Below are 72,089 nucleotides of genomic sequence, written 5' to 3'. Positions count from 1 at the left end.
ACTTCTTTAGTTAAGTTAATTCCTAGGTATTTTATTTTTTGTGGGGCTATTACAAATGGAGTTGCTTTCCTAATTTCAGCCACACTTTTCTCATTGTTGGCATAGAGAAAAGCCATTGATTTTTGGGGGTTAATTTTATAACCTGCTACTTTGCCAAAGTTTTGAATCAGCTTGAGTAATTTGGGAGTGGAGTCTATGGGATTCTTTAAATACAAGATCATGTCATCTGCAAAGAGGGAGAGTTTTATTTCTTCTTTCCCTATTTGGATCCCCTTTATGACTGCATCTTGTCTTATTGCTGTAGCTAATCATTCTAATACTAGATTGAAGAGAAGTGGAGAGGGTGGGCATCCTTGTCTTGTTCCTGAGTTAAGAGGAAATGGCTTTAGTTTTTCACCATTGAGTATAATGCTGGCTGTAGGTTTGTCATATACAGCCTTTATTGTATTGAGGAATGTTCCATGGATTCCTAATTTTTCCAAAACCTTTATCATAAAGGGGTGTTGGATCTTGTCGAATGCTTTTTCTGCATCTATTGAGATAACCATGTGGTTCTTATTCTTGCTCCTGTTGATGTGATGAATAATATTAATTGATTTGCGTATATTGAACCAGCTTTGCATCCCTGAAATGAATCCTGTTTGATCGTGGTGTATGATTTTTTGGATGAATTGTTGAAGTCGGTTGGCCAAAATTTTGTTGAGAAGTTTTGCATCAATGTTCATCAAAGAAATGGGTCTATAGTTCTCTTTCTTTGATGAGTCCCTGCCTGGTTTTGGGATGAGGGTTATGCTGGCTTCATAGAATGTGTTCGGTAGTGAGCTTTCTCTTTCAATTTCATTGAAGAGTTGGAGGAGAATTGGTGTGAGCTCTGCTTTGAAGGCCTTGTAAAATCCGCTGTGAAACCATCTGGTCCTGGACTTTTCTTAGCTGGGAGGTCTCTTATTGCTGTTTCTATTTCAATGCTTGATATGGGCCTGTTAAGATAGTTTGCCTCATCTTGGTTTAGTTTTGGCATGTCAATATTTGCTAGGAAAATGTCCATTTCTGTCAAGTTCTCAAACTTATTAGCATAAAGTTTTGAGAAGTATTCCCTTATAATGTTCTGAATCTTGCTTGTTTCCGTGGTGATGTTTCCATTCTCATCTCCGAGTTTATTAATTTGGGTGTGTTCTCTTCTTTTTCTGATAAGATTTGCTAAGGGTCTGTCAATTTTGTTAAGTTTTTCGAAGAACCAACTCTTTGTTTTGTTGATTCTTTCTATAGTTTTTTTGGATTCTAATTCATTTAATTCTGATTTAATTTTGATTATTTCTTTCAGTCTACTGGATTGGGGTTTATCTTGCTGCTCTTTTTCAAGGAGGTTTAGATGTGTCATTAAATTGCTAGTTTCAGATTTCTCCAATTTGTTGATGTAGGAGCTCAGAGCTATAAACTTGCCTCTGAGTACTGCCTTTGCTGTGTCCCAGAGGAGCTGGTAATTTGTGTGTTCATTTTTGTTGAATAGCATGAACATTTGAATTTCCTTTCTAATCTCTTCCATGACCCACTCATGATTCAGCAGTGTGTTGTTCAGCCTCCATGTGATACTGGACTTTCTTTGGTGGCTTTTGGTGTTGAGTTCTAATTTTATTCCCTTGTGGTCTGAGAGAATGCAAGGTATAACTTCAATGTTTCTGAATTTAGACAAGTTTGCTTTGTGGCCTAAAATGTGGTCTATTTTAGAAAACGTTCCATGTGCTGCTGAGAAAAACGTGTATTCTGATGCTGCTGGGTGAAATGTTCGGTAGATGTCTGTTAAGTCTAGTTGATCTATGCAGCTGTTTAGATCTGCGGTTTCTCTGTTGAGTTTTTGCCGAGTTGATCTATCTAGTGGGGAGAGTGGTGTGTTAAAATCCCCAACAATTAATGTCTTTGGATCTATATGGGATTTGAGGGAAAGTAGTGTTTCTTTGATAAATTTGGGTGCTCCATTGTTTGGCGAATAGATATTTAGAATTGTAATATCCTCCTGAAGGAGAGATCCTTTAATTAGTATGTAGCGACCTTCTTTATCTCTTTTCACAAATTTTAATTTGAAGTCTATTTTATCTGATATTAGGATTGCAACTCCCGCCTGTTTATGCGGTCCGTTTGCTTGGTAGATTTTGTTCCAGCCTTTAACATTGAAAATGTGTTTGTTTTTACGGGCAAGATGTGACTCCTGCAGGCAGCAGATAGAAGGGTCTTGTTTTTTAATCCAACTAGACAGTCTATGTCGCTTAATTGGAGAGTTCAGTCCGTTAACATTAAGAGATAGGACTGAGAGGTATTTGGGAGTTCCTGCCATGTTATCTACCTTCTTGGGGGCTGCGAAAACTGGGTTCTTCCTATGGTTCTTGGATTCTCAGTTAGGGTGCAGTTTCTTGGCCTTTATTGCGGTCTTGTTGGTTTTCTATGTGTAGGACATCTTTAAGAATCTTTTGTAGGGCTGGTTTGGTGGAGATGTATTGTTTCAATTTTTCTTTGCTATGGAAGGTTTTTATTTGGCCTTCAGTTATGAAGGAGAGTTTAGCTGGGTACAGTATTCTTGGTTGATAGTTGTTTGTTTTTAGGGCATGGCATACATCATTCCAGGCTCTTCTTGCTTTGATTGTCTCTGCTGAGAAATCTGAGGTGATTCTAATTGGTTTCCCTTTATAAGTGATTACCCTTTTCTCTCTGACAGCTTTAAGGATCTTTTCCTTGTTCTGAGTTGATCCTGTGTGGATTATAATGTGACGGTGGGATGTCCTATTCTGGTCTGGTCTATTTGGGGTTCTAAAGGCTTCTTGTATCTGGACAGGCCTATCTTTTTGCATGTTTGGGAAGTCCTCTGCTAGGATCCTGTTAAACAGATTTCCTAGACCATTAACTTCTGTTTCTAGGTGCTCCTCTACACCCATTATCCTTAGATTAGGCCTTCTGATGGTGTCTTCCAGGTGTTGGATAGATCTATCATATTTCTTGGACTTGTCTTGGATGGTTGTATGTTCTTTCTCTATAATATCTAGGCTGTCTTCAATCCCTGAGATTCGATCTTCTGCATGGTCTAACCTGCTGTCAAGACTCTCTACTTTGTTTTTTATCTCTTTTCCTTCTAGTTGGTCAGCTTTGATGGCTTCAAGTTCTTTGTTGAAGCTCTGTTTTAGGTCTTGTATGAATTTCTTTACTTCCTTAATTTGGTGTTCAGTGTTTGTCCTCAAATCACTTAGTTGATTGGTTATGGTTTCTTTGGGCTCCCATTCCTTCTGTTGGGTTCCATTCAGCATTCCCTTTGTGGTTTCCCTGACTTCCTTCAGCTCTTTGTTAATGGATTCCATGAATGCCTTTAGTGATCTTTGTGTGTTCTCTACCTGGTCTCTCAATTCCTGTATTACTCTTTGATTAGCTTCCTCCCGTTCGTGGGATTCCTGCAGATCTCTTTGAGTGTTCTCAGCCTGCTCACGCCATTCCTCTCTTTCTCTTTGAGTATTCTCAAGTTGTTCACGCAAATCCTGTATCAGTTTTTGAGTAGCTTCCTCACGCTTATGATATTCCTGTATAAAGTTCTGGGATGCCTCCTCTCTCTCCCTATCACGCTCATACAGAGTCCTTTTTACGTTGTCAAACTTTTCATTTATCATGTTTGCCAGCAGTGTTTGTAGAGCTGTTTGGGAACTCTCCTCTGGATTATTCATTATCTGTTCTAACCCCTGATTATCAGGATTGGGAATTGAGATACCCGAATTTGCCATTTTTCTTGTGTTTTTCCGGCTTACTCTGCCCATTTGAGATGAAGATAGCACCAGTTTTGTGCTAGAACACTATCTTAAGGCAACCATCAACCAAAGTTTGCATTTGTACAGTCAATAGTCTACAGATACAATCTAGTTCAACAGATACATCTATTCGACATCAAACAACTATATGTTAAAGGACTTCGAACCGCAGAGAAGAATTTGGAAAACCAGAAATTATTAGGGTTAGGGAGAGATGTGGGTAAAAAATAGGAATAGATTGGTGTGGGGAGGCACAGGGAGAGTTAACTATGTCCTAATCACAATGCAGGAAATAGGTTGGGTAGGATGTAAGTAGAGAGAGACAGAAAAAGAAGAAAGGGAAAGGGTAATGAAAAGAGACCAGAAAATAAAATAGAAACGTAAAAATTAATGTTATTTTAGAGATTAAAAGACCATCTATTTATAGAGGAATATGAATATGTTGAGAGAAAGGGAGGGACATAGAGGAGATGAGAAAAACTTTAAAAAAATGCTTAAAATATTATATAGGTATAAAGAGGTAGTACTGCTATTAATGAATTTAAGTCTCAGAGGTTTTGAATTGAGTAATAAGTTTGTGGATTAAGTGTGTACACAATGGGGGATAGGGTCTACTGGTTAACTACGGGTTTATCTGAGGATGTGCAGGACAAGAGTTAAGTCACATAAAGATGAACAAAGAGGAAAAGATGGAAAGGATAGGAAAGTGAGAAGAAAAGATCAGAAGTTCAGTAGAGCTAGAAAAAAAATACAAAATATAATTAAGAATGAAAGAAAAAGAGAAAGAAGACAAGAAAAGAAAAGAAAACACACATTCACGTATTCCTAAAATAAAAATTATAAGAGGAGAAAAAAAAAAAAGTTAATGGAAAACAATTATTTTTTCAGAAGAGGCAAAAATTAAAGATTAATAAAAGTTTTAGAAAAGCAAAAAAAATTTTATATATATATAAGGTAACAAAAAATGAAAAAAAACAAAACAAGAAAAAGAAAAAAAAGAAAAGAAGAAGAAGAAAAAAAAAAGTTCTTTGATTTTTTTTTTTTTTTGGGAGGGGTGGGAAGAGTCCTGTATCTCCCTTTTGTCTGTAATCAGAGTCTGGTTGGAGTCTCTGGTCAGCTTGAGGTCCTGTGGCTTGATTGGTTTCTTAAGTCAGTTTGTTGGAACAGGCAGAAAAATGCTCTGCTTTACCCAAGATTTTGAGATCCCCCTCCCAGGTTAGTTTACTGGGAGGGTGATCTGCTTTGAGAATCACAAAAGAGGGGGATGCAGTGATGAGGCTAGGTTCTGGGTAGAGTTGAGGCCTTTCAACAAACAGTAGCTTTTCCCTGGGGCTATTTTGTGAAAAAAAACTCACAGCACCCAGCCTGGAGCCATGCTCAGGGTTTCTGTTTTTCAATTGATTGTGGTGGCTGCTAGAGGGCGGGGCAGGCTCTGGCTCTGGTTACCCGGTGAGGAGAGCCACTCCAATGGCTGGTGCCTGAGCTGGGTGACTTTTCCCTGGATGGAACTGAGTCTGTGAGGTCACTTCGCCGTTAAGTTCTTGTGACCTGCTAAATGACTCGTTTTATTCCAAGGCCTGAGCTGGAGCTAGCCGCTCCTCCGAGCTTTGTCGGTATCCAAGATGGAGATCACCCGTGCTGGGGGGGGAGGGGTGGCCTTCCCTCCTCTGCTCTCAGAGAAGGAGTGAGGAAGTGGGGCTTCTACTCACGCGGAGTCTTGGATCCCGGGTCGTCTCTGGTCTGCAAACTGCAGGATGAAGTTGTCCGCTCCTTGTCGGTTCTTGCTGGTGTTGAGTAGAATCCGCTCGTCCGCTGCGTCTGGCTCCTTCGTCCCGGACTGCGTCTCCGGTATGCCTCCGCGGCGGTGGTCGCCGCTGCGACCCTGCCGCCGCAGCGGCAGCTGCTCAGATGTGTCTGCTTGGCTTCCCCTCTCTTGACTAACTCTCTGTCCTGTGATGGCACACTTGGTGTGATTCTCTGGCTTGGGACTGTTCACTGGAACTCTGAAACTGTTTTCTATGCAAGAGCTTGTTCAGATTCCAGCTTCTCCTCCGCCATCTTCCCGGAACCCCTAATGATCATAGTTTGAAGCCATCCTGGGCAGGAAAGTCCAAGAGCCTCTTATCTCCAAACAACTAAAAGAAAATCAGAATTGGAACTGTGCTCAAAAGAGTAGAGTGGTAGCTTAGGGAGAAAAAGCTCAGGGACATCACTCAGGCTCTTAGTTCAAGAACTACAATCTACCCTAAAAAGTCTATTTAATTTACCCCTGTGTAAATAGAGTATTTCCATCACCCAAATTCACATCCATTTTCATTTGCAAGGTAACACTGTTATGTATGGAGTACCACATACATTATCACTTAAGTAGAAAGCATTGCAACATGGGTTCATTCTATCTCTTTCATGGATTTTAGTCCACCCAAATACTCAAATTTTACAATTATTCCATTAAAGTCATAGCTTTTTTCTTTAATACCCATAATATTAGAGCTTGAATTGTGTCTCATAAATGGGTGTTCTTACCACTTTGTCATGCCACAGTCCTAAATGATCCTGATTAATTTTCAGATAGAATCTGGCTTCCTACTTGTGTACAGATCTTTCTACACAGTCTGGACTTTAACCACTATCCTCACAACAGTACACTCTCATATAGTCAGGATTTTCATAAGCTTATCATAGCTGATTTTTAAAAAAATCTTTGCATTTCCTGCAGGTTCTTAAGTACTGAATTAATTTTTTTTTTTTTGTGGGGGGTTGTTTTCTTTCATTTGAATGTATGCGTTGAGTTTTTCTTCACTTTTCCTTTTGTTTCTTTCACGCAAGTTCTTACCTAAAGTGCTGAGAAACCAATACTTCTTTCGCAAGATAGTGAAGGTGAACATTACTTAGTCCAAAGCAATTTCAGTAATATTTAAACACCTTCATATTTATTAATGTATACAAATGCTAAGTTGCTGAGAAAAGTATTTTTATTTTCACAGTTGTCTTTGGGATACACAGACAGATAATGAATTATATGAAGATAATAAAACTACAGATGCTTGCCTGGAGGAGAAAAACCTATCATTAATTGTTTGACAGTGGCTTCCCTTCTCATGAAAGAAATATGTTGCTTTATGCAGGATTTCACAAAATCAAATTGCTAGGAAGAACCTAAGCAATCATCTAACACTACCGAGTTGAAGGAGATGATTTGACCTCCTGAATAATTTACTTTTGGATCAAATAAAAGCAGGCTTCCAAAAAGAGAGTACACTTTAGAAAAACGTAACGAGTTGTATGTAAACTGGTGCTTAGTTGGTTTGTTAATTTGTGAACTAATACAGAGAAATAAAGTACAGCAAGGTTAAAAATTAAAGAACTCTGCATTGAAATACATATTTGTGTGTATGTGTGTGAGTATGTGCATGTGCCTGTACACACATGTTCATGTTCTCATGCATGCATTCATCATTCTTGTGGCTTGATAGTGCCTGGGCACTATGCCTAAGCTTCTGTGCCCCAGGATATTGCTCTACCACTTGAGCCATTGCTTCACTTCTGGTTTTTTGGAGATAATCGCATGTATTTTCATGATGGGACTGGCTTTGAACAGTGGTCTTCAGATCTCAGTCTCTCAAGTAGCTAGCTAAGCTGATTCAGCCTCTAAGTAGCTAGTTAAAATTCTGCCTGTCCACTAGGCTTCACTGCTCTTTTATTCTTTTCTTGAGGTAATCACAAGCCTAAGTCATGTATATGTCTAATTGCTTTAAAAATATTGTTACTGCTTGGCATCAGAGGTTCCCATCTGTACTCTTAACTATTGAGGAGGCTTGAGAACAGAACCCAGGACAAATTTTAGTGGACTTCCTTCTCAATCTATAGCTGGGTTCATTGTATCATTTCCACCATCCTGCACTATCCTAGAGACTCAGATGGGAAGGACTGCAGGATCCAGGCCAGCCAAGGTAGGAAACTAGACAAGTTGGTGTGCAACGCCGATGCCATTGATGATATGAAGGCACAAAGGACAGATCAGGTTCATGTTCTTGTGGAAAGGGAACCACTATCTTAATATTAATCACTGATATTATGCCATCCTAGCAAGAACAATATCCCAAGTGGAAATCCCCACAATTTACTACAACCAAAATAAGTATATACATTTTCATCCAAAAACATAGTACAATCTGTTGTTTGCTCTAATATCATCTTTATCTCATTATCATATAATGTGACAGAATAGATTCTTCATTAAACTTATTATATATTTAAAAGACCTAGAATATTCTTTTTCTCTTATTAAGTTCAAACGAATGTCAAATTGCCTCATTTCGTACATATTTGACTACCACTGAAAATTAATCTAATGTTTATTATAGTAATATATTCTGATTTATTACTTTACTTTGTAACAGTTTTTAAACTTTTTTCTTCTCTGCTGAAATTTAAGTATTTAAATATTATCACCAACGTATATTCCTTGAGTACTTGGGGCAGTTTCCTTCAAAGTTTTTAACCAATATCTTCGAAGAATTTTAATAGGTATATTATTTGGTTTATTTTTAATTTCTATTTAATTTTATTGTAAAGGTGATGTATACAGGGGTTACAGTGACTTAAGTAAGGTTATGAGTACATTTCTTATGGAAAGAACATTGTTATCCCCTCATCGATTTTTTTGTATACTCAACTTCTGATGCTGTTGCTATTGCTGTTGCTATTGATCAATGTGTACTTTTGCTTTCTTTGTTCATGCGTTTTTATTATAAAATTTATATACAGAGGGTTTACAGTTACTTAAGTCAACTAAATGTACAGTTCATTTTATTTTCTAAATTTCAAATTTTGAACTTAATTACTTATTTTCTTTTGTTTCATTAATGTAATTTTTCAGAGTTGTAGGATTAGTTGATTTAATTTTGCATGATTTTTACACATGTAAATTATTCAGACACATATATTTTGCTTTAAAAATATTTAACATGTGAATATTTAAAATTATTTTCTTAATTTTTATATGGCCAGTGAATTTAAATAAATTTATTTTATTATAGTTCTAAAAATATTTTTCCAGGTAACAAATACTTACTGTATTTTCAAAAAGCACATACTTTATTAAGAAAGGCTTCATTACCTGGTCACTTTTTTGTAAATATTTGAATTTGAATTAAAAATGTTTAAGATAGGCATGGTGACTTGTGGCTTCCATTTTCTAGCTCTGGTAGGAACTGCAAATAGGGTTTGTAATTCGGGAAAGCCTGAGAAACTATGAGACCTTATTATAAAAATATCCAGAGTGAAATGATTAGAGATATAGCCATTCATAGCGGGATATAGAGTGCATGGATATCATATTTTAAATCTTGAGTTAAAACAACAGTAACATCAATGTTTTGTCAAAATAAAAGCATATATGTTTCACAATGTTTATTATTTAAAACTTGTTTGCGAAGATTCTCATGTCTTCTATTTCTTAATTTTCAATTTACTTAATCCATAAGAATCCAAGTATATTGTGATTATTTTATTTCTACTACTTTTTTTTTTTTTTGTCGGTCGTGGGGCTTGAACTCTGGGCCTGGGCCCTCTCCCTCAGCTCTTTAGCTCAAGGCGAGTGCTCTACCACTTGAGCTACAGCGCCACTTACGGTTTTCTGGTGGTTTATTGGAGATAAGAGTCTCATGGTCTTTCCTGCCTGGGCTGGCTTTGAACCGCGGTCCTCAGATCTCAGCCTCCTGAGTAGCTAGGATTACAGGCGTGAGCCACCAGCGCCCAGCTATTTCTACTACTTTTAAATATTATGAGCAATGTTTTGATTTCATATATTAACCTACTTTTACTATTTGTAAAAATTTTCTCTGTTTAATATGAAAATATCAATATTCCAAATAAATGGATGTGGTGTTTATGTGTGTGTGTGTTTATGTGGTTTCTATGTGTGTGTGCTTTCTGTGTACTTTGTAATGCTTGGGAGATCACACCATTGTTTCACATATGCCAGGCCAGGTTTTACCACTGAACCATATATTCTAGTTAGAATGCAAATAGTTTTTTTAATTATGACTTTTAAATTTTCTTTGCTAGTATGTTTTTTCAAAGTAATATATAATGAAATGTGTACCATATTCTATCCACGATAGCAATTTTTATTGTTATTTTAGTGTTACTTAGAATATTTCCACTGCCTTTCCACTTACAAACTCTTGTGTTCGTTATTGATAAAGGTTTTGCTTTGCTTATTTTGTCTCTTCATTGAATTTGCCTCCAGAGCTTACCTATTCTTTCTCTTATTTATTAGGAAATTAATTATCATATTCCTATTGCAATATCTTTACATTGTAAGAGGTATATACAATGCTTTATTTTCTATTTTATTTTTTCCCACTCTCTCTGACTCTCAGTACACACTATTTTGTGTATTAAAAGAAAACTTGATTCAGGACACATCGATTATTTTCCTCCTTCTTTTCTCTGAAGTCTTTCTGTTTTTTGAAACACAATACCAATGACATACAGCTCCTATGTGGTCCATCATCCTATTCCCTCTCACTCTCCTCTGTAGTACATCTCAAGTCGTTATCATTCAGATTTATTAGGCTATAGTATTATCTAAATCTTAACTCATTCCTAAATTAGTTTTAGTTGCTTCTAGCATTCCATAAAGACATTTTTCTATATATAATATCTGGGGTCTTGTGTTTTCACACGATGAAAAATATGAGTGACTATCAAACATGTAGATATCTCTACAGAATATTGGTCCACTTGCTCAATAAACTCCTATATAAATTCAAGGAATGTAGGTCAGTTAGAACAATCTTGAAAAATGGTGTAGCTTGAGCCCTCATATTAGATTTGAATTTTATTACCATGTTTAGTAGTGAAGAAAACATATCTCTACTATAAGAATAGACACATATGTCCAAGGTTTCTTTGATTTGTTGTGTTTCTGGGTCTCTATTAAGAAAATGTTGGCCTGTGCCAACAAGACCTAGGGCTTCTCCTGCTCGATCCTGTAATGTTTTCAGAGTGTCCGCTTTGACTCTGAGGCCTTTGATCCATTTGGAGTTGATTCTGGTGCAGGGTGATATATAAGGGTCTAGCTTTATTTTTCTCCAAGTAGTTAACCAATTTAGTAAGCACCATTTACTGAAGAGGCTGTTTTTCTTCCATTCTTTTTTTAGCTCCACTATCAAAGATTAGATGGCTATAGGTCTGTAGGTTCATTTCTGGATTTTCATTTCTATTCCATTGGTCCTGAGGTCAGTACTTGTGCCAGTACAAAGCTGTTTTGATTACTATGTCTTTATAGTGGAGTTTGAAATTTGGTATTGATATTCCTCCAGCAGTGTTCTTTCCTGTTGAGGATCATTTTTGCTATTCAGGGTCTTTTATTGTTCCATATGAATTTTTGCATTGCCTCTTCTATTTCCTTGTAGAATGAGGATAGAATTTTGATAGGTATTGCATTGAATTTGTAGATAGCCTTGGGAAGTATTGCCATTTTCCCGATGTTGATCTTTCTAATCCAGAAACGTGGGAGTTTTTTCCCCTTTCTAAGTTCTGTTTGGATTTTCTTTTTCAAATTTTTTAAGTTTTCATCATAGAGGTCCAGAGCTTCTGCATGGCAAAGGACATAACTAGCACGATCAATAGAAAGCCCACGGATTGGGAGAAGGTCTTCACTAGCCATACAACGGACAAGGGTCACATATCTAAAATATACCTGGAATTCAAAAAAATTAAATCCCCCAACAACAAATCTTCAAAGAAACAACTCCCCAATAAATAAGTGGGCTAAAGTTTTAAAGAAAAACTTCTCTGAGGAGGAAAGCAGGATGGCCATTAGTCACATGAAGAAATGCTCAACCTCCCTACCCATAAAAGAAATGCAAATCAAAACAACATTGAGATATCACCTCACTCCAGTTAGAATAGCTAAAATCAAGAACTATAATGACAACAGATGCTGGATGGGATGTGGATAGAAGGGAACCTTATTGCATTGTTGGTGGGTGTGTGAACTTGTTCAACCATTTTGGAAAGCAGTATGGAGGTTCCTCAAAAGACTCCTCATAGAGCTCCCCTATGACCCAGCAATCCCACTTTTGGGCATTTACCCAAATGCTCACAAACAAGACCACACTAAAGCTACCGGCATGACTATGTTTATTACAGCATTATTTACTATAGCTAAGATATGGAACCAACCCTCAGTAGATGAATGGATCAAGAAAATGTGGTATACATACACAATGGAATTCTATGCCTCCCTCAGAAAGAATGGCATTGCCCCATTTGTTCGGAAATGGAAAGACTTGGAAAAAATTATATTAAGTGAAATAAGCGAGGCCCAAAGAAACATAGGTCTCATGGTTTCCCTTATTTGCAATATCTAGTATATGTCTGAGTCAAGCAGAAAAGGTCAGATAAGGTGATGTTAGGGAAATGAACCCTAAGATATGTATTCAAATGTTTTTTTTTCTTTAATTCGATTGTTTCTAACAGATTTATAAGATTATTTCTTTGTTGCCTTCCATGTCCCTCCCCCACAGTATAACCTCTGCTTTCACTGTATTTGCGGTTGGTATAATTTGTGCCTGGGAAGGGGAAAAACAAATCATTTAAATAGGGATACAGGTGGACCCATTGCAACAATGAGAAGTATAAGTTGTCATGTCGACAAAGAACTTTATAATTTGGTTCTTGGGTGGGAGGATTCAGTGAGATGGGGGGAGGATGGGAAAGGTTGTGAAGGGGAAACAAAGGAGCAGGCTACAGTGCCTGATTAGAAATGTACTCAATCTTGCCCATGTAATTGTAACCCCTCTGTGCATTATTTTCACAATAAAAAAAGAAAAAAAAGAAAAAAAGAAGAGACACATAGAAGAATGTAACAGATTTATCAAAAATAAATTCTTAGTTTTATGGTCAATACATTTTGACAAGGATGCCATGACTTTATCAAATAAAAATATAATCTTAAATGGGTATATTGGCACTATTGCCTCCCTAGATTTAAAGAATGATCTTAGACTACTACCTCTAGCCTTATACAAAAATTTAAAGTAAAAAATAATTATCAAACTAAATGTGAGGTGTAAAAATCTATAAAACATAAATGTAAACATTCATGATATTGGATCAGTAAAGGTTTCTAAAAGATTGACATTAAAAGTATTAGTTGCTAAAGAAAAGCAAGAATAAACTGATTAATATCAACTGATTACTGTTCTTAATTCTAAGAAAAGAGTAAAAACATATCCAACAGATAGAGGACACATATTTGTTAATGCTACAATATTAATGCTATAATGATACTGAATCTTACGTACATTTATAACTTCTAACTCCATATAAAATTTTTCCCAAACATGATATTTTTTAAAGAACATATGTAAATTAATAGTCAATAAGAGGGGCATATGAATTAAGCTCCTCTGTATGATCTAAGAAAAAATATAAAAAACTCACTGGTATGACCATCATATAAAAAGATGACACAAAATATAGTAATGCATTTGTGGAGAAATATATACTCTCCACATAGCAGAATGATTTATAAAACTGCAATCATTTTAGCAAGCAAATTTTGAAGTATTCAAAAGGTCAAAGAGAATTGTATGATCCAGCGATCACACTTCTATGTATGTATTAAAGAGAAGAAAAAAAAAAACTTGGACAGAGAATGTAGTTAATTGACAGTGCACTTGAATAGTATGTGTGACACCCTGGAAATAATGCCTCAAAACAAATTTTGAAAAGACACATTATAGAGGATGTATGCTGAACAAATTCCTGTAACTGAATTTTGTATCTATTTTAATGTCTGTTCTAAAGTTTACAGCATTTCTATTTGAAGAAATGCAAGTTTGTGAAAATTAGGCTTGGAAAACCTGTGATTGTACAATTCACTTCCAAAGCACTAAAATGTATACAATAAAAGGAGATAATATATTGCATGTGAAATACATGACAGCCAAAAAAAATTATTAAAAATACTTCACACAAATTTCAGAATATATGAAAAGATATCTTCGGTGTTGGCTAAAAAATCTTTGTATAAACTACGGCTGTTAAAACAAAGATGTGATTTCTCTTTATTTTGAGTTTTTTTGATCTGTTGATTTGATTTTATGCAGATATAACTCAATCAAAAAGTTTATGTGATAAATGGAATATCTAGAAATTATGCATCACTTATGAGTTATTGATAACTATTTCTGGAAGAAACTTTTGGCAAATGATAGAAGACCCAAATCTATTAATCTGCATTTTATGAAAGCCATATGTTACTTCCTCAATCCAATTGCTTTTCTCTACTTTGCTAGGAAGAAAATGTATTCTCACGTTAAGAGCCAATAGCAGTGAAAAGAAACAAAATACACAATCATCTTGATTTATTTGTGAAAGTATCAAATGAAATAAAACAATTCTACTTAATCGACTCCAAATTTGGTATCTATGAAGATGTTCCTGAATGCCAACATCCATTGATTGGACTAATTTTCTTTATTGTTGTGAAATTACAAAAGAATTGATACCATTAAGAAAATGATCCATTCCTATGGAAATCAGTTAATAATGTTTATCACTTATAATTTAATACCAAGCAAGAGTAATTTTATATAATCATTACAAATATCATTTTATTGCAATCTAAAATAGAATAAAAGACATGTCCCAATATATTATTATTATTCTTAATTTCTAATCATTACCTAAATATCTTAAACAATCTATATAGTCATGTCTTTAACGTAGACGCAAATATTCTATACTTTGTTTTTTTTGGGGGGCGGGGGAGGGGCGGTTCCAGTAGTGAGGCCTGAACTCTGGGCCTGGGCACTGTCCCTCAGCTCTTCATCTCAAGACTAGTACTCTACCACTTGAGCCACAGAGCCACTTCTGGCTTTTTTCTTTTTCTTATATGGTGCTGAGGAATCAAGTCCAGGGTCTCATGCATGCAAGGCAAGCGCTCTACCACTGAACCACTTTCTCAGCCCCAAATATTCTATAATTTTTACTTATCATTTTCCACGGACATATATTCATGTTTCTTAGAAATGTTCACAGCAGTTAAAAGATGCTTTTGTGAAATTAATGTGCTATATTTTGTTGTTGTTTTTGTTGTTGTTGTTTGCAAGGCCTCGGCATTTTCCCTAAGCCTTTTTGTGGTCACAGCCAGCAGTCTCCAACTTGAGGCACATAGCTAATTCCTGTTTTTAGTGGTTAATTGGAGAAAGAGTCTAACAAGTACTTTTCTGTCTGGGCTAGTTTCGAACACAATTCTAAGATATCATTATGACAATGATCTCTAAAAATGCATGGAGTTTTTTTTTTTTTGATTGGAGTTATTTTTTTTTAATTGGCAGAGTACCGTACAGAGGAGTTACAATTACATGGGTAATATAACAAGTACTGTTTTTATCAAGCATTGTTACCTCCTGTTTATTTCCCTTTCCCATCCTTTCTCATACTCCTCCTACCTCCCCCCACCCAATCCTCACCCCCACCAAAGTTGTAAAATTCATTTTTCGACAAACTACTTGGACATCTCATTGTTGCAATGGGTCCACCTGTATACCTATTTAAAGGATTTGTTTTTGCCCTTTCCCTCCAAAATTTTACCAACATCAAATACAGTGAAATCAGGGGGTATACCATGGGGGAGGGACATTCAAAGCGACAAAAAATCATTTTATAAATATGTTAGAAACAATCACAAGAAAGAAAAAAAACATTTGAAGTCAAATCTTATCTCTTATAACCTACCAGTTTTAAAACCTGCCAGTTTTAAGAGATAAGAGGAGAGGTAAAAGTTCTCTTAGATACCAATCCATCTTCAAAATATTTGGTTCCAAGCACTCCATCTAAAGCATATTCAACAACTAGTAAAACTTCTGTTGGCTGTAACTTCCTCCATGTGCGCATGTATACATGGGCATAAGTATGTGTGCATTAGTGTGTATAGTAACATATATGTGTACATATATAAGGGCATATACACGTATAGGCATATATAAATAAATATACATTTATAAATATATGTGCACACACATATATATACATAGATATGTATATGTATATTTATGCATATCAGGTGTTCTGTGATTTAACCTATAGTTCCCAGCACATTGTCTTTCTCACAAAGTGTACATGATAAACTGCTCTGAGTATCTGTGGTATATGATGTGTATCACTTTGTAGTCACTTCCCCCATTACCTTGTATCTCCTCCCTGTGAACAACTTCAGTCTATTTTCCATATGATAGCTTTGTTTTCATTACATGTAGTTACTTACTGATAATAAAATAAAAAGGTTGTAAAAGAAAAAGAACTTTTAGGTCACAGGTTAAAAGTATTATATTCATCCCAATGATTCCTATGAGATAAAATTTATAATAGTAGTAAAAGTGAAAAGGAATCTTAGATCTGTTTTGCCATTTAGAATGACAGAGAATAATATCACGTCACTGTTATAACTCTTAAAGAATGCAAGGGTAACTGACGGTCGTTATAATGTTCCCATAAAATCAGTGGTACCTGAAGGATAATAGTAAACTAGCAGAAATTCTAAGTAGCAGACATGGAACATGAAAGAGAAAAAGAGGAAATGAAAGAGAGTGAAAGAGAGAGAAATATCATAATACTGAAAGTGCATAACAGAGAAACAAGAGCTATATGAGAATATTCATACTGCCGTCTTTAGATTCTACATGTACGTTTGAATGTATTTGATGTATGATAACCCATCAACATAAAATATAAAGTAATTTTGATAAAAAATAAAGACTCAGAAGAAGTTATAAATGCTAAAACAATCTTCACAGAAGGAAAATCTCAGAGATATTTCATGACTTTGAAAAGGATAAAGTAGCTTCGGTTATTAAAAATTTAGAAATATGACAATTCACAAAAATATAAAAAGATATTCATATATTTCATTATATAACCCAAAGTAGAAAGCAAATGTTGTTTAGATGCTTTTTAAAACACAGTCTCTCAGGTGCTGGGAAGGTGGCGTAGTGGGATAGTGCTTGCCTTGCATGCATGAGGTCCTGGGTTTGATTCCTCAGCACCACATAAGCAGAAAAAGATATAAATGGTTCTATGCCTCAAGTGGTAGCACTAACCTTGAGCTGAAGAGCTGCGGTACAGACCCAGATCCAGAGTTCAAGCCCCACAACCTACAAAAACCAAAACAAAAAAGAAAACAAAACCCAATCTCTCACTTTTGTGGCCTCAACTATGTAATACTGCGGGTTCAGCCTAGGGCTAAGATTTTAGGTGTGGACATTTATCAACACTCCTGATTCAGACTCTACTTGATAAAAGTAACTAGTAGATGTCAGGGACAAGCAGAAAAGGTCAAAAGCTATGTACAATGACCAAATAAGATGATGTTAAGTGAAATGAGCTCCAAGATAGGGACACAAGGGATTTTTTTCTTTCTTGCTATGTTTTCTAATGTACTTATAATGTACCATGCGATTTTTTTTGTTTCTTTGTATGTTCCTTCCCCAAGGAATAACTCCGGTTTTCACTGTATTTGATGTTGATGCTCTGCATCTTGTATATACATTTATCTAATTTAGGGAGGAAAAGGGACAAAACAAAATACTTAAATATGAATACAGGTTGACCCATTGTAACAATGAGATGTACAGACAGTATTGTAAAAAACGAACTTTGCAATTTAGGCAGGGGTGGGGGATGGGGATTATGGAGTGTATTTGTGGAGGTGGGAAGGAAGGGATCTTAGGGAAAAACAAAGGAGGCGGTAGCAATGCTTGATAAGAAATGTACGTATTACCTTATTCATGTAACTATAACCCCTCTATACAGTATTTTTACAATAAAAAACGTATTAAAAATTATACTAAATGAAGTAAGCCAAGCCCAAAGAAACATAGTTCCCATGGTATCCCTTATTTGCAATAACTAATATATGTCTGGGATAAGCAGAAAAGATCAAAAGCTATGTGCATATGACTAGATAAAATTATGTTAAGGTAAATGAACCCCAAGATAGGGACATAAGTGTTTTTTTCTTTCTTGCTGTTGTTTCTAATGTATTTATAATGTACAATGTGATTTTTTCTTTTTTATATGATCCACCCTCATAGTATAACCCTTGTTTTTACTGTATTCGATGTTGGTGCTCCTGCATCTTGTATATAAACTTCGCTAATTTGGGGAGGGAAAGGGAAAAACAAAATGCTTAAATAGAGATGTAGGTTGACCCATTGTAACAATGAGATGTATGAACTTCACAATTTAGCAGGGGAGAGAGGAGTGAGGGGTTAGGAGTTGGGATGTGTACTTGTGGAGGTGTGAGTGAAGGAACGGTGGGGGAAAAACAAAGGAGAAAACAATGCTTGATAGGAAATGCACTCATTATCTCACTCATGTAACTGTAACCCCTCTGTACAATATTTTTACAATAAAAAACGTGTAAAAATGTTACAAGATAATATTGTTAACAAAGAAATTAATGCAGAACAGTGACATGAAGATATAATGAATAAGAGTGTGTGTGTGTGTGTGTGTGTGTGTGTGTGTGTGTGTTTGTGTGTGTTTCTCCTTGTTGACATGGTCAGAATTTGAACTCAGGTCTTCAAAGTCTTGCTAGGCCATTCTTCTTTAGATTGGTGAGTTATTATATAAGCTACATCTCCATTCCTAACTCTTTGCTAATTCATTATCATTTTTGAAAAATAATCTCATGAATTTTTTTTTTGTCCTGATTGGCTTTCAATTGTTATCCCCATATCTCAGCCTCCTGTGTAGATATCTCGAGTATAGAGGATTACAGGTGTGATCAACCACCACAAGGCTTTTAGAATAATCTTAAAAGTAGGAGAAAGTTTACTTCACGGGGACCTGTTTTTACATCTCCTAATTTTAAAACATTTTGGAATGATTATATTTGAGTTTATTCTTTTTTGGCTTCTTAAAAGACAGTAAGTGATGGTAATTAAAAGTTTCTAGTACTTTTTTGTTTTGGGGTCAGTCGTGGGACTTGAACTCTGGGATTGGGCTCTGTTGCTGCGCTTTTCAGCTCAAGGCAAACACTCTACCCCTTGAGCCACAGCGCCACTTCTGGTTTTCTAGTGGTTTATTGGAAATAAGAGTCTCATGGACTTTCCTTCCTGGGCTGGCTTTAAGCCACGGTCCTCACATCTCAGCCTCTTGATTAGCTAGCATTACAGGCATGAGCCACCAGCGCTCAGATAGCTTTACTACTTTTTACAAAGGACACTGGAACTGTGGGACAGAAGAAATTTGGCTCTCTATGGATCTCAATTTATAAGCTCAGCTCTGTGCATGATAACCCAATGTCACCAACACAGTTTGTGTTGAAGACAAAATGTGACAGAAAACAATTACATGGGCAATTGTTGCTATGCTATTGTGTCTTGGACAATATGAATATTGAATTGAAAGTGTAAGAGAATGGAGAGATTTTTACCTACTTTTTTGTATTGCTAAAAGACTTTGGAAACTGATTCATTTCCCACCTCACTGTTGGTCATTGAGCCAGGACCTTAGTGCCTTTAATTACAATTTTTCCCAACACTAAGATGGTAATAACATTAACATTAGAGCTAATGTTTTCTTAACAGTTAAGAGACATAACACTTGTGAAATACTTAACATAAACTTCTATGAATTAGCTTTGAGTTTAGCCAGCAGTTTTTTAAATACTAAACAGAATGTGATATGTATTACAGAAACAATTACATGTAGTGAGAAACCAGAAATAATCTTATCTATTGGTTATGCTCTGTTTCCAAGGAAGCTAAGTGGATAACATCTCATGCTGTAAGTCAAAATGTTTATCTTATGTCTTGATAGTGCAAAAATATCAGGGAAATTATAATGAAGGAATGTTGTAGACTGAGGTGAAGTCCATATGAAAATGTGCAAAACTGATCAAATGTAAAAGTAAATGAGCAGCATATTGTGTTTTATATCATTTAAGTTACATTGAAAAGATAGGTAAAACCTAGAGGAATAAATTCTCTTTTTGAAATCTTATCATAGGTTCTTAGAAGGACGAACTCTTTCCTCATTCTTGTAGAAGCATCATCAGATGAGAGGAACTTTATTTTTTTGTTTGCTTCCTTCCATTTATTCTTCAGTTTGAAATGTGAACTACATGAGACTGAAAGAAACCAAGGGAAATTAGACTCACAGGCTTTGGAAAGAGCAATCAACATAAACTACATAAAATACATATAGCTTTGTAAAAGGTCTAACTAAATTGAGTTATAGAATCTCATGCATAAACAGAAAATGATTTAAGCAATATCATGTTATTGACAATTGAAAAATGTTAGGAGTTGCTTTATTTTTTCCTTTCTATTACATTGAATTAAGTATTGATTTTGTATAGAATGATTAAAGGTGAGATTAACAAGAAATGATTAAAAATGGACAAATTTTCTGAATAGACATATTTTCCAAAAAGCGCTGAAAATCGCCAGTGGGATTACTAAGTTTTGTTGTACCACTTCTATGCTGGCTTAATTCTTTGTGAACAGAAGTCATTAGAGAAATGCAATCAAAATTACTATGATACTACTTCATAACTATTATAACTCTTATCAAAAAAATCAAAGGAAACACTTGTGGTGGTAAAGGCTTTTAACTCCAAACACTTAGGAGGTTGGAGTAAGTGCATTTGCGTCTAAGGCCAGTCTGGGGTACTGCACATAGTAAAAACCTGCCATTAAAAAAAAACTTAAAAGGCTATAACTTTGGTTAGAGTGTGGAGAAAAGGAAATTTTCTACACTCTTCGTCAAAATACAGGTTAGTATTCTCGCTTTAGAAAGTAGTATGCAGTTTTGTAAAGAAATGCAAAGATGAAATCTCATCTGACCCACCAATCATATGATTATTTCTCTCTGGGTAACACGTAAATAAATCTGTAGTACATTCTTATTCATATTGTTCACAACAACAGCCAAGATAAAAATAGAAATTAAGTGTTCAACTACAGACTAATAATGCAACTGTGGTGCATGCACATATATAGTTTTCAGTTTCATCCTTAAAATAGTAAGAGATTTCTCTCATTAACCACAACTTACAATGACCTGAAAGATGTATTCTAAATGACGAAAAAGGTTATTTTCTGATCTTTGTAAAACCACACAAACACAAACTCTCTCACACACACACCAACCTCAAACATTAAGAGAGAAATTTATTAAAAAATTAAAGCAAAGTGGAATTGCTGGGACATTCAGGTCACAATGTAGAAGGTTGTAGATATACAGGATGACCAAGTATGGAGTAGTAATGTACAACTTAAGTATACAGGGAAGAACACTGGCCTTACATAGGAATGAAGCGAAGTAAGTACGAGTTCTTCTTAGTAGGGGTTGCTCTTTTAGTTGTTCTTATTTCAGTAATGGATGAGATGAAAGTAATTCTTTTAAAAACCTGCCTGTTTGCAGAAATAATAAGAAACAATATAGCAATAATGTTGTATGCTCAACATAGAACGAAATGTCAAATTAAAATACATGAGATTATCCTTGAAATAAACTAGTTATTACAAATAAGGGAAACTATAGGATCTATGTTTAAGTCTGGCAAACTTCACTTAATATGATTTTTTCCAAAATCTTCCATTTCCTTACAAATGAGGTGATATCATTATTTCTGATGGGAGCATTGTATTCCATGTGTGTGTGTGTGTGTGTGTGTGTGTGTGTGTGTGTGTGTGTGTGTGTGTGTGTGTGAGTGAGTGTCTGTGTCACATTTTCGCGATCCATTCATCTACTGAGGGGCATCTGGATTGATTCCTTATCTTAGCTATGGTAAATATTACTGTGATAAACATCATTGTGCTGGTACCTTTAGTGTGGCCATGTTTGTGATTATTTGGGTAAATGATCAGAAGTGGGATATCTGGATAATAGGGGACCATTATTGTCTACAGTGAAGATAATTTTAGTAGATGAGCAGAATAGCTCAATAGCTATGTACATAAGATCATATGAGGTAATTCCAAGAGAAATGTACTCCAAGGCATGTTCTTTATTGTTGCTGATCCTAATGTACTATGTGATTTCTTTTTATCATTTTCTTTTCTCCAACTATGGTTATCCCCTGTAGTCACTGTATTTGATTTTGATACCCTGAGTATTGTAAATATGTTGATCTGAACTAGGGAAGGTAAAGGGAAAAACAAAATGGTGAGACAACGGACAAAGGGAGAATCTATGCAAAAGTGATACATAGTCAGAATAATTACAGATTTCTTAGCTGATATGGTCAAAAGGAGAGCCCTGGGATGATAAATGGCAAACATTAAAGGTAAACAAATACCAAGCGTAAATAGGGTCCCAAGCCAAACACTCCTTTACATTTAAAGGATATATAAAAATATTTTTGACAAAGAGAACTTGGAACAATGAATCTCCAACATGAAAGTAGAATATTGAACAGGAACTGAGGGAAGAGAATCAGAATATGTCTACAGTGTAGAATACTGGATGTGTGTTGCAGATACAAAATCATCTTCTATAGGTTCATTTAGTGAAACTTGTCATCCTCTATTGAAAGCAAAATTTCCATATACAGATTTCCAGTTACTTTGCTTACCTATCACTTCTGATCACAAATCTTCTTATGAAATTTTATAGTATCTTTGAAAAAATAAAATGATTTGCATATACTTATCATCTTAAGGAAATACAGTCTGTTTTTACATCTTTCATTCTGTGACAAACCCTTATGTTTTTTTTCCCGGATTGCTGAAAAATGTATTCTTGGAAATAGGATATTGACAGTAAATCTGAGTGTAATTTTCATTTTTTAGCTTTCAAATATAATATAAACTTTGTTTTGACTAATCATTTTCTAATTCATGAACACTAATATTTTGGTGCCTTTAAGACTTATTTTGGTATTGTAGTTGTTGTGTCTAATTGACTGAACCATTAGAGTATTCATGTATAAACCTGAGCATTGAACTTTTTAATTTTTATATCTAAAAGAGTCTCAAAGGGTTTACTTTAAAGAAATAATGGAGGGGGCTTGTCTCCATGTTCAAAACTTTAAATGTATTTCTATAAAAGTACTGGAAATACATCATGTTCACTGGAGCAATATAAAAGGTGAGAACAAACAGAAAAAAAAGAAAAAAGAAAAAAATCAACACTAAAAGGTGAGAACATATTTCTGAAGAGAAAAGATTTATTGATTAAATAACAGAAAAGAGTAAAATAGTCAGTTTCCTTGCTTGAGACTGCATACATTTCACATGAATGTAGGTAAAGATGAGACTCAGACATAAATTCATATTTATTTTACTGAGATTCAAAAAATAATATAAGCAATATAGGTATTTTAAAGAACTGGTCATTCAAAGACCTGGATTCCTAATGGATGAAGAATGGAATTGAAAATAGCAGACGAAAACAAATCAACATTCAGTTATTATGATATTATAATACTATTATGAAAGAAATGAAAATTTGCCTGCTGAAGGAGAAAGTTTAGCCTGTAATTTCAATGTAAGGCATCATTTGTAATGAGTCTAATTTCTTTTCCTAGAAGATATCCAAGAGTACTATACTCATCGTCTGAAGAATAAAGAAGTAATCATTTTTATTAGCTTTGCTTAATATTAATGCATTTATAGCAAATAGGTTACAATGTCTGCTCCCTTTCATTCGATGTAATAACTTCCAATTCATATTATTACTGTCTCTTCATACAAGGCTGAAATCACTATTTCAAAGTAACACAAACAGAAAAAAAGAAAATAACCTGGTACAACCATTGCATACCCAAAATTAGGTGAAAAACTCCACAATAAAAAATGAACATGAGGAAGTGGAAAAATAATGGCAGAGAAACAATAGAAAATTACCCTAGCTCTATCTAATGAAACAGAGATTTAGAGTCCTAGCAGGTACTCCACTTCTAGAAGGTCAAAGCAAGTCAGCTATAATTATATATAGATCCACAATACATAAAAAGATTTTATATTATCATCACAAAAAAACACAAATCTATGAAAAGTTACCTAGTTAGTCAGGTGACTGCTGTGACTGTGGTGGGGGAACATGTTCAAAAGCAGAGCTGCAGGTGGAAATAAAAGGGCCACATGAGAAAAAAATCAGGGACAGAGACAGCCACATCCAAACACAGACACACTTCACCTTACCACTGGACAACTCAAACTGTCATTGGAACCACAAGTATTAACATGACAACATCTCACCACAACTGATCTCTCCTCCTACACTTAATGGGTTAGACAAAAACCTAATTCCAGAAAATCATAAGAGAAGTCTATACCAACACTTGGCAAATCAACCAAGAACATAGAGAGTCAAATATTAAGATCATAGATGCTCTAAATGAAAGCCAAGACATCCTTCAAATGTACAGAACCAATCAGAAAAATACAAAAAAAAAGTGATGTCAAGGTAGTGTAATTCACACAGTAAATAAGCAGGCATTACAACAGGCAATCAAGGACATAGAAGGTAGTTTTCAAAATACATTACAAATAGTGCTGAAAAATGTGATTACCAAAAAGATACAAAACCTCTACAAGGAAATTTGTGAACAAGATGAGACCAACCAAATATTAGCAAAATAATTCAGGGAGACTACAAAGAGAAAGATAAGTAAATTCTGAGAAGGCAAGGGAGTCCTAGGAAAAAATAGATGTCTAGTTAAAACTTATGAGAGAAGACACAGTTAAAAGACCAACTCCCAACCCCCCTATTCAAAGAAAAGATGTAAAGAAAGTCCACACAAGCACAAAAACAAAACCTTAATAAAGATAAAAGCCTTATAAAGTGACCGTTTTGAAGACAGATAAATAAAAAAACTATGAAGAATCTCTCCACAGAGAATAGATTACATAGAAGATAATCTCAAGCATCAAAGACTGAATAGGTCTAATAGGAAAGAAGAGATAATCATTTAGAACCAATCAAAGAAATAAGAAACGATCTTGCAGGAACTTCAAGATTCAGTTAGAAGATAAAACATGGGGGAGATAGGTATCAAGGAGAAGAGCAGGAAACAAAATGGATAGGAAACATATTACAGAATTCTAGCAGAGGATACCCTAAACAGGCTGAAGTAGAATTACTAACATAAGATAAAATAGAATTCAAATTAAAATTAGTTAGAAGAGACATTACATTCTGATAATGGCAGCTCTACATTAGTAGGATATGTAGAGTCTAAATATCAAAACCCGGAATCCTGGAGCATACCACTTCATCAACCAAATATTACTTAACCTAAAAACACATCTCAACAAATCATTGTCATCCAAGGAAAAACTCAACCAAGAAACTGCAGACCTAAATAACTACATTGACCACCTAGTCCTAACAGACATGTATAGAATATACATTCAGCGTCAGAATATACGTTCTTCACAGCAGCTCATGGAAAATTTTCCAAAATAGAACATATCCTATGTCACACGGATATTCTGTCCAAAGAAAAATTAATTGAATTCCCATATCTTGTCAGATCATAAGAGAACAAACTTAGAATTAAATGGCTAAAGCAAATAAAAAATTGTCAAACCCATGAAGACTGAACAACATGTTGCTGAATGAACAATTGGACACTGAAGGTATTAGAAAAGAAATCTGAGGGGCTGAGAAGGTGGCTCAGTGGTAGAGCGCTTGCCTTGCATGCATGAGGCCCTAAGTTTGATTCCTCAGCACCACATAAGCACAAAGAAAAAAAGCCGGGAGTGGCACTGTGGCTCAAGTGGTAGAGTGCTAGCCTTGAGCTGAAGAGCTGAGGGACAGCACCGAGGCTCAGAGTTCAGGCCCCACAACCGGACCCCCCCCCCCAAAAAAAAAAGAAATCTGAAAGTTTCTGGAATTTAACAAAAATGAACACACAAATTACCAGCTCCTCTGGTATTTGCAGTATTTCAAGGAAAATACATAGCTCTGAGGATCTCCATCAAGCAACTGGGGAAATCTCAATTGAATATTTTAATTATGCACCTCAAGCTCCTTGAAAACAGGAACAAACCCAGACACAAAGCAGTACACAGAAACAAATAAAAAAATCAGAAATAACTAAATAAAGACAAAATAAAACATGGAAAGAATCAAAAAATCAGGGTTGGTTTTTTAAATAAATTAACAGACTTGAGAGACCCTTACCAAATCTGACTAAGAAGAGAACTTACATAGGTATATAGATAAAAAGCCAGCAGATTGTTAGATCTTTACTTTCTCTACAACACACAATGGCCTCATATCTCAAATATATTTAGAGCCCCAAAAGTTAACCCCCCAAAAAAAACAAATTCTCAAAGAACCAACAACCCTCTTAATAAGTGGGCTAAAGATTTAAAGAGAGACTTCTCTGAAGAAGAAATATGCATGGCCAATAGACACATGAAGAAATATGCAACATCTAGTCATAAAAGAAATGCAAATCAAAGCAACATTGAGAATTCACTTCACCCCAGTTAGAATGACCATTATGAAGAAAACTAATAATAACATACTGGGCTTGTGGGGATGTGACCAAAAAGGAACATTATTACACTACTGGTGGAAATGTAAATTTGTTCAAATATTCTGTAAAGAAATATAGAGGTTCCTCAATAGAGCTCCCCATGACCCAGCAATGATGGATCAAGAAAATGTCGTATATATTCACAACAAAACACTATTCATCAGAATGAATGACATTGCCCCATTTGTAAGGAAATGGAACTACTTGGAAAACATAATAAGTCAAACAAGCCAGACTCAAAGAATCATAGGCTACAGGTTTTCACTCATTTGGAAAAACTAGAATATGTCTAGGCTATTTACAACAGCTCAATAGCAATATGAATATCACCATATAAAATGATGCTTATCGAAAGGAGCTCCAAAAAATGGATAAAAGATGATTGTATAGTGAACTCTTTTTACTTATTTCTATTTAGTTTTCACCTTTTGGTTTACTCTCTGTAGTAACTGTTTTTGTTTTCTCAACACTTTGTCTTATACATGTTAATCTGATTTGGGGAAGGGAAGGGAAATCACAGAAATGGTGGGACAAAGATCAACCAAAGCACCAGTGATATACAGTAGAACTATGTTAGAAATGAACTTCACTACTTTGGGGGAGGGGGATGTCAGGGTTGGAGGAAGCAGGAAAAACTGAGGGAGGGATAGCACTATTAAAAATATACTTATTACTTATGTAAATGTAACCCATCTCTCTATATATCACCTTCATAATATAAAATCCCACCAAAAACAATAAGAGAACTCACCCAAAGAGAGAAAATTAGAGGTAAAAATAAGACAACACAACAGATATAAGCAAAATTGAGAATGTTATAAGAGAGTACTTTGAAAACCTTATGCCAATCACCTGGAGAATCCTGGAGAAATTGATGCTTTCCTATACACAATCTGAACCAAGTAGTTACACCTAAGAAGTAATGAAAATGAAATGCAATAAACCACTATCCATTCCAGAAAAATCTAGGACTGAATTAATTTACCATGAAATTAAGGCCTGAAAAGAACTTACAATACTCAGACCTATCTCTTCAATGGAATAGAACGGAAAATGGAATTATCAAACACATTCTTTGAAGCTAGAATTAGACTCTTCCCCAAATCACATAGGGACTCACCAAAGAAAGAGAACTATTAACCCAACTCTTTGGTAAGCATTGATGCAGACCTTTTTAATAAAATTCTCACCAAACAATTTCAGCAATTAACAAAAAAAATCATATGGTACGATCAAATAGGATTCATCCTAGGATAAAATTGGATTCAATATTCTTGTCAATAAACATAATACAAACCATCAGCAGAAGCAAGGACAAGAAATACATAATCGTCTATATGGATGTAGAAATAGCTTTTAAGAACCTCCAATAGCCCTTTATGATTAAAAGGTCTGAGAAACTAGGAATATATGGAACATTCCTCAGTATGTATGTGACAGAGATAATTAGCATTTACCAAATGGTGGAAGCATGAAGACATTAAAATCAGGAATGAGACAAGGATGTCCACTCTCTCTACTACTCTTTAAAATGGTTGTGGACTTTCTAGCAAGAACAATAGGCAAGAGAAAAACGTAAAGGAGATCCAAATAGGGGAAGTAAAACTATCCCTTTTCTCATATGTAATGATCCTGTATTTAAAGGACCCTATAGCTTCCTCCCTCAAGTTAGTAAAGGTGATGCTAACTTTCAGTAATGCAGCAGGGTATAAAAACCACAAGAATCAGTATTATTTCTGTGTTACCAACAATGGGAAGATTCAGGCTGAAATCCAAAAAACAACCTCATATGTATTAGTCTCAAAATAAAATCAAATCTAAACAAAACAACAACAATAACAACAAAACAAGGAATTAATTAATTTACCTAAAAATGTGAAGGGCCTCTACTGTGAAAACTTTAAAAATATAAAAAGGGAAATTGAAGGAGATTCAAGGAAATGGAAAGTCTTTCAATGCTCCAGGTTGGAAGAGTTAACATGGAGAAAAATGCAATATTGTCCCCAAATAATTGCCAATGCAACACACATGAAAATCCCAACAATATACTTCAATGCAGTAGAGAAAGTAACCAAAATTTAATATGGAATTACAAAATTACACATAAAACAGAAGGCTTACAAATAAACTCATGGGCCTATAGTCATCATACACACACACACACACACACACACACACACACACACACACACACACACTGGAATTCCATTCCCCCATGAGAAAGGATGACTTTTCACCAGTATTAAGGAAACTGAAAGGCTTGAAAAAATTATACTAAAAGAAAAGAGAAAGGAATGCAGGCTCAGAACAATATAGGTTTCATGGATTCATTCATTTATGATAGCTAGAAGGTGCCCACAATTCTACAAGTAAACAAGACAGATTCTACCTCATCCCAGTTAGAATGGCCATTATCAAGAAAACAAACAATAGCAAATGCTGGCATGGATGTAGCCAATTGGGAACTCTATTACACTGTTGGTGGAAATTAAACTTGTTCAACCACTCTAGAATGCAGTACGGAATTTCCCGAAAAGACTAAATGTAGATCTCCCTTAAGATCCAGTAATTCCCTCAATGGCAGTAATCCAAAAAATAACAACAAGCTCGCATGAAAGCTACCAGCATACCCATGTTCAGGGCCCAGGCCCAGAGTTCAAGGACTGGCAAAAAAGTTACTACTAATGGTATTTGTTTCCTCAAATATGAATCTTTTGACAAAAGATACCAAATCATTTTATTTTCAGTATCTAGGTTAGGACTTAAAGGTAGTGGGTGATAAAATGGCTTATTTGTTGAATGTTAGGATAAAATGTAGGCAGTCCAAGAAAGGGGGGATTTTTGTAGTTGTGGTCGAGTGGCTTGAAATCTGGGCTTGGGCGCTGTCCCTCAGCTATTCAACTCAAGTTGAGTGCTCTACCTCTCGAGCAACAGTGCCACTTCTGGTTTTCTGGTGGTTAAATGAGATAAGAGTCTCAGGGATGTTCCTGCCCAGGCTGGCTTTGAACCACCATCCTCAGATCTCAGCTTCCTCAGCAACTAGGATTACAGCTGTGAACCACTGGCACCAGACTAAAAATGGGAGATTTTTAGAAAAGAAAATCCACCTCTTCATCTGTGTCTAAATCTCAGATATCCCTATTACAACACTTTCAACTCAATTCATCAGACTTTTGTAAATTTCTTCTTTTCCTTCATGTGGGAATACTGCAGTCAATATCAACTCAGCTGTGGGACTGGATCAATTGAATGGTAATTGCTAGCACCTAAATCAAGAACTGTTACATCAAAACAAACGAATCCCACAGTTGGAATAATTGTTTTCCCTTTTTCTTACAAATTTGTGCTTGATTAATTCATATTGTGATATTGGAACTCCTAACAGAGTGGTGACATTTTCTTTCTCTTCAACCATCTCCCACATGTGGTCAAATATTTAAGAATTCAAAGATTTCCATTGATAATTGATTAAGATGACCTCTAAGAAAATATGCATTTCTGGAATTTGGTCTTCTGTCTTGTTTTTGTTTTTTAAATTTTTATTTTTTATTGTGAAAATACTGTACAGAGGAGTTACAATTACATGGGAAAGATAAAGAGTATATTTCTTATCAAGCATTGTAGCCTCCTCCTTTGTTTCCCCTTCCAATCCCTTCCCAGGCTCACCCCACCCCCCCCAATACCCCCCCCAAAGTTGTAAAGTTCATTTTTGACATGACAATTTGTACATCTCATTGTTGCAACAGATCCACCTGTATCCTTATTGAAACGACTTGTTTTTCCCCTTCCCCTCCACAAATTATACCGACATCCAATACAGTGAAAGCAGGGGTTATACTGTGGGGGAGAGACATACAAAGCAACAAAGAAATAATCTTATAAATGTGTTAGAGCCAAATGCATGACAGAAAAAAACATTTGAATACATATCTTAGGGTTCATTTTCCTAACATAATCTTATCTGACCTTTTCTGCTTGACTCAGACATATACTAGATATTGCAAATAAGGGAAACCATGGGACCTATGTTTCTTTGGGCTTGGCTTAATTCCCTTAATATAATTTTTTCCAAGCCTTTCCATTTCCTAACAAATGCGGCAATGTCATTCTTTCTGATAGAGGCACAGAATTACATTGTGTATATATACCACATTTTCTTGATCCATTCATCTACTGAGGGGTATCTGGGTTGGTTCCAGATCTTAGCTATGGTGAATAATGCTGCAATAAACATAGTTGTGCTGGTAGCTTTAGTGTGGTCTTGTTTGTAAACATTTGGGTAAATGCCTCAAAGTGGGATTAATGGGCCATAGGGGAGCTCTATGTGGAGTCTTTTGAGGAACCTCCAGACTACTTTTCAAAGTGGTTGAACAAGTTTACACTCCCACCCACAATGAAGTAATGTTCCCTTCTGTACACATCCCCTGCAGGATCTGTTGTTATTAGAATTCTTGATTTTTGCCATTCTAACTGGGGTGAGGTGGTATCTTAATGTTGTTTTGATTTGCATTTCTTTTAGGGCTAGGGAGGCTGAGCATTTCTTCGTGTGTCTATTTGCCATCCTTCTTTCTTCTTCAGAGAAGTTTCTCTTTAAGTCTTTAGCCCACTTATTTATTGGGCAGTTGTTTCTTTGAAGACTTGTTGTTTGGGGAATTAATATTTTTAGTTCCAAGTATATTTTAGATATGAGACCTTTGTCCGTTGTATGGCTGGTGAAGATCTTCTCCCAATTCGTGGGCTTTCTATTGAACTTGCTAGCTATGTCCTTTGCCATGCAGAATCTCAGCAACTTCATGTAATCCCATTTGTCCAAATTTTTTTTGATTTGTTGTGTTTCCGGGCCTCTATTAAGAAAATTTCGGCCTGTGCCTAGGAGACCTAGGGTTTCTCCTATTCCATCCTGTAATGTTTTCAGAATGTCTTCTTTGACTCTGAGGTCTTTGATCCACTTGGAGTTGATTTCTGTCTTGTTTTTACATGCATACACTTTCTATGATTTATTTGTTCTACAAGGAATTCTACTTTCCAATCTTTGTGTGACCAATTTTAGTTCTCTCTGATCAGTCTTTCTGACTCTCTGGAGTCTCATTTCAGTCGGCCTCATCAAAAATACGTTAGTTATCAGCTAAATGGCTCTCACCTTCTGTTTTTTGCCTGCCTTCATGTAGGCTGTTATAGCAGCCCTCACTGGCTGTGCTAACTGGAGGTTTTTTTGTTTGGTTGATTTGTATGTGTGTGTGTGTGTGTGTGTGTGTGTGTGTGTGTGTTGTTTTAAAGGTCTAGGATTACTATTCAACGTAGTAGCTTCTCTGGGCCCCAGTCATCCCTTGGCCTACAGTCAACTGGTTTTTCTCCTAAAGATACAAATATCAGCTAACTAAATTCCTATTTTAATTCTCTCAAAATGAAGCAATCTGGTATCCTTGCAAAGATATCAATAATCTTCTGTAATAATCCACTTACAGAAATGGTCTATCAGATGGTTTTTCAAGGCTTACTGTAAAAAAATGTTCATTTCCAAGTCACTACCATAAAGCAGATCACATCCCTGAGAGCAGACTTTTGGAAGGAAGTTTGCCCTTCCTTCTTTCTCTTATGATAGATCAAACCATAATATTCTGCAGTTGTGGCCAGCCTGGAGCACATTTTCACAAGCATATTCTGTAGTGTAAAAGAGGACCAACTATCAAAACAAAGGTGAAAATACTTGTCTACTTCAGACTGATTTATCTTGCTTATATTTGTTGTTATTCTCATTACTTCAAACACATGGATAAATTATATTGGAATTAGACAAGTGGCAAAGTATTAATGGAATAAATATACAGTTTACTTTCATATATCCAATATAATACATTTAACCCATTATGGAAAATTAAATACAATTATAGAAACAATGTCAGGAATATAAAATAAGCCTCAATACATATCATCTGGCACTCATACACCATCATCTACTCATAAATTCAGTCTGTCTATAAACATTTATTTTGTACAAAATAATAAAAATTTATTTAATGAATATGACTTTTAAGTATCATCTGAAATATTCCTCATGTATATAATTATATTTATTTATATAGATACCATCTAGACAGGAATTTAATATGTATGTCAAAATAAAATTTCCACAATTTAAGCTAGTTGAGAGGAGTCATACCCTCTTGTATTGTGTGGTGTGAAATTTTCCACAATGCTGAACCCTTCTACCTAATACCAAGAGTTATTATGTGCAATAAATTATTATGAGAAATAATTTATTATTTGATGTTAAATGAGTGCTAGGTGTAGAATACACTTTGAATTATTACATTAATTCACAGAAATGAAACAATAATGATATATTATTTGTTTAAATTCTAAAGCTTCTCAAATTTACAATTCATGAAATATATTATTAAAGTTAGTTTCACATTATTCTTTTGTTAAAATTTTATATTAAACATTCAATATTAAGAAATCAGTAGTAAGTAAATTACTATTAATATGATATACTATTAAACTGTGATTTGAATTATAGTTCTAACTAATTGTGATGTAAACAACATTTAATAGAATTATGGGTAATATTTTTTAAACTTACCAGTTTGTTATTTGTTTCCTAATTGCGTCATTTGTTATTCTTGGTCCAAGTCATCTCTTCACCTTGCTTAGTATTCTATTTTCTCTATGGGTTTGCTGATTTTGCATTCTGTTTTCCTTTTTAGTGACTGACATGAGGCTGAAAATCTGTATGCTAGTTTATTACTTGCTATGTTAATATAAAATTACTGCTCTCCAAACTGTTCTACTCTACTCTACTACATACAGTATTTCCCCTCTCCCATCTCGTGTTGCTGCTTTCATATATTTTATTTTATTTATATTTATATTTATATTTTATTGTCAAGGTAATGTACAGTGGGGCTTTAGCTATATAAGTAAGTTAATGAACTCATTTCTTTTCAAACTTGTTATCCCTTCTCCAATTTTTCTCCCTCTTCACTCCCAACACCCCCAAGATTATTTCTAACATATTGTCTTGTGAATACCACTGTTGCATAGGTTCCCCCTCTGTCCTTTGTCTCACCATTTTGTTTTTTCCCTTACCATTCCATAGTTCATATCAACATATTTACAATACCCAGGGTATCAAAATCAAAATACAGTGACTACAGGGGATAATGCTTAGGTGGGAAAACACAAAGGATATAAAGAAATCACCTATGCTTTCACTATATTTGATGTCAGTATAACATGTGGAGGAGACGGGGACAAACAAGTCGTTTAAGGATTCATGTGGACCTGTTACAACAATGAGAAGTACAAAATGTCATGTCAAAACCAGCTTTACAATGTCGGTGGGGGGGGGAGGGGAGGTATGATTAGGTGGGGGGGGAGGGGGGAGGCTGGGAAGGGAGGTGAAGGGTAAACAAAGGAGGAGGCTGCAATGCTTGGTAAGAAATGTATGCATTATCCTGCCCATGTAATTGTAACCCCTCTGTACAGTATGTTCTCAAATAAAATAAAATAAAATTTAAAAAAAAAAAAGAAAAAAAAAAAGAAATCACCTAGAACATTAAGAACACCAACAAAGAACATGTCTTGTAGTTCATTTCACATGGAATCACCTTATATGCTGATATGTACTTAGCTATTGAGCTATTCTGCTCATCTACAAAGATTATACTTGATGTACACAATAATGCTCCCCTATTACCCAGTAATCCCACTTCTGGGCATTTAACTAGGTGACCCAAAACAAGGCCACACTAAAGCTACCAGAACAATTATGTTTATCACAGTAGTATTTACCAGAGATAAGATAAGGAATCAACCCAGATGGCCCTCAGTAGATGAATGGACCAAGAAAATGGGACACACACACAGATACACACACATGGAATACTATGTTTACATTAGAAAGAAAGATATCACTTCATTTGTAAGGAAATGGAAGATCTTGGAAAAAATCATATTAAGTGAAGTAAGCCAGATTTAAAGAAACATAGGTCCCATGATTTCCTTTATTTGTAATAATTAGTTTACATCAAGGATAATCTCATGCATTTTAATTTGACATTTTGTTCTATGTTGAGCATGCAACATTATTGCTATATTGTTTGTTATAATTTCTGCAAACAAGCAGGTATTTAAAGAATTACATTCATCCAAACCATTACTGAAGGAAAAACAACTAATAAAGCAATCCCTACTAGGAAGAACAACTCCTACTTACTTAGTTTCATTCCTATGTAAAGCCAGTGTTGTCCCCTGTATCCTCATACGGTACATCACAACTCTATACCTGGTCATCCTGTATATCTACTATCTTCTACATTGTGACCTAAATGCCCAGCAATTCCACTTTGCTTTACTTTTTAAAAAGATTTCTCTCTTAATATTTGAGGTTTTTAAGAGAGAGAGAGAGAGAGAGAGAGAGAGAGAGAGAGAGAGAGAGAGAGAGTGTTAACAAAGAGCAGAGGATAACATTATTCTTCAGTTAGAATACATCTTTCAGGTTATTGTAAGTTGTGGCTAATGCGAGAAGTCTTTTGCTGTTTTAAGGATGAAACAGAAAAACATGATTGTGCATGTACCACAGTTGCTTTATTAGTGTATAGTTGAACACTGAACTTCAATTTATATCTTGGCTGTTGTGAATAATGTGAATGACAATGAACTACAGAATATTTACGAGTCACCCAGAGAGAAATAATCACATGATTGGTGGATCAGATGATATTTCAACTTTGCATTTATTTGTCTTTTTTTTCTTTTTCTTTCTTTCTTTTTTTTTTTGTCAGTCGTGGAGCTTAAACTCTGGGACTGGGCGATGTCCCTCAGTTTTTCAGCTCAAGGCTAGTGCTCTACCACTTGAGCCACAGCATCACTTCTGGTTTTCTGAGTGTTTATTGGAGGTAAGATTTTCACAGACTTTCCTGCCGGGGCTGGCTTTGAACCACAATCATCAGATCACAGCCTCTTTGGAAAACTGCATACTATTTTCTACTAACCTCTATTTTGACCAAGAGTGTAGAAAATTTCCTTTTCTTCACACTCTCATCAACATTCTTAGCTTTTGTTCAAAAGGTAATAAAGGGCAGATTTTTACTCTCTGCAGTACCCCCCAGTGTTGCTTTAGACTTAAATCCAACCTCCTAAACGCTCGGAATTACAAGTCTTTACCACCACACCTGGTTCCTTTGATTTTTTTTCGATGAGTTATAATAGTTATGAAGTAGTAGCATAGTAATTTTTTAATTTTAATTTTTTATTGTGAAAGTACTGTACAGAGGGGTTGCAATTATATGGGCAAGATAATGAGTACATTTATTTTCAAGCATTGTACCCTCCTCTTTTGTTTCCCCTTTCCATCCCATTACATCCTCCCCCTCACCCCCCACCCAATCCTCCACATACACACCCACCAAAGTTGTAAAGTTCTTTTTCGACATAACGACTTGTACTTCTCATTGTGGCTTTGGATCCACCTGTATCCCTATTTAAACGACTTGTTTTTCCCCTTCCCCTCCACAAATTATACTGACATCAAATACAGTGAAAGCAGGGGTTATACTGTGGAAGAGGAGCATACAAAGCAACAAAGAAATAATCTTATAAATGTGTTAGAAACAATATCATGAAAGAAAAAAAAAACAGTTGAATACATATCTTAGGGTTCATTTCCCTAACATCACCTTATCTGACCTTTTCTGCTTGACTCAGACATATACTAGATATTGCAAATAAAGGAAACCAAGGGACCTATATTTCTTTGTGCCTGTCTTGCTTCACTAAATATAATTTTTTCCAAGCCTTTCCATTTCCTAACAAATGGAACAATGTCATTCTTTCTGATGGAGGCATAGAATTACATTGTGTATATATACCACATTTTCTTGATCCATTCATCTACGGAGGGGAATCTGGATTGGTTCCCTATCTTATCTATAGTAAATAATGCTGCAATAAACATAGTTGTGCTGGTAGCTTTAGTGTGGTCTTGTTTGTAAACATTTGGGTAAATGCCTCAAAGTGGGATTAATGGGCCATAGGGGAGCTCTATGTGGAGTCTTTTGAGGAACCTCCAGACTACTTTTCAAAGTGGTTGAACAAGTTTACATTTCCACCCAAAATGAAGTAAGTTCCCTTCTGTCCACATCCCCTCCAGCATCTGTTGTTAATAGAGTTCTTTATTTTAGCCATTCTAACTGGTGTGAGGTGTTATATCAATGTTGTTTTGATTTGCATTTCTTTTATGGCTAGGGAGGTTGAGCATTTCTTCATGTGTCTATTTGCCATTCTTCTTTCCTCTTCAGAGAACTTTCTATTTAAATATTTATCCCACTTATATATCGGGCAATTGTTTCTTTGAGGATTTGTTGTTGGAGGATTTAATTTTTTTAATTCCAAGTATATTTTAGATATGAGACCCTTGTCTGTTGTATTGCTAGTGAAGATCCTCTCCTAATTCGTGGGCTTTCTATTGATCTTGCTAGCTATGTCATTTGCCATGCAGAAACTCTCCAAATTCATGCAATCCCATTTGTCCAACCTTTATTTGATTTGTTGTGTTTCTGTGTCTCTATTAAAAGAAAATTTCGGCCTGCGTCAAGGAGACCTACAGTTTCTCCTATTCCATCCTTTAAAGTTTTCAGAGTGTCGTCTTTGACTCTGAGGTCTTTGATCCATTTGGAGTTGATTCTGGTGTTGGGTGATGTATAAGGACCTTGGTTTAGTTTTCTCCAAATTGTTAACCAATTTTGCCAGCACCATTTACTGAAGAGGTTGTCTTTCTTCCATTCTATTTTTTTAGCTCCCTTATCAAAAATTAGATGGCTATAGGTCTGTAGGTTCATTTCTGGGTTTTGAATTCTATTCCATTGGTCCTGAAGTCTGTTCTTGTGCCAGTACCAAGCTGTTTTGATTACTATGCCTTTATAATAGAGTTTGAAATTTGTTATTGATATTCCTCCAGCAGTGTTCTCTCTTGAGGATCATTTTTGCTATTTTTGGTCTTTTATTGTTCCATATGAATTTTTGGATTGCCTCTTCTATTTCCTTGAGGAATGAGTTTTGAATTTTGATGGGTATCGCATCGAATTTGTAGGTAGCCTTGGAAAGTATTGCCATTTTCACGATGCCGATCTTTCCAGTCCAGGAGCATGGGAGTTTTTGCCACTTTTTAAGTTCTGTTTTGATATCCTTTTTCAAGTTTTTAAAGTTTTCATCATAGAGGTCCTTCACTTCTTTGCTTAAGTTAATTCCTATGTATTTTATGTTTTGTTCGGCTATTACGAATGGAGTTGCTTTCCTATATTCAGCCACACTTTCCTCATTTTTGGCATTCAGAAAAGCCATTGATTTTTTTTTTCTTTTCACTAATGATTTTATTTTATTTTATTTTATTTTAAATTTAATTTAATTTTATTTGTGAACATACTGTACAGAGGAATTACAGTTACATGGGCAGGATAATGCGTACATTTCTTGCCAAGCATTGCAGCCTCCTCCTTTGTTTACCCTTCACATCCCTTCCCAGCCTCCCCCCTCCCCCCCTAATCCCAATCCTTCTCCTTCCCGCCCTACCCCCCCCCTTCCCCCCCTGCACTAACGTTGTAAAGCTTGTTTTGGACATGACAACTTGTACTTCTCATTGTTGCAACAGGTCCACCTGTATCCTTAAACAACTGGTTTTTCCCCATCTCCTCCACAAGTTATACTGACATCAAATATAGTGAAAGCAGGGGTTATACTGTGGGGGAGGCACATACAAAGCAACAAAGAGATAATCTTATAAATGTGTTAGAAACACATGCATGAAAGAAAAAAACATTAAAATACACATCTAAGGGTTCATTTTCCTGACATCACATTATCTGACCTTTTCCACTTGACTCATACATATACTAGATATTACAAATAAGGGAAACCATGGGACCTATGTTTCTTTGGGCCTGGCTTACTTCACTTAATAAACTTTTTTCCAAGTTTTTCCATTTCCTAACAAATGGGGCAATGTCATTCTTTCTGATGGAGGCATAGAATTCCATTGTGTATATATACCACATTTTCTTGATCCATTGATCTACTGAGGGGCATCTGGGTTGGTTCCATATCTTAGCTATGGTAAATAATGCTGCAATAAACATAGTTGTGCTGGTAGCTTTAGTGTGGTCTTGTTTGTAAACATTAGGGTAAATGCCCAAAAGTGGGATTGCTGGGTAATAGGGGAGCTCTATGTGAAGTCTTTTGAGGAACCTCCATACTGCTTTCCAAAGTCGTTGAACAAGTTTACATTCCCAATAACAATGAAGTAAGGTTCCTTTCTGTCCACATCCCCTCCAGCATCTGTTGTTGTTAGCGTTCTTGATTTTTGCCGTTCTAACTGGAGTGAGGTGATATCTCAATGTTGTTTTGATATGCATTTCTTTTATGGCTAGGGATGTTGAACATTTCTTCATGTGTCTATTGGCCATCCTTCTTTCTTCTTCAGAGAGGTTTCTCTTTAAGTCTTTTGCCCACTTATTTATTGGGCAGTTGTTTCTTTGAGGATTTGTTGTTGGGGAGTTTAATTTTTTGAGTTCCAAGTATATTTTAGATATGAGACCCTTGTCCGTTGTATGGCTAGTAAAGATCTTCTCCCAGTCCGTGGGCTTTCTATTGATCTTGCTAGGTATGTCATTTGCCCTGCAGAAGCTCTGCAACTTTATGCAATTCCATTTGTCCAACCTTTCTTTGATTTGTTGTGTTTCCGGGTCTCTATTCAGAAAATTTCAGCCTGAGCCAAGGAGACCTAGGGTTTCTCCTATTCCATCCTGTAATGTTTTCAGAGTATCTGCTTTGAGTTCAAGGTCTTTGATCCATTTGGAGTTGATTCTTGTGCAGGGTGATATATAAGGATCTAGTTTAAGTTTTCTACATGTAGTTAACCAATTTTGCCAGCACCATTTACTGAAGAGGTTGTCTTTCTTCCATTCTATTGTTTTAGCTCTCTTATCGAAGATTATATGGCTATAGGTCTGTAGGTTCATTTCTGGGTTTTCAATTCTATTCCATTGGTCCTGAGGTCTGTTCTTATGCCAATACCAAGCTGTTTTGATTACTATGGCTTTATAATAGAGTTTGAAGTTTGGTATTGATATTCCTCCAGCAGTGTTCTTTCCATTCAGGAGCGTTTTTGCTATTTGGGGTTCTTTTATTGTTCCATATGAATTTTTGGATTGCCTCTTCTATTTCCTTGAAGAATGAGGGTGGAATTTGAATAGGTATTGCGTTGAATTTGTAGATAGCCTTGGGAAGTATTGCCATTTTCACGATGTTAATCTTTCCAATCCAGGAGCATGGGAGGTTTTGCCATTTTTTAAGTTCTGTGTTGATTTCCTTTTTCAAGATTTTAAAGTTTTCATCATAGAGGTCCTTCACTTCTTTAGTTAAGTTAATTCCTAGGTATTTTATTTTTTGTGGGGCTATTACAAATGGAGTTGCTTTCCTAATTTCAGCCACACTTTTCTCATTGTTGGCATAGAGAAAAGCCATTGATTTTTGGGGGTTAATTTTATAACCTCTACTTTGCCAAAGTTTTGAATCAGCTTGAGTAATTTGGGAGTGGAGTCTATGGGATTTTTTAAATACAAGATCATGTCATCTGCAAAGAGCCAGAGTTTTATTTCTTCTTTCCCTATTTGGATCCCCTTTATGTCTGCATCTTGTCTTATTGTTGTAGCTAGGCATTCTAATACTAGATTGAAGAGAAGTGGAGAGGGTGGGCATCCTTGTCTTGTTCCTGAGTTAACAGGAAATGGCTTTAGTTTTTCACCATTGAGTATAATGCTGGCTGTAGGTTTGTCATATACAGCCTTTATTGTATTGAGGAATGTTCCATGGATTCCTAATTTTTCCAAAACCTTCATCATAAAGGGGTGTTGGATCTTGTCGAATGCTTTTTCTGCATCTATTGAGATAACCATGTGGTTCTTATTCTTGATCCTGTTGATGTGATGAATAATGTTAATTGATTTGCGTATATTGAACCAGCTTTGCATCCCTGAAATGAATCCTGTTTGATCGTGGTGTATGATTTTTTGGATGAATTGTTGAAGTCGATTGGCCAAAATTTTGTTGAGAAGTTTTGCATCAATGTTCATCAAAGAAATGGGTCTATAGTTCTCTTTCTTTGATGAGTCCCTGCCTGGTTTTGGGATGAGGGTTATGATGGCTTCATAGAATGTGTTCGGTAGTGAGCTTTCTCTTTCAATTTCATTGAAGAGTTGGAGGAGAATTGGTGTGAGCTCTGCTTTGAAGGCCTTGTAAAATTCCGCTGTAAATCCATCTGGTCCTGGACTTTTCTTAGCTGGGAGGTCTCTTATTGCTGTTTCTATTTCAATGCTTGATATGGGCCTGTTAAGATAGTTTGCCTCATCTTGGTTTAGTTTTGGCATGTCAATATTTGCAAGGAAAATGTCCATTTCTGTCAAGTTCTCAAACTTATTAGCATAAAGTTTTGAGAAGTATTCCCTTATAATGTTCTGAATCTTGGTTGTTTCCGTGGTGATGTTTCCATTCTCATCTCTGAGTTTACTAATTTGGGTGTGTTCTCTTCTTTTTCTGATAAGATTTGCTATGGGTCTGTCAATTTTGTTAAGTTTTTCGAAGAACCAAATCTTTGTTTTGTTGATTCTTTCTATAGTTTTTTTGGATTCTAATTCATTTAATTCTGATTTAAGTTTGATTATTTCTTTCCGCCTACTGGATTGGGGTTTATCTTGCTGCTCTTTTTCAAGGAGGTTTAGATGTGTCATTAAATTGCTAGTTTCAGATTTCTCCAATTTGTTGATGTAGGAGCTCAGAGCTATAAACTTGCCTCTGAGTACTGCCTTTGCTGTGTCCCAGAGGAGCTGGTAATTTGTGTGTTCATTTTTGTTGAATAGCATGAACATTTGAATTTCCTTTCTAATCTCTTCCATGACCCACTCATGATTCAGCAGTGTGTTGTTCAGCCTCCATGTGATACCGGGATTTCTTTGGTGGCTTTTGGTGTTGAGTTCTAATTTTATTCCCTTGTGGTGAGAGAGAATTGAAGGTATAACTTCAATGTTTCTGAATTTAGACAAGTTTGCTTTGTGGCCTAAAATGTGGTCTATTTTAGAATACGTTCCATGTGCTGCTGAGAAAAACATGTATTCTGATGCTGCTGGCTGAAATGTTCAGTAGATGTCTGTTAAGTCGAGTTGATCTATGCAGCTGTTTAGATCTGCTGTCTCTCTGTTGAGTTTTTGCCCAGTTGATCTATCTAGTGGGGTGAGTGGTGTGTTAAAATACCCAAAAATTAATGTCTTTGGATCTATATTGGATTTGAGAGAAAGTAGTGTTTCTTTGATAAATTTGGGTGCTCCATTGTTTGTCGAGTAGATATTCAGAATTGTAATATCCTCCTGAAAGAGAGATCCCTTAATTAGTATGTAGCGACCTTCTTTATCTCTTCTCACGAATTTTAATTTGAAGTCTATTTAATCTGATATTGGGATTCCAACTCCCGCCTGTTTATGGGGGCCATTTGCTTGGTAGATTTTGTTCCAGCCTTTAACATTGAAAATGTTTTTGTTTTTACGGGCAAGATGTGACTCCTGAAGGCAGCAGATAGAAGAGTCTTGTTTTTTTTTTTTATCCAACTAGACAGTCTATGTCGCTTAATTGGAGAGTTCAGTCCTTTAACGTTAAGAGAAAGGACTGAGAGGTATTTGGGAGTTCCTGCCATGTTATCCACCTTCTTGGGGGCTGCGAAAACTGGGTTATTCCTATGGTTCTTTGTTTCTCATTTTGGGTGCAGTTTCTTGGCCTTTATTGTGGTCTTGTTGGTTTTCTATGTGTAGGACATCTTTAAGAATCTTTTGTAGGGCTGGGTTGTTGGAGATGTATTGTTTCAATTTTTCTTTGCTATGGAAGTTTTTTATTTGGCCTTCAGTTATGAACGAGAGTTTAGCTGGGTACAGTATTCTTGGTTGATAGTTGTTTGTTTTTAGGGCATGGCAGACATCATTCCAGGCTCTTCTTGCTTTGATGGTCTCTGCTGAGAAATCTGAGGTGATTCTAATTTGTTTCCCTTTATAGGTGATTAACCTTTTCTCCCTGACAGCTTTAAGGATCTTTTCCTTGGTCTGAGTTTATCCTATGTGGATTATAATGTGACGGTGGGATGTCAGATTCTGGTCTGGTCTATTTGGGGTTCTAAAAGCTTCTTGTATCTGAATAGGCCTATCTTTTTGTATGTTTGGGATGTTCTCTGCTAGGATCCTTTTAAACAAATTTCCTAGAGCATTAACTTCTGTTTCTAGGTGCTCCTCTACACCCATTATCCTTAGATTAGGCCTTCTGATTGTGTCTTCCAAGTGTTGGATAGATCTATCATATTTCTTGGACTTGTCTTGGATGGTTGTATGTTATTTCTCTATAATATCTAGGATGTCTTCAATCCCCGAGATTCGATCTTCTGCATGGTCAAACCTGCTCTCAAGGCTTTCTACTTGGTTTTTCATTTCTTTTCCTTCTAATTGCTCAACTTTGATGGCTTCAAATTCTTTGTTGAAGCTTTGTTTTAGATCTTGTATGGACGTCTTTACTTCCTTAATTTGGTGTTCAGTGTTTATTCTCCAATCACTTAGGTGATTTTTTTATGGTTTCCTTGGTCTCCCTGACATCCTTCAGCTCTTCCTTAATGGATTTCATGAATGCCTTTAGTGATCTTTGTGTATTCTCATCCTGCTCTCTCAATTCCTTTATTACTCTTTGCTTAGCTTCCTCACTTTCATGCCATTTGTGAAGTTCTTTTTGTGTGTTCTCAGCCTACTCACGCTATTCTGCCTTTCTCTTTGAGTGTTCTCATGCTGCTCATGCAATTCCTGTATCAGTTTTAGATTAGCTTCCTCAAGCTCATGATATTCCGGTATTAACCTTTGGTTTTCCTCCTCTCTCTCCCTATCATGCTCATATAGATTCCTTTGTATATTTTCAATCTTTTCCAGTATTGACCTTTCGTTTGCCTCCTCTCTCTCTCTATCACGCTCATACAGAGTCCTTTTGTATGTTTTCCATCTTTTCATTTACCATGTTTGCCAGTATTGTTTGTAGAGCTATTTGGGAACTCTTCTCTGGATTATTCATTATCTGTCCTGTCCCATGATTGTCATGAGTGGGATTTGAGCTACCCGGACTTGCCATTTTTCTTGTGTTTTTTCGGCTTACTCTGCCCATTTGAGATGAAAGTAACACCAGTTTTGTGCTAGAACACTATCTTAAGGCAAGCATCAACCAAAGTCTGTAGATCCACAATCAAAAGTCTGCAGATACAGTCAAGTTCAACAGATATACCTATTCAACATCAAACAACTATATAATAATGGGCTACAAACCGCAAAGTAGAATTTGGAAAACCAGAAATTATTAGTTTTTGGGAGGCATGTGGGTAAAAATAGGAAAAGAGAAATATGGGAAGGAGCAGGGAGAATTTACTTAACTAAGTCCTAATCGCAAAGTGGGAAAGAGGTTGGATAGGATAAAAGTAGAGAGAGAAAAAAAAGAAGAAAGAGAAAGAGAAAAAAGAGACAAGAAAAAATAGAAAAGCAAAAATTAAAAAAATAAAAAGTGTAATGATTAAAAATATGCAGATTGAAAATGAAATATTCAGAGAAGAACGTGGGTATAATGAGAGAACGGGAGGGATATAAAGGAGACATGAAAACCTTAAAAATAAAAATACTTAAAATATTATATAGGTATAAAGAGGTAATACTGCTAGGAATTTAAGTCTAAGAGGTTTTGAATTGAGTAATAAATTTGTGGATTAAATGTGTACACAATGGGAGATAAAGTCTAATAATCGACTATGGGTATATCTGAGGATGTGCAGAACAACAATTAAGTCACACAAAGAAGAGCAAAAGAGTAGAAAAGGTGAAAAAAATGAGCAAAAAAGAAAAAAAAATCAGACATTCAGTAGAGCTAAACAAAAAACAAAAATATTTTTTGAAAAGAAAGAACAAAAAAGAAAGAAAAACGCACACACACATATACTCCTAAAAGAAAAATTTTAAGAGGAAGAGAAAAAAGTTACTAGTATAGAATTTTTTTTTCAAAATGGTAAAAATTAAAAATTAAAAAAAAAGTTTTAAAAGAAAAATATTTTTATAAAAGGAACCAAAAAAAAAGAAGAAGAAGAAGAAGAAGAGAAACAGAGAAAAAAACAAGTTCTTTGATATTTTTGGGAGTGGTGGGAAGATCTTTTTTATCCCTTGTGTCCATAACCAGCCTCTTGTTGGAGTCTCTGGCCTGCTTGTGGTGTTTGATTTTCCTCTGGCTTAGTTGGTTTCTTAAGCAGTTTGTTTGAACAGGCAGAATAATGTTATGCTGTTCAAAGGATTTTGTGATCCTCTCCCCTGGCTAGCTCAATGGGAGGGAGATCTGCTTTGAGTATCACAAAAGAGGGAGATGGCTTTTTCCTCATGTTTGTAGATGCTCTGATGAGGCTAGGTTCTGGGAAGAGTTGAGGCCTTTCAGCAAACAGTAGCTTTTCCCTGAGGAGACTTTGTGAGAGACTCACAGAGCCCAGCCTGGAGCCACACTCAGGGTTTATGTTTCCTGAATTTCAATATATTGTCCATGCTGCTAAAGAGAGGGGCAGCCTCTGGCTCTGATTACCCAGTGAAGAAACCCACTGCTGGGGCTGGTGGCCCGAGCTGGGTGACTTTTCTCTGGATGGAGCTGAGTTTGGCATGTCACTTTAGGATCTTGTGACCTGCTAAATGACTCTAGTTTTCTTCCAAGGCCTGTGTTTGAGCTAGCAGGTCAGCCAAGCTTTGTCAGTATCAAACATGGAGATCTCCTGTAATGGCGGGGAGGGGTGGCCTTCCCTCCTCTGCTTCCTGAGAAGGAGTGAGGACGTTAGGCTTCTACTCACACCGCATTTTGGTTCCTGGGTCATCTCTGGTCTGTGAACTGCAGGATGAAGATGTCTGCTCCTTGTCGGTTCTTGTTGGTGTTCAGTAGAATACACTCGCGCGCCATGTCTGGCTCCTTTGTCCTGCACTCTCTGTGTTGCAGGTATGGTGGCTATTGCCACCTCCACCACCACTGTAGCCTGCAGTGGCAGCTGCTAGCAAGTGCTCAGATCTGTCTCCTTGCCTGGATTTTCCCTCTGTGGCCTAACTCTCTGTACTGTGATGGTACACTTGGTGTGATTCTCTGGCTTAAGTCTGTTCGCTGGAACTCTAAAACTCCTTTCTCTCTCTGGCCTGACTCTCTGTCCTGTGATGGCACACTTGGTGTGATTCTCTGGCTTAGGACTGTTCACTGGAACTCTAAAACTGCTTTCTATGCGAGAGTTGTTTAGATTCCAGCTTCTCCTCCGCCATCTTCCCAGAGAGAAAGGTTGGACAAATGGGATTGCATGAAGTTGCAGAACTTCTGCATTGCAAAGGACATAGCTAGCAAGATCAATAGAAAGCCCACTGATTGGGAGAAGATCTTCACTAGCCATACAACGGACAAGGGTCTCATATCTAAAATATACTTGGAACTCAAAAAATTAAATCCCCCAACAACAAATCCTCAAAGAAACAACTGCCCAATAAATAAGTGGGCTACAGACTTGAAGAGAAACTTCTCTGAAGAAGAAAGAAGGATGGCCAATTGACACAGGAAGAAAAATGCTCAATCTCCCTAGCCATAAAAGAAATGCAAATCAAAACAACATTGAGATACCACCTCATCCCAGTTAGAATGGCTATAATCAAGAACTCTAACAACAACAGATGCAGGAGGGGATGTGGACAGAAGGGAACCTTACTGCATTGTTGGTGGGAGTGTAAACTTGTTCAACTACTTTGGAAAGCACTATGGAGGTTCGTGAAAAGACTTCACATAGACCTCCCCTATGACCCAGCAATCCCACATTTGGGCATTTACCCAAATGTTTAAATACAAGACCACACTAAAGCTACCAGCACAACTATGTTTATTGCAGCATTATTTACCATAGCTAAGATATGGAACCAACCCAGATGCCCCTCAGTAGATGAATGGATCAAGAAAATGTGGTATATATACACAATGGAATTCTATGCCTCCATCAGATAGAATGACATTGCCCCATTTGTTAGGAAATGGAAAAACTTGGAAAAAATTATATTAAGTGAAGTAAGCCAGGCCCAATGAAACATAGGTCCCATGGTTTCCCTTATTTGCAATATCTAGTATATGTATGAGTCAAGCAGAAAAGGTCAGATAATGTGATGTTAGGAAAATGAACCCTTAGATATGTATTTTAATGCTTTTTTATTTCATGCATTTGTTTCTAATGCATTTATAAGATTATCTCTTTGTTGCTTTGTATGTGCCTCCCCCACAGTATAACCCCTGCTTTCACTATATTTGATGTCAGTATAACTTGTGGAGGAGATGGGGAAAAACAAGTCGTTTAAGGATACAGGTGGACCTGGTGCAACAATGAGAAGTACAAGTTGTCATGTAGAAAATGAGCTTTACAACATTGGTGTGGGGGGGAGGGGGGAGGGTTGGGTGTGGGGGGAGGGGGGAGACTGGGAAGGGATGTGAAGGGTAAACAAAGGAGGAGGCTGCAATGCTTGATAAGAAATGTACACATTATCCTGCCCATGTAATTGTAACCCCTCTGTACAGTATGTTCACCAAAAAAAAAAATTAAATTTTAAAAAAATAAAATAAAACTTCTTTCTCTGTGAGAGCTTGTTTAGCCTCCAGCTTCTCCTCTGCCATCTTCCCGGAACCCCTTATCATAGTAATTTTGAATTACATTTCTCTAATGATTTCAGTTCACAAACCATTAAGCCAGCGTAGAAGTTGTATTAAACACAACTTTGTTAGCCCACTGGCGATTTTCAGGGCTTTATGGAAAAGATGTCTATTCAGAACTTTTGTCCAATTTTAATCAAGTTTCTTGTTAATCTCATCTTTAATCTCTCTATACAAAATCAATAATTAATTCAAGGTAGTAAATAGAAAAATATTAAGCCACTCCTAACATTTTTCAATTTTCAATAAAATGATATTGCTTAAATCATTTTCTGTTAATGCTTGAGACCATATACTTCAATTTAGTTAGACCTTTAACAAGACTATGTGCATTTTATTTATTTTACGTTAATTGTTCTTTCCAAAGTCTATGTGTCTAATTTCCCTTGTTCTCTTTCAGTCTCAATAGTTCAGATTTCAAACTGAAGAATAAATGGAAGGAAGCAAACAAAAAAAATACAATTCCTCTCATCTGATGATGCCTCTACAAGAAGGAAGAAAGAGTTCCTACTTCTAAGGACCTATGCTAGGATATCAAAAAGAGAATTCATTCTTCTAGGTCTTCCTTAAAATGTAAACCACAACATATCGCGAAGGTACTTTTATGTTTTATCAGTTTTTCACATTTTCATATGGACTTCACCTCAGTCTACAACATTCATTCATTATTCTTTCCTTGATACTTTTACACTACCAAGACGTAAGATATAAGATAACCAGTTTGATTTACAGAATAAGAAGTTATCACCCTGGTTTCCTTGGAAGCAGAACATGGTCAATAGATAACATTACTTTTGGTTTCTCACTACATGTAATGGCTTTTGTAATGCTTATTGCATTCTATTTAGTATTTAAAAAAAACTGCTGGCTAAACTCAAAGCTCCTTCACAGAAGTTTAGGTTAAGTACTTCACAAGTTTTATTTCCCGTAATTCTTAAGATAATATTTGTTATAATGCTAATGTTATTACCATTTTAGTGTTGGGAAAAATTGTAATTAAATGCCTTAAGTAGATGACCCAAAGACATACAGTGAGAAAGGAAATGAGGCAAAGTTTCCAAAAGCCTTTTAGCAGTACACAAAAGGTAGGTAAAATCTCTCCATTCTCTTACACTCTCAATTCAATATTCATATTGTCCAAGAAATAATAGCATAGCAATTAATGTCCATGGTGATTGTTTTCTGTTACATTTTGTCTTCAACACAGACTGTGTTGGTGAGATTGGGTTATCATGTAGAGAGTTGAGCTTATAAATTGAGGAAACTTCCAGTTTCCTTTTTAAAAAGTACTAAAACTTTTAAATATTATCATTAACTGACTTTTAAGAATCAAAAACCTAAAAAATTCATATACAATCACCCAAAATGCTTTCAAAGTAGGAGATGATAAAACAGGACCCTGTGAAGTAAATTTTCTTCTACTTTTGAAATTATTCTGAAAACCTTGTGCTGGATGGTCGCACCTGTAATCCTAACTCCTCCGGACATCTACTCAGGAGCCCGAGATCTGTGGATAACAGTTGGAACCCAATCAGGGCAAAATAAATTCATGATATAATTTTTCAAAAATTTAATGAACTAGCATAGGGCCAAGAATGAAGATGTAGCTTATATAGTACCTCACCAATCTAAGAGGAAAGGCCTAGCAAGACCTTGAAGCCGCGATTTCAAATTCTGAGCATGCCAACAGAAATGCAATTTCCTGTACACACATGCTACTTGCGCGTGCGTGCACACACGCACATACACACATACATCCATTCTAAATATCTTCATATCAGTGTTTTGCATTAATTTCTTTGTTAACGATATTATATAAGCAAAATAAAGGTAATAAACTCCTCCTCTTAGAAAAGTTTTATACTTTTTATTGTAAAAATACTGTACACAGGGGTCATATTTACATGAGCTAGGTAATGAGAACAATTCCTAACAAACATTGTTACCTCCTCCTTTATTTTTCCCCTACCATTCCTTCCCTCGCACCTCCACAAGTGCACTCCGCTCCCCCCTTCCCCTGCCTAAATTGTAACGTTCATTTTTCAGCATAGTGTCTTGTGCATCTCATTGTTACAATGGGTCAACCTGTATCCCTATTTAGGCATTTTGTTTTTTTCCTTCCTCTCCCCAAATTAGAAGAGCATATATACAAGATATAGGCGCACCAACTTCAAATACAGTGAAAACAGTTGTTATAGCATGGGGAGGAACCTATAAAAAGACACAAAAAATCACATTGCACGTTATAAGTACATTAGAAACAATAGCAAAAAAGAGAAAAATTCTTGTATCCCTATCTTGGGTTTCATTTCCCGTAACATTATGTTATCTGGTCATATGGACATAGCTTTTGACCTTTTCTGCTTATACTATACATATAAAGTTATTGAAAATTAGGGAAACCATGGAACCTGTGTTCTTTTGGATTTGGCTTACTTCACTTAGTATTTTTTTCCATATCTTTCCAATTTCTAACAAATTGGGTGATGCCATTCTTTCTGATGGAGGCATAGAATTCCATTGTTTATATAAACCACATCCTCTTGATCCATTCTTCTGCTGAGGAGCATCGGGGTTGGTTCCATATCTTAGTTATCTTAAATAATGCTGCAATAAATGTAGTTGTGCTGGTAGTTTTAGGATGGTCTTGTTTGTGATCATTTGGGTAAATGCCTCAAAGTGGGATTTCTGGATCATAGGGGAGATCTATGTGGAGTCATTTGAGGAACCTCCATACTAATTTCCAAAATGATTGAAAAAGTTTACACTCCCATCAAGAATGCAGTAAGGTTCCCTTCTGTCCACATCCCCTCCAGCATCTATTGTTGTAAAACTATGGAATGCTTCAGGAATTTGCCTGTCATCCTTGCGCAGGAGCCATGCTAATCTTCTCAGTATCATTACAATGTTAGTTTATGTGATGCTGAATTTAGCACAGAATATTTTTTATATATAAAGTGTAATTGATTTTCTTAAACTAGGCAATTCAACAAAAAGTAAGTTTAGAAGAATTGTGAAATTTTAGAACCATGTACTTCTTACATAAGCACACATTTAAGAATAATGTCAAGATGGACATGTCAAATACAAAATAATTCCAGATATTTGCGGTTCAAGAGATGTGTAGGGGAAATAATTCAATTGTTCTATACAAGGCACATGTCATAATGAACACAGCAGCAAGTGTTAAGGGTTGTTAAAAATTTTAGTGTTTTATATCTATTTAATTTTAGGAATTTGCTTATATATGCCAAAATTAGGACTGTTTGGCAGGTATAAAATTTTCTATAAAGTATTTAAGATTTATGTTAGCAGACATATACTACTAAGTATGTACATTTCAGAATTTATAGAAACTTTGTTAATGAGAAGTTGCAAAGTCTTTGTGTAAAGAAGCAGAATGAAGGGTTAAGACTTGCTAACTACACAGTTCTTGTTAAAATTTAGGGATTCCTTACTTTATATTTTAGCGAGGTACAAGAGATCATATAAGCCATAAACAAATAATGAGATGAGCCATAAATAATAACCTTAGTGTGTAACTTTGAAGACTATTCATAGCCTATAAAAATCTTGTTGAACATCATAATCTTAGGCTTTTTAAAATGTACAGGAATATGAGAAAATAGTAAAATCTAATATGTAGTGCACTTCAAATACTAAAAACACTGGTAATTGTTTTGTTTTTTATTTTATTAATCATTAATTATTGGTTTTCTTTGTAGCATTGTTTTACTTGTTATATAATACAACTTTTTGTTAGTCATCATTAGGAGGTACTTTGAGAAGGTTACTGGGGTGGTCAAACCATTTTTTTATAGGTGCATGTGAATTTACAACTAGGAAAATTAAGAACAAAATATTTATTAAAAAATGATCAAGTAGAGTCTGAATCAGGAGAGTTGATACATGTTCACAATTAAAATCTTACCCCTAGCTTGAAGCAACAGTATTACAGAGTTGAGGCCACAAATGTGAGAGACTGTGTTTTGTTTTATTTTGACTTTGTTGGTCATGGGGCTTGAACTCTGTGGCCTGAGTGCTGTTCCTCAGGCAAGGCTAGCGCTAACAATTATGGCACAGCACCATTTCCAACATTTTCTACTTACGTTGTGCTGAGGAATCAAACCCAGGGCTTCATGCATGAAAGACAAGCACTCTACCACTGAGCCAACTTCCTAGCACTTGAGAGACTGTATTTTTAAAAAAATCATCTAAACAACATTTTCCTTTTGCTTTGGGTTATATAAGGAAATATATAAATATCTTTTTCTATTTTTGTGAATTGTTGTACTTCTAAATTTATAGTAACTTCACCCACTTTATCCTTTTCAAAGTCATGAAATATCTCTGAGAGTTTGCTGCTGTGAAGATCGTTTTTGCATTTATAATTTCTTCTGAGTCACTTTTATTTTTATCAACATAACTTTATATTTCATGTTGATGGATTACAAATATCAAATACCTGCAAATGCACACATAGAGTCTAAAGATAGCAGTATGAATATTCTCATACAGCTCTTGTTTATCTATTATTCACTTTCAATATTATGATATTTCTCTCTCTCTTTCACTCTGTCTCATTTCCTCTCTTTCTCTTCCATATCCCATGTCTGCTACTTAGAATTTCTGCTGGGCTACTATTATGCTTCAGGATCTACTGGTTTTGTGGGAACATAAAAGCAACCATGGTTAACCTTGCATTCTTTAAGAGTTATGACAGTGACATGATATTATTCTTTGCCATTCTAAATGGTAAAATAACATATCTAGGAGTTCCTTTTCACTTTTACTTCTACTATAAATTTTATCTCATAGGAATCATTGGAATGGATAAGATACTTTAACCTGTGACCTAAAATTATTTTTCTTTTATTTTTTTAATCTTCTACAAGATTACTTTATATATTTTTAAAAATTTTGTTCTTTTTATTACTTTTTCTTTTTTATTGGGAAAATACTGTACAGAGGGGTTGTAATTACATGGACAAGATAATGAGTACATTTCTTATCAAGCATTGTAGCGTCCTCCTTTGTATCTCCTTCCCAGAACTTCCAATCCTCCTTGTCCCCCATACCAAATACTCCCCCAACCAAAGTAGTAAAATTCGTTTTTCGACATAAGTACTTGTACATATTAGTGTTGCAATGGGTCCACCTGTATCCTTATTTAAACGAATTGTTTTTTCCCACCCCTCCCCCACAAATTATACCACCATCAAATACAGTGAAAGCAGGGCTTATACCGTTGGGGAGGGACATACAAAGCAACAAAGAAATAATCTTTAAATATGTTAGAAAAAATCGCATTAAAAACATTTGAATACATATCTTAGGGTTCATGTCCCTAACATCAACCTATCTGACCTTTTCTGCTTGACTCAGACATATACCAGTTGTTGCAAATAAGGTTAACCATGAAACCTATGTTTCTTTGGGCTTGGCTTACTTCGCTTAATATAATTTTTTCCTAGCCTTTCCATTTCCTAACAAATGGGGCAATGTCATTCTTTCTGATGGAGGCATAGAATTCCGTTGTGTATATATACCACATTCTCTTGATCCATTCATCTACTGAGGGGCATCTGGGTTGGTTTCATGTCTTAGCTATGGTAAATAATGCTGCAATAAACATAGTTGTGCTGGTAGCTTTAGTGTGGTCTTATTTGTGATCATTTGGTGAAACGCCCAAAAGTGGGATTGCTGGGTCATAGGGGAGATCTATGTAGAGTGTTTTGAGGAACCTCCATACTGCTTTTCAACATGGTTGAACAAGTTTACTCTCCCACCAAGAATGCAGTAAGGTTCCCTTCTGTCCACATCTCTTCCAACATCTAACAGCCTCTTCAGTAGATGGTGCTGGAAAAATTGGTTAACTACTTGCAGAAAAATAGCTAGATCCTTATATATCACTCTGCACCAGAATCAACTCCAAATTGATCAAATACCTTGGAGTCAATCAGACACTCTGAAAACATTACAGGATGGAAAAGGAGAAACCCTAGGTCTCCTCGGCACAAACCAAAATTTCCTTAATAGAGTCCCAGAAACACAACAAATCAAAGAAAATTTGGGCAAATGGGATTGCATGAAATTGCAGAGCTTCTGCATGGCAAAGGACATAGTTAGCAAGATCAATAGAATGTCCTCGGATTGGAAGAAAATCTTCACTAGCCATACAACAGACAAGGGTCTCATATCTAAAATCTACCTGGATATCAACAAATTAAATCCCCCAACAACAAATCTTCAAAGAAACAACTACTCAATAAATAAGTGGGCTAAAAACTTACAGAGAAACTTCTCTGAAGATGAAAGAAGGATGGCCAATAGTCACATGAATAAATGCTCAACCTCTCTAGCCATAAAAGAAATGCAAATCAAAGCAACATTGAGATACCACCTCACCCCAGGTAGAATGGCTATAATCAAGAATTTTTTTCTTTTACAAGCAACCTTTTTTCTTTTATTATCAGTTAGTAACTACCTGTAATGAAAAAAATCTATCCTATGGAAAGTAGACCGAAGTTGTTCACAGGGATGGTCAAAAACTAATGGGGGAAGTGAGTACAAAGGATATCCATAATAGATCACAGATCTGCAGAGCAATTTATCATGTATATTTTGTGAGAATGACAATGTGCTAGGAACTATAGATTAAATCACTGAACATCTGATATACATATATATGCACATATATTTATATTTGTATATTCATTTATATATGCATATATGTGTGTATATGCCCTTATGTAGGTTCACTTGCACGTTAGCATACACACAAATACACACATATATATATACAAATGTAAACGTGCACACATAGAGAAAGATACATAATTATAGCCAACACAATTTTCACTAGTTGTTGAATATGCCTTAGACGGAATGCTTGGAACCATTTCAAATTTGATAATTGCAATTCGAAGCTATTCCAAGTAGATAAACCTAGGAGATTCTTTTCTCCACTCTTGGTAAAAGGAAGAAGTGAATGTGTGGCTCAGGTCTATAGATTAAACATAGAGAATTAAAGCCCAGGTAGAGCTCAAGGCCAGGAGTTCAAATCCCAGTACCTGCACAATATAAAAAAAAGGAGTCCTTTGTCTTTGAAAAGGGATATTTTTCCAAAAATGAATACCCAGGACAATTTTCAAGGTCCAAAACTCTTCGAAAGGCTCTTTCACATCTTAAACTGATTCATCTCCTTGATTCACATTATGGAAAATAGGAGTCACACTTCACATTAAAAAGTATATGCATTGTTGAACAGTTCTTACCATTTTTAATGTAAAAGAAGCATGAGAGAGGAATTCACCTCACTTGGGTGAGTTAGGTTTGACTCACTGACAAACTTTTGTAAGTAAATGAGGGTCTGTTTACATGTAAAAAATCTATACAGATGGTTTCCTAGGAGAGTGAACAAGCTAGCTGTTGTCCAAGTTTGAATTAGAGTAATTTATTCCTATGATATGGAATATCGTAGGAAGCTCATCTCATAGAACACTATACAGACAGTAATTTCAAAAGGATGAAAAACCCATTTCTATATTGTAAACAGCCAGGTTTTCACAAGCAAAAAACAGTTTCCTGAGCCAAGAAAATATAAGTTAGAGAAAAAGGGACTGTGCTAAATAAAGGTAATGACTTAGTGACAGGTGTAAAACTGTTCTGTAATCACAACTAAACTATAAATTTTTATCATGTCCCTAACAAGAATCTCCAAGATAGGCCTTGTTAAATCTGTCATAGAGGACTGGGTTTATGCAATTGTCAGTTTTGTTAGGGTCCAATATCTTCTACATTCGCTTGGGTTGCGAGCTGATTTAAAACTTTGGCAAAATAGTAGAATACAACTGTAACATTATTATGGATGTTGACTCTGGCATGGAATTAATTTCCTCTTTAATCTGACAAATTAATATATCAAAGAACATAACTTCTCCAACTAAATATCAGACCTAACTAAACATACAACCAGAAAAGTCATCATGCAAGCCATATTGCAGCTGGGGTAAAAGAAAAATCAGTCATACTGATTCTCTATTTATTTTGAACTTTGTTTTTTTATAAATTATTTCCTTTATCTTGCATTTTTTAAACATTGTGTTAAATGCTGTATATCTTGGTAACTAAATTTGGATGCCTCCTTAAATTTTGAGTAAAATATCTCACTTTAGTTCCTAACCCATGAAATGAGGTTGTTTGAAAACAAATGCTAATAACCACTGTTTATAATACACAAGATCTCATAAGCATGATTTCAGGAAGCATAGGTTAACATTTTGATATTGTGGTCACGTGACTGATGAGGTCTATCTGCATGAGTATAGTTGTACATAGATTCCTCAGCCTAAATTTAGCCACTGTTAAAAAATGTTTATATCTCTATCTTTCACCCATCAGAGATGAAACCTGAGTATAAAGTCTAAGGAAAATGATAAGGTAAGAATTTAGCTTTTCTGGATATAAAGTAAACAAAAATGCAGCATAAACTAACTCATTGTTTTAAAGTCAACCTATGTCTCTAAAACATGTTAACAAATTCCCTACAATGTGTAGCATTCTCAAGAAGGGAATGGGGAATGTGAGAAGAGGACTAAGCAAGTATTATTTTCAAATATACATAATTTGGGTTGACCTCTTTTTTTCGTTAGACGCATTTTTGATAAAACTGTTTGAATAATTGATTTCCTGTTCGGGTATAATATATCCTAGTTGCATTTACCAAACTACATTCAGAAAATGGCATATAGTAATTAAGTAAAGACAACTTATTCAATAAATAGCAAAAAGTATATACCTATAGGGTAATATTTGAACAGTGCATTGGAAATATTCTAATACAATAATTAATTTAACAATTTCATATTGACATTAATTAACTAGAGTATCTTTATGCTAATTGGACAAGATTGTCTTTCTAAATGAGCAAAACCTATTACTCCTATTACTTTATCAGGGAAATATGTTAACAAAAAATGGAAAATAACATATGACTGTACAACAACTCCAATGCATTTTTGACTTTTTATTAGCAAATGTTAATTTCACAAAGTATTTTATTGTGTTATACACATACATCCATATAATGTAGCTTGCTAAATTTTTTCCTTTTATAAATTTCATTATCCTATTTTTATACTTATGTTTTATTATGTCATTATACTAACCTAGGAAATATTTGAACATATTTACTCCACAATATTTCTCTTCATCTCCTCTCTTACATTTTTTTCCAAATTTTTCTTTTACCCCAGCTGCAATATAGCTTGCATGATGACTTTTCTGGTTGTATGTTTAGTTAGGTCTGATATTTAGTTGGAGAAGTTATGTTCTTTGATATATTAATTTGTCAGTTTAAAGAGGAAATTAATTCCATGCTAGAGTCAACATCCATAATAATGTTACAGTTGTATTCTACTATTTTGCCAAAGTTTTAAATCAGCTTGAGTAACTTGGGTCTTTTTTGAATCTAACTAAATAGGTATGCAATTTTGTCAGTACTAGATTTTGACCACCATTTATTAAAATATTATTTTCAATTCTCTCTTTTCATGAGATTTTTAATTTCATTTATATAATGTGCTGATTTTTCCTTTAGATAACACATATTCAGTCTTCTAAAAGCAGTGTAATTTGGAGTAGTTTTAAATTATGTACTTCATGTACACTGCTCAGATTCTTTGCATATTTTGTTCTTGATAAGTCAGTAGTATTTAGTTCTCATTATGGATATTTTGGACTTAGTAATTGCATTTCTGAAATTTTTAAGTATGTCATGATTTTTGTGATTTGATACTGTAGCAACTTTTCTTTTAAATATGTACAGATCTTGCTTCACATACAGTTACATTTGTTTTAAACAATTTGATTCATTCAAGGGACTTGCTATATTAGGTTCATCCAGATGAATTTAATTACAAATTAGCACAACCTTATTTGTGAGAGACAGTTATCCTTATAGTTCTACTCAAATTAACATGTATTTGAAGGCTTTGTACTTAAAAAAATAAAGTGGGCACAATATCTTTTTGTTCCTGGTGAAGTTCCAATTTGTTGGTTGTTTTCCAGCTGTGATGACTTCAACATATGTGTGTATCTTATTTCAATTGTTTTGTGTCTATATTTTGTTTTATATAATAGAAAATACAAAAAGAATCAATGATATAGAAGTTTTCCAAATAGAATTCTAAGAGATACTTCAATTTTTGTGACAACTGGGAATAGGGAGATCTTCTTAGTGGAGGGATTAGCAAAATAACAGAGACATTGTTTGACGTGATTTGAATTCTGCCTCATCTTGCCTAACTATTTTCAATGGTAATACTTCAAATTTTTTAGTGGAAAGAAAATAATTTTATGTGGATGAAGTCAGAATTTTTGGTTTAATTGGGACACACTAAACATTCATATTTGTTTTTTTTTGCATTTCTTTTTTATATTGTGAAAATACTGTACAGAGGGGTTGCAATTACATGGGCAAGATTATGAGTACATTTCTTATCAAGCATTGTAGCCTCCTCCTTTGTTTCCCCTTCCCATCCCTTCCCATTCATATTTTATTTTTAACTCTAAATTTTTTCCTTAGTTTAAAACCACAGATGTGAATTTGTAATGTTAAAATAGCACCTAAAATTTATATGAAATTGTCGAAATTATTTTCAGTTCACACTATATGCAATATAGAATGTAATAACAATAGTGTGTGAGATAGTATGTAATAATTGACTTTGGTGAAAATCCATTACAGTGGATTTTTGTGAAATACAGAGTAATGGTAAGAATTATATTTGATTCTATTAAAAAATTCACAGTTACATCTAAAAGTAACTCATAGTTATAAACTAATACTGAAAAAATAAGATTGTTTATTGGAAAAAGCCAGAAGTTTCAATAAGCTTGCTTTTTAAAAAATTGACTTGGATTTGAGCTTTGGTGACTGTAATCTTAGCTACTCAGGATTCTGAGATCTGAGGATCGTGGTTCAAAGCCAGCCTGAGCAGAAAAGTCTGTGAGATTCTTATCTCCAATAAACCACCTAAAAACAAGAAATGGCACTGTGGCCCAAGTGGTACAGTGGTAGCATTGAGCTGAAGAACTGATGGACAATTCCCAGGCCCAGAATTCAAGCCCCATGACCGACAAAAAAATTGACATGGATTTTGACTTTATTATTTTATGATTTTTTATGAGTGTTTGTTCAGTGAAAAATGTCATTGGTGTTTATATATTGTGTTGGCATAAAATGAGCCTGCTATTATCTTAATTTAGCCAAAAAAAAACTCTGATCCTATGACAGCATAAATTTTATGGGAAATGGTTAAGACAAGGATGCCTTTCTGAAAAAAATATTTATATCACCCCAAAAAAAACAAGAACAAAAGAAAACATGTGCCAGGACTAAGTCTGTCAGTTTGTTTTAACTTTTAATCAAAAATTAAACTAATACTTGATAATATTTTATTAACGCATTCAAATTTTTTTCATCTTTCTCATTTAAGATTCACTTTAAAAAGAAATTCAAAAGGTGACAGTGTTTTTTCCTTACTTTTTCACAGACATGATTATTTCATCATTATACTGTATAGCCCAATATACCCTGAAAGTATTTGTTAAGGAAAAAAATAATTCCAATTCTTTGGTTTGCTTCAGTCTGTATTGAAAGCTGCATACCACATCTTATCCACCATATTGTCAGTCTTCTCATTTGATACATTTCAATAAGTTTCTATCAGCCAGCAAAGTTTTACAAACAACGTGCTTTCATTCATTGTGCTTTCCAAAATATATCTCATAAATGTCAACAACGAAGCACAACCTGAAATAACTGTGGATTTTTCTACTTAGGGTATAATCACATTCCACTACTTAGAACCTGCTGTTCACAGGCATTAATTGCTCTGTCACTTCCATGCTTTAGAACAGCAGCATTTGTTAGTGGCATACATTTTTATTTGTTTACCACATCTCGTTTATTTTCAGCAAGAACTGTCTTCATGGAAGTTGGTAATAGATGAGGTTTTTCAATCATGTGGTTTAATAGGCCTCTGTGGATATAGAATACCCATTTACGTGACTAAATATTTAAATTAATACCATAATTATTTCCTTTAATTTTCTGGATAAGTGTTCTAAAATCTAGGTATTTTTAAAAGAAATATTGTACATTGTTTCCTTGATGACAACATAATTATAAGACTTTAAATGCTCATATACCATGGCCATCTTAAATGAGGTGGATGTACTAGGGTTTGCATGAAAAACTTTTGGGACAGCATTGATGTTTGAATCTTGGATGGGATTTGATTGGGATTGTGGCAGGCTTTCATGGTTTGAGAAGAAAAACAAAAGGCCATACTAATACTTTTATCCTCTACATTGTTGTATTCGTTTATTCATACACACATACAAACACACAGATAAACACATATGTTGTATGAAGACTGCAAGAAAATATTTTAATAGGAATTCCATAAAATATTTAGTCTACTGAGATCTGATTAGAATTTATAGAAATATCTAGTTGCTTCCACCCCTGGACAAGTCATTATCAATGGTGAAGATATGGCCATTTGCTTTTAGAATGCCCCAGAAAGACCTACGTGTTAAAGAAAAATGACTTTCTATTTCCTCCCAGACTGTGGAGAATACCTGAATAGTTCTTCTGGAAATTAAATTCTTTAGAGTGAAACACATGAGAACTAGATTCTCATCTACTTTCTTCTTTTATCTTCTAATCATTCTAGGTCAAAACATTTCTCTTTGACATACTCCCGACCTTGATATTGTCTTGTCACAGGCCCCAAAATCAATAAAACCAACTGAACATACACTGAAACCTTCAAAGTTCTAAATCTGAGTAAGCCTTCCTGCTTAATAAATGAACAATAACACTTATTGTGGTAGGTTATAAAGCTAACACAGAAGTTTAGTCTTTCTAACACTGAAGAGTACATTAGAATATGCTTCATTATAAAATATCTAACTCTATGTTGTATTTTGTGTTTTTGTTTCTGTTGATCCCAGGGCTTAAACTCAGGGCCTGGATGGTGCTTTTATGTTGAAGGCCAGTGCTCTACATACCATTTGACCTAGAAATCCATTTCCCTTGGTGGTTAATTGGAATTAATTATCGAATGATCGTTCCTACTCCAGGCTGTCTTCACACTGTAATCTTCAGATCTCAATCTCTTACCTAGCTAAGATTACATCCTTGAACAACTCTTACCTAACAATGTTTCATATTTTGTAGAATTCCAATTCTCATTGTATATTTTGTAGAATTCTAATTCTCAGCATTGTATAGATGCTCCTACTACAACATAAAAATTAAGACATACTAAAGATATTTGCAAATTATATAATGGAGGTCTGCTCATTTTGTGACAATATCTGTGCTCATTCTCATCATTCCTTTATTTACTACACCATCAGCCTTCTAAAATCAGCTTCATTTCCTGGAGAAGATTACCAATCAGTCCAGCCAATATCCACCCAGAGGGTTTTAAAACAAGCTTTAAGGAAGGAAGATAACATGAAGTGGTGACTACAGAATTTCTATGGAGAACTAGAAGGTTATCAAATTATATCTAACATCTTTCACATTTCTACCTTCCTTCTCATAATTAGGAAAGCATTGACTAACACTATAAATGTATTGCATTTAGAACTTAAGGATCAATTTTTTTCCAACCTGAAGCCTTCTTTTCCATGATTTTTGAAATAAACTTTTGGGAGATTTTTTTTTATTGTGATCCGATTCCATCCAAAACAAAGCCATGTATATCAAGAAAGCCAATGTTTTCAGCTCAAGAGTACTAAACTTAAGAGGGAGAAAATTAAGGTTAACTATATATGTTAAGCACAAATATAGGCAATATCAAGACATTTTGAAATTGTATAGCTTAGTGGATAAAGTGGCTCAAACCTGTAATGTTATCTACTTGGGCATCAACAATTAGAGAATTCCAGTTCCAGGGAAGCCTAGACAAAAAAAGAAGTTTCAGAAACTAACCATTTGCTGGGTGCAATGTTTTATGCTTGTTTTAGTAGGACTGCAGTCCAATCAGGCCCAGGCATAGTGATACTACCTCAAAATAAGCAATCCATATACAATCTGCAGGTATGGCATTAATGGAGATGCTATTTCACAAGTATAGTGTTTTAGGTTCAATCCTCCAATACCACTAGGAATTTAAGTGTGTGCCACCAGACAGGGGAATAGAATTTCAACATGTGTATCTGGAAGGAGTTACATCATCCAATACATTTGAAATTTTTTCTTTAACTCAGTGTGATATATCATTTGGATATTATTTCATAGAAGATAATAACTTAAGGACAAGCTTATAACATGTGAATTATGTGAATGAATAATTATACTGATGGCAAAGTGAAGTAAGATTGTTTAGTGGCTCTTGAATCACATCACAGGTAACCATGTAAGCATGGTAAAGCCTTTCGAAGGCCCTTATGAAGTATTTGAACAATCTCTGATGAGTTAATTGCTTTCAGAAATATCCGTTTGAGCCAACAAATACAGATCTCCTTTGATTTTAATTACGGTCTGCTAGTAGACTCTCACAGACGAAAAAATCAGAGGATGTTAATTTCTCTGATAAAATACAAAATAAAAATTTTATAATTAATATAACATGAAGACTGTAATATTAAATGAATATCAATAATAATAAATTAATAAATATTAATAGCACTCTTATTACTAGTATTCATATTCTATAATATATTGACATCCTTTGGTTACCTCAAATTTTTGAATATTTATAACTAAATGTAAATTGTTTGCAAATAGTTATTTGATGATGTTAAAAATGAGAAAAAGATTTGTATACATATTTACTAAAGATGCAAACAGATTCACCTGTTTTTTTCTGATCCTTCTTTTGTTGGTTTCATTCATGCATGCGGAACAGGCAGAGAAAGGAAAATTGCAAACTTGCATTTACTAGGGTAAATTACATGAAGTTTATTTTGGGCTAAATAGCAGATTTTATAAATTAAATTGTTTTTGTCCCTTCCTTCCTCCCTTCCTTCTTTTGTTCCTTCATTCCTTCCTTTTTTCCTTCCTTCCTTCTTTCTTCTTTCCTTCCTCGTTCCCTCCATCCGTACCTATCTCTCTTTCTCTCTTTTCTTTCTTTCTCTTGTTTCTCTTTTTCTTTCTTTCATTTTCTTCTATTCTTCCTTTCTTTTTTTACTCAGAATATTTCTTATTTTTGGGGGGAGGTCCGGTCGTGGGGCCTGAACTCTGGGCCTGGGCGCTGTCCCTCAGCTCTTCAGCTAAAGGCTAGCGCTCTACCACTTGAGCCACAACGCCACTTCCGGCTTTTTCTTTTTGCTTATGTGGTGCTGAGGAATTGAACCCAGGGCCTCAGGCATGCAAGGCAAGCACTCTACCACTGAGCCACCTTCCCAGCCGCCCCTCAGAATATTTCTTATGGCTACAGAAATAATACCAACTATTGTACAACAAGATGTTATGAGTAATTATAAATATACTTGATTAATTTTAATTTTAATAACCTATGTTTAATCTAAGAAAAATTTTACTAAAAGCAACTCACCAAAGTTGCAGGATATGTAAAAAATACTACTGTTCATGATATTGTTTATTTCTTGAAAATAAAATAAGAATTTAGACAAAATATTGTGTGTGTGAGTGTGTGTGTGTTGTTCTTGTGATTTGAACTCAAGACCTATCCCTGTGTTGGGAAGGTGGCTCAGTGCTAGAATGCATGCCTTCCACACATGAGGCCCTGGGTACGATTCCTCAGCACCACATAAGCAGAAAAATTCGGAAGTGGCTCACGTGGTAGAGTGCTAGCCTTGAGATGAAAAGCTGAGGGACAGCACCCAGGACCAGATTTCAGGCCCCACAACTGACAAAAAAAACCAAGACCTATCCCTTAGTTGTTTTTTTCCCCCCTCAAGGATATTGCTCTAATATTTGAGTCACAACTCCACTTCTGGCTTTGTGTGTGTGTTGTGATGAGTGTTTATGATTAATTGAGATGCGTCTCACAAAATTTCTTCCCAAGGCTGGCTTTTAAAAAATTATTTTTAATTAAATAATTATTCTTATTGTGAAAATACCGTACAGAGGGGTTACAATTACATGGGCAAGGTAATGAGTACGTTTCTTATCAAGCATTGTTGCCTTCTCCTTTGTTTCCTCTTCCAACCCATCCCGTTTCACACCGCCCCCCATCCCCCCGGGGCTAAAGTTTGTAAAGTTTGTTTTTTGACATAACGATTTTTACATCTCATCGTTGCAATGGGTCGACCTGTATCCCTATTTAAACGGTTTATTTTTGCTCTTCCCCTCCACAAATTATACCATCATCAAATACAGTGAAAGCAGGGGATATACCGTGGGGGTGGGACATGTCTGAAACAAGCAGAAAAGGTCAGATATGTTGATGTTAGGTGAAATGAACCTCAAGATAAGTATTCAAATGTTTTTTTTTTTCTTTCTTGTGATTGTTTCTAACATATTTATAAGATATTTTCTTTGTTGCCAAGTCTGACTTTGAACCCCAGCTTCCTGAGTAGTGAGGATTACAAGCTTGAGATATTCATATTCAGCACACATATAATACATTTAACAATAAAGTAAATTTCTTATTCTTTGAATTCTAGAGGCTCAATTTAAGAAATTAACATTTAGATATTTATTTAGTTATTAAACCTGAACCTGCAGTGTGAAAAAAAGTTTTCATTTTTATGAAAAAATATATACTCGAAGATTTAAATGACAGAATCTTTGCACAAATTGAAGTACTCTAAATTCAAAAGCAACAACGGGATCGTTAAACAAATTTCTCATGTAAACTAAAAGCAATAGGCTCTGTCAGGGTGAATTAAGCAATTTTTCATTAAGGATTATCTACTGTGGTCACATGATTTTCTCTTCTTTTAAACTTAATCTTTTTGAAATAAAATATAGATTCATACTTTTTTGAATATATAAAAATCTTAGTTACTGCTCATGTGTTTCTGAGGTTTGATTACCAAGACACTTCAGCAAAACACTGAATTTCGTGTATTTTATGTTAACAGTGATTTTTAGACATTGAATCAATCTCAATATGAGATAAAGCAAGATATTCCATGACTTATCCGTTTATCCTATAGACTTGAATATAACTTATTTTTGAATGTTAGGAAATTCATATTATACCTACTCTATAAAATAATTAAGAAATTAATGATTGTAATAGTATTTATTTTTCCTTCAACTAGAAAGAACTTCATTAGATGACAAAATCTTGAATGAAAATGTCATAAAATTATGAAAAATTCAAGTCATTATGAGTTAGATGAAGTAGTCACTTTTGTAGGTCATAAAATGAAATATCTTGAAGCTTCCTTATCTGTTAAATGTATTTGCACTCAAAATATCGCTCCAGCAATTTTATAACCAAAATACCTCCATGCCAAATAGCTTCTCTGATTAATTCAAGTAAATATTTAGGAACAGAAGTTATCACAATGTATAGGAATATCTACCCACCACTCTAGAAATTAAATCTGAAATCTTAAAGGATTGAGATTAATAATTAACTTTCACTATGTTTCCATAAAGAGGTGAACCCTTTCAAGTCAGCATAGTTGTAGAGATTTGGTCACCGAGAACTTGTAGTCAAAAAGTATGTTAAGGACAAGTCCTTTCCTCCTCTTCCTTCTTTTTCTTCTCTGTCTCCTTTTCCTTCTCCTTTTCCTTCTCCCTCTCCCTCTTTCCATCCTTTAGTTTCTCCCTCTCCCACTTCTATGTCACTTCTTTTTTACTTCCTGGATTCCATGAATACTCATACTCCATCACGTGTTCCTGACATGGGGTACTGTGCCACCACCAACCCAAAACAATTAAGAAACATAAACTGAAATGTATAAAATCAGAAGTCAAGATTAATCTTTCCCCCTTTTAAGTGAATTTTATAAAGTATTTTGTCATGTTAATAGGAGACTATCACAGCATGCTCTCATTTATTATAAGTGATAAGATTTACTAGAAAAAAAATTTGACCAACATCTCCCTAATGAAATGATTGATTAAATTAATATTATATTAGGAAAAATCTACTTTAAAATATCAGATATACTTCAATAAGTGGCAAAAAAAATCACATCTACACTTTGCTATGACAAAACAGCAGAATTCAATCTGTTCCTCAAGGAAATTGACCTATAATTGGCAGTATTGTCAATTTCATAAATGTTAGAAGACTATAGAAAAAATTTCAACTCAAACTGCATGATATAAAATTTACTTTGTCCCCTGTATACTATTTCTAGTTCCCAAAATGACTTGTATTTTATCACATTTTTAATTAACTTTAAGTAGTCTTATGGGAGTTATTGCTGTTTGACAAAGCAGTTTATGAATAGTGTTTAGTGAGGTTTTTTTTTGTTTGTTTGTTTACTTTTTTGTCTTCGGAGGTTTGAACGCTGGGCTGGGAGCTGTCCCTGAACTTCTTTGGATGAATGCTAGAACTCTATCACTTGAGACATAGCAGCACTTTCAGATGTTTCTGAGATTTAATTGGTGATAATAATCTCACAGTCTTTCCTGCCTGGGCCGTATTCAAACCTCAATCCTCAGCCTCCTGATTACCTAGAATTACAGGCGTGAGCCACTAGTGACCGGCTTAATACAAAGGAACTGTTTTTGGCTAGTCTCAGGGCTTGAACTCGGCCTTGTCAATGTCCTTAAGCTTCTTTTCCTCACGCTAGTACTCTGATTTGTGTCATAGTGCCAATTCCAGCTTTTTTGTTTATGTAGTACTGAGGAATCAAACACCGGGCTTCACACATTCAAGGCAAGCAGTTTATCATTAAGACAAATTCCATGGTCAATACAATGCATATTGATCATCATTATCACTCATCCTTCTCAATCCTATCTCATCCCTCAATTTACATAATTTTGTAGAATATTCACTGACTCGCAATGTCATGTATGTTCACTAAGAGAATATATCACAGATCACATTTTATTGATAATCATATTCATCAATGCACTAAAGTTATGCATTATATAATTCTGTGATTTTAAATTGTAAATTTTTACACAGATTCACCGACTACTATTCTAAAATTTTTCCTAAGGATAATGCAAATGCAATCTGTGATCCTTCAATAAAGTACAATGATTCTTAGAATGTTATAAAGATTTGGAGTAAGAACATCACTTTCAGTTCTAGAACATTTTATCATCACTATCCTCTCAAAATACTCCAATATTTATTAGTAAACACTTCCTGTCATTATTTCAACCTACCCTCCCTTTAGCAGATATTATTTCATATTCTACCTCTACAGATGTGCCAATTTTAAAAAGCTCATATAATTAGAAAATGCAGTCTATTTTATCTATTTCTCCCATGTAATGTTACTATTTCCAAAGTAAGTCCATCTAAATTTTTCTCATAGATAGAGCATATTGTTTTGTATGCATGTATATAATGGTATTATATCCTCAATGGGCATTTAAATATTTTATTATATGTTATTGTAAAAGGTTTTGCTATGTATATTCTTGTACATGTGTCTCATTGGACATATGTTGAAATATATTTTGTATATAAAATTATGATTGAAAATGCTATATCATAGAGGCAACTCTACGTGTAATATCTTAAAGTTTGCCAGTATGTTTAACAAACTGAAAATATCATTTTAAATGCCAAGCACCAATGTATAAGGATTCCAATTTGTACATAATGGTTGTGCAAGGGTATCTTATTGTTTCTATTTCCACTAATCTCTATATGTATGCAATGTCGTGGTATGTTATGATACTTCCATATATTCCTTGGTTGTTGTTATATTACTATAGAGATATGTATTTGGATTTTTGATAAATTATTCAGGATGGTTAAAGTTTTTCATTGGCATTAATATGCTCTTAATATATTTCTGATTCGTCTCTTTAAATAAATGTATATGTACACACTATGTCTGTATATATACAAATACCTATATATATGTAAACATATTTAAGAATATAAAGATGTGTACATACATGTATATAAACATATTTGTATATTATTATTTTCATTTGTCTGTAAGTTATCATTTTATTTTATTTATCAAACATGTCCTTTATTGATTTTATTTTATTGTTACAATGTTGCACAGAGAAGACGGGCGCCGGTGGCTCATGCCTGTAATCCTAACTACTCAGGAGGCTGAGAACTAAGGATGGTGGTTCAAAGCCAGCCTGTGCAGTAAATGTCCATGAGACTCTTATCTCCAATAAACCACCAGAAAATGAGAAGTGGCACTATGGCTTAAGTGGTAGAGATTTAGCCTTGAGCTGAATAGCTGAGGGAGACTTCAGGCCCACGACTACCACCACCAACAACAATAAAAAGTATACTGACTCAAAAAGCAATAGTATTAAGCAGTCTTAAAGATGGGCTCAAGTCTAACATTTTAGTATTATCTTAGATAACAGCAGCCTTCTAGTTCAATGAACCATGAGCCTTCAAACTGTTGACCGAATTTCTTAGTTTATTTAGACAATCACTATAAGTATGTATTTTCTCAACTCTCTTTCTTTCATTTCACCACAGAATCTGAATTTTTCCTTTATGTCATACTTGAATACCAATGTCTTTGGAAGATATTTATTAATTGGTGTATATTAATTGTGCAAAAAATCTTATTGAAATATTTTACACTCTCACATATTAATGAAGGGGTTGATTAACCTGTTTCTGTCTTTCTCCATTCCCATTGCCCTTTATTTTTCAACTGTTTTTTGTGAATTTCTTTGTGCTATCTTCACACATCGTCAAAGTGTATTAAATTGAAAATTATAAAATGCTGAATATAAAAGCAAAAATTTAAATAAATTGAGACTTATCTTTTTTGTGGGTTGGAGGATACAATTCAGCAAAGATATAAATTGTCTCCTCCCCTTTTTTTGTTCATTCATGAGGCTTGAAATCTGGTCCTGGGCACTGTCCCTCTGTTCTTCAGTTCAAAGTGAATAATCTACTCATTGAGCAACTGTGCCACTTCTGGTTTTCTGGTGATTATTTATACATGAGAGTCTTATGGACATTCCCGTTCCAGCTGACTCTGAACTGAAATCCTCAGATCTCAGCCTCCTAGACAGCTAGAATTACAAGTATGAGCCAACAGCGCTCAGCTTCACAGTTTTATTTAAGTTTATGACAATTTCTAAAAACACCTGACCAGCACTCTGAGTCATTGAAAAAGAATAATAAACTGGAATATATTGCTCTTTCTAATATTAAAGCTGTTAGTGTAAATTTGTTATATTTGTAGAGGAAATAATACACAGCTTAATAGGTCTGTAGGGCACCAGATTAGATCCACATAAATATTATCAAGGAATATTTAATAAGGGGTAAAACCAAACATTTGTGGAATGACATTCTCTTTAATAAGGGGGATAGATGAGACAGTATTTGGGAGAATTAAAAAGTGAACATTTAGTTAAACATAACAATTTATTCAAGCAGGATTTATTTATTTATTAACTTCAAACAGGATTAAAACGTGGTATATAAAACAAAAAGAGTTTTTTTAAATGTAAAGCAAAGGAAGATTTCTTGGCAATTTTGGAGATGAAATATTCTAAAATTTGGCATTAAAATTGTAAAAAAGGAAAATGATACAGTTCAACTCCATAAAAGTGTAAAACAATTTAGTCTGTGAAAGCTCATATACAAATAGTGAATAGTGGGAGCAGGTGGTTCATGTATCTCATCCTAGCTACTTCGGAGGCTGTGATTTGAGTATTGCAGTTTGAAGCCAGCCCACAAAATAAAGTTCCTGAGAATCTTATCTCTGATTGATCAGCCAAAAATGTCAGATGTGAGGCATGACTGAAATGGTAAATTATTAACAAATTGTAACAAATCTCAGGGACGCTGAGTTCAAGCCTCAAGACGATACATACATGTACAAAAGTAATAATAGTAATACTATGATGATGATGATGAAGGGTACCCATAGTCAAGGATAAAATATTTGCAACTCCTACACCTGAAGAATGCCTCAAATCTAGACTCTACATATAACTCTTAAAAACCTAATATTAAAAAGAACATAAATTAGAAACAAGCAAAAAACATCTTGTGAAACATATGCACAAGAAAATCATCATCAGTCCTCAAGTAAATGCATATTGAAACTAAAATGACATCATAAAACATGTACGAGTATTACTTCACATAATACAATAATGACCATTATAAATGGTGTCAAGAAACACAGAAACTGGATGTTCGCAGGAATGTCAAATGGGAAAGCCACTTCTGAAAATATTTTGACAGGTCCCTAGAATAGAAATATGCAACCACCCACAGAATAGTACAGGAATTGAGCTCTTTAGGCTTTGTCTCATAAAAATAAAATGTAACATTCACCCAACGGCCAAAACACAGAGGATTATAGAAGCATTATTTCCTCTAGTCTAAGAAATGGAAATCAATTCAGGCTTTCTTCAGGTGAATGGGAAACGAATTGTGCTACATTCTCTAATAACAGAACCAAAAGGCAATTAGAGTGAACACAATACCATATTAAGACATACAATAACTGGGAATAATCTACCATAGATTTGAAGGCAATCTTAAAAACTTAATTATTGCATGATGTAGAAGTTAGAGAAAAAATGTGTTGGTTGGCAGGATGAAACAGGTTTGGGATGGGAAAAAGAGAAGTAGTGGGTTTAAGTATAAAAGGGAAACATGATACAGACTTATTTTTGGTAAAGTAATGTACCTGTAAATATTGTATATTCATATAGAGTTGATAAAATTATATTGGAATTAATATATGCACAAAGTAATTAAAGTAACTAAAGTTTGCATAAGGTACTTGTTAAATATTGTCCTACTTCTGATGAATACTAGTAATATTTAAATAAGTTGGAAAAAGTTTTCAAGTGGTTTATCTGTGTTTTTACATCTTAAAGATCCATACTAACCTCAATAGAATTTAATGATATCTAGAAAACAGAAGGCAATATTGAATGTTTGCATTGAAAACTAGTTTGAGTTCAAGCTTGAGATGCAGTATACCTTGCTAATTAGAAGATTTGGAAGACTGATATCAGGGGAAATTTTGACAAAAAAAATCGTGAGTAACTACAAAAATAAAGAAAGGTAGATATAGTGTAATTTTCCTGATATTTTGTTTGTGGAAGCCATAGGTAAGAGATCATTGCTCAAGGGAGGCTTGGCCTGAAAAATAATCTAAAATGGTTAGAGCCTTAGTAACTTCAAGCACCATATTGCCAAAGAAAAAAAGAAGAAAACAAAAAAGTTTTATGTCATTGGATACAAGAATTGAAAGTATTTTTTTTTTACTGTTTTAGTATTCAGGCCTCTCTAATATAAAAACATTTATTTCAAGTAATTATTGTATTACCACTATTTATTAACTTATTATTTGACCTTCTTGGAGATTGAATCCATGGCTTTTTATATATTAGTCTAGTTCTACAACTGAGCTGTACCCCAGCTCTCTTGTACAGTTTTGTAAATTGTCTATGAATTCTTCAATAGTTAGCTATTCTACTTTCCATCTTATCTTTTCTCTCCCACATTTTCCCCTATGTATTTTAGTTTATGTGTTGAAAACTTTCCTCAATTTTATCTTCTAAACTTAGAATTTTGCTTTTGAGTTTATAGATAAGGTGGTTATTTTTATGACATCTTTAAAAATTATATACAGATATATGTATTTCATATATATGATTGATTCTTAGAGTTCATTGCAATAAGCAGCATTTATCTGGTCAGATACATATAGCTATTGAGCCATTGTGATCCTATCCTAAGAATAGCTTTCCTTGTTCTTGCCATGTGAATGCTTAGAGTGCTGTTAATCATATCCAAGTGTAATTATTTGTCTTTTACAATCTATTGGATTATTTTGTAGATTTATGGACATATCTTCTTATTAGAAATGAGGAAAACTATGCAGCATATATTTAATTGGATCTAGCTTATTTCACTTAATACCATTTTTCCCCAGTCTTTCCATTTCTTCAGGCATGGAATAATGCCATTCTTTCCAGTGGAAGCACAGAATTACATCAATATAACAGAATTGAAGACCCAGAAATGAATCCACTCCTATAGGCACATAATATTTGATAATGGAGCCAGGAACACAGGATGGAAGAAAAACAGCCTTCAAAAAATTGTGCTGGTATAATTGGCTGTACACAGAAAACTGAAATTAGATCCTTATATATCCCCCTGCACCAGAATTGATTCCAAATGGATCAAAGACCTCAATGTAAGTCCAGATGCCTTAGGAATCTTACAGTTAGGGGAAACATGAGGGCTCCTTGGCACAGGTTAAAACTTCCAAAGTAAGTCTGGAAAACATTTGTCAGACTCAAAAGCCATGAAAAAAAGAGATAGTGTAACACAGATTTCTTAGGTAGCAAACTTACAGACGAGAGCCTCAGCCAATGCTAAACCCTTCCTCCCTTTTCTAACTAGGTTATTTATAGTGGGTTTACATGACTATAAGGGTTTTCTGGTAGGGATTAGTAAGAAAACAACTAATGCTAAGACAGAGATAGTATGTGAAATGTGTTGTAGCTGGAGAAAAAGAGGGATTAAGGCTGGGGTTCTAGTTCAAAGCCTTGGCTTGGTGCCAGCTAAGTAAGGTATAGCTGCACCAGGGAAGGTGGGTAAAACAGGAGTGGTTATAAACAAAATCACTGGTCTGAAGCCTCAAAATAAGGACCCTAGTCTGTGTGGACCAAACAGTCTCTAACATGAGGTTTTTATCTCAGTTAACCAGCACGATTTTAGATTTTTGCAGAGTGGGATGTGCATAGTCACAGGCAATGTCTCCTATGTCAGGTAATCCAATCTACTCTATCACATGTTACCCAATAGCCAGGTTTCATACAAATGACTACAATGTGATTGTACAAATGTGATTGCGACTTTTCCCTC

General features: G+C 34.9%; 1 non-coding gene across 1 annotated transcript; it reads right to left on the bottom strand.

The window, feature by feature from the left end:
* Window positions 1-49,941: 49,941 nt before the first annotated feature.
* LOC122100906 lies at window positions 49,942-50,048 on the bottom strand. The gene has a single exon (XR_006146269.1). It is a non-coding gene; the product is annotated as a U6 spliceosomal RNA (small nuclear RNA).
* Between the last annotated feature and the right edge of the window lie 22,041 nt (window positions 50,049-72,089).

This window comes from Dipodomys spectabilis, unplaced genomic scaffold (assembly GCF_019054845.1).
Source record: "Dipodomys spectabilis isolate Male_0828 unplaced genomic scaffold, ASM1905484v1 ptg000610l, whole genome shotgun sequence".
Lineage (NCBI taxonomy): Eukaryota > Metazoa > Chordata > Mammalia > Rodentia > Heteromyidae > Dipodomys > Dipodomys spectabilis.
This window is presented reverse-complemented; position numbering and strand designations above follow the sequence as displayed.